At 41.1% G+C, this 54,441-nt stretch overlaps 1 protein-coding gene across 8 annotated transcripts; it reads right to left on the bottom strand.

Moving 5' to 3' along the window:
- Positions 1 to 3,258: 3,258 nt before the first annotated feature.
- Positions 3,259 to 48,798, bottom strand: SLC34A2 (solute carrier family 34 member 2). 8 transcript variants are annotated; one of them, XM_061584282.1, is made up of 15 exons: positions 48,738 to 48,798; positions 43,460 to 43,725; positions 40,449 to 40,583; positions 36,638 to 36,749; positions 36,375 to 36,509; positions 34,208 to 34,336; positions 32,427 to 32,570; positions 31,651 to 31,762; positions 21,778 to 21,973; positions 20,412 to 20,507; positions 17,384 to 17,504; positions 16,130 to 16,297; positions 14,942 to 15,058; positions 13,341 to 13,465; positions 3,259 to 9,999 (listed from the first exon to the last, which is right to left on the bottom strand). In XM_061584282.1, the coding sequence occupies exons 4-15, from the start codon at positions 36,744 to 36,746 to the stop codon at positions 9,424 to 9,426; spliced, it is 2,028 nt and encodes a 675-aa protein (XP_061440266.1). In that variant the 5' UTR covers positions 36,747 to 36,749; positions 40,449 to 40,583; positions 43,460 to 43,725; positions 48,738 to 48,798; the 3' UTR covers positions 3,259 to 9,423. The 8 variants fall into 8 exon arrangements, with proteins under 8 accessions (XP_061440266.1, XP_061440267.1, XP_061440265.1 ...); XM_061584283.1 differs by lacking the exon at positions 48,738 to 48,798 and adding an exon at positions 44,258 to 44,296; XM_061584281.1 differs by lacking the exon at positions 48,738 to 48,798 and adding an exon at positions 44,165 to 44,225.
- Positions 48,799 to 54,441: the final 5,643 nt, after the last annotated feature.

The raw sequence follows: 54,441 nt of genomic DNA, 5'->3' as shown, positions 1-54,441 counted from the left end.
GCGTCTTTTGGGGTTTCCAGCTTGCTGGATTCAATGCCTTCTTTCACGTATAGAGCGACTCTGCCACCAATACGTCCTTCCCTGTCCTTCCGATATAGTTTATATCCAGGGATAACCGTATCCCACTGGTTTTCTCCATTCCACCAGGTCTCCGTTATGCTCACTATATCAATGCTCTCCTCTAAGACCAAGCACTCCAGTTCTCCCATCTTGGTTTGGAGGCTCCTAGCATTAGCGTACAGGCACTTGTAAGTAGTGTCTCTCTTCAAGTGTCTTTGGCACTTGTGGTTTGGCCTGTGGTAATTTTGCTCTTCTGAATTTATATCCTGTGCCCCTGCTCTCACAATGCCTACTTCTAGGCCTACCCCTTTTAAAATTTCATCATTTCTTTGGTTTTTATCCCAGGGGGGAGGTTTATTCCGAACCGGACCTTCCTCAGCTCCTGTCGGGTTTCCCCCCTCAGTCAGTTTAAAAGCTGCTCTGCTACCTTTTTAATGTTAACAGCACTTACCATATTTACACTATAAGCAGGAACGTCACACCAGCCTATTGCCAATGGGGAGCTATAGCTAAGATAGCAGATTGCTAAAGGCAGGGGTGAGGAAATCTTTTGGGCTAGTCAGCCAGATCTTTATCCCCCTCTCAACCCCTCTGGGACATCTCTGACAGGCGGATGGAACCACCCACCAGTCAGTCATCTGATGTTACCTGATGTCAGGGGAGACTAAGCAGGATTCAGCTCACCCATCAGCTGATGAGTCCTGCGTTTTGCTTGGTTTGGGTGCACAAGTAGGTTTTCCATGTGAGGGGGGAGTGCACACAGGGTTTGAAGTACATCCTTATAACATCCATCACTGGTCCGTAAACAATAAAAGGTATATACAGGTGTCCCACCCTGGTCTCTTTGAAGCTTAGGAACTTGAAGAATAACACTAGTAATTTACAATAGTTTGTGAGTGACCCACCAATAAGAATGGTAATCCACCAGTGATTCAACAAACCACCTTTTTTGGCTGCCTGCTTGAGACTGCAAAAACAGGGCCACAAATCACTTGGCAGGACATGAAAACAGGCTTGTGGATTGCAACTGCTGGGTGGCCAGTTATGTAGATCTTTACAAACAGGTCCGAAAATATGTTTACTGGAGCAAGTCTGGTAAGAACAGTTACATGAAGTGGGAACCAAGCTTTCCTGAATTGTTGCACAGAGATTATCAATGAATTTATTCAATAGGAGTTAACGACTTGAAAATTTGTTCCCCTCTTTTGGTATCTTCCCACTAATGTGAAAGGCAGAGATGGTGTAATTGCAGTTTAAATTGGGGCATTCAGAAGCAGAAGGTTAAGGGCAGGCAGTTGCTTGCTAGAAATTCACTGCAGGACTCATGGTTTTGGCTAAGGATGCTGGAGAATTCTGACAAAAATGGAAGCAAAAATTGCCAATGTTTGCTTATTCATCCCATGTTCAAAAAGGAAATTAATCCAGCCAATATGATCAGTATTTGCTACTGTTGTTGTTTTCAGTCTGCAGACAATATGTAGCCAGGCCTGGCACCAGCGGGTGGCCAGGTTGGGCACTGGCCAAGGGCCCAGGAGGTCACAGGGGGCCCTGACCACTAGCAGCGTTGGACCTGGTCACCTCTTCCGGCCATCCATCTTAGTTGCTGCTGTGGCCTGCCAGTGCTGCCTGGCACGACTCAAGCGAGTGAGTGACATAAGACAAAAGGGATGGGGACTTGCTCACTCATGCCAGAAGCAGCAGCAGCGGCAGCACCTCTTTCTTCTCCTGCAGGAGTTGCTGGTGGGTGAGGTGGGAAAGGATGGGTGAGAAGCAGGGAGGCTTTCGGGTGGATGTTTTTGAATATGTTTATTAAATTCTTTTCAGTGTATTAAATATCTTTAAAAACAATGGTTTCTTATTTCAGTGCATTTTTAAAAATTTAAATCTTTAACATAGCTGGTATGAGTACAGAATTCCATTTAGCTTAGTAAACCCATCTTCTACACTGGGGTGGGAAACTGGATCTGATGGGCAGGCCAGATACAGAAGTGGACAAGGCCACCCACATGTCAATGATCTGTTGTCTGCCCTTTACCATGAAGATGAAGGCATTTGGCTTTTAGTTGTTGTTACTTTTTCCAAATTGTATAGTATTGTCTTAAAATGTTATGATATTGTTGTCTTAAATGTTTGCAAATTGTATTGTTCTTTTCTTACTTGTATTTTGTATTTCTATGTATTCTTTGTGAGCCACCTTGGGGCCTTTTTAGCCAAAAGGTGACATAGAAATAAACCATAACGTAACACCTGAGGAGAAGTAAGCCGGAGTGGCTGGGGAGTGTGTGTGAGGGAAAGAACAGATGTTTGGAGTGTGAGGGTGTAAAGAGAAAGGGAGAGGTCATGGGGTAAGCAGAAAAATGAAGTGTATGGGTATGGGGGTGAGAAAGGGAAAAGAGGCACAAGATGAATGGGAAAAGAACTATGGTAGGGAAAGGGTTGCATAAAGTGTTAAGGCAGTGGTGGCTGCCACGAGGCAACACTTGGGTGCCCTGGGGACAAGGGGCCACTGTGCCCAACAGCCCTCAGAAACCTGAAGCCGGCCCTGTATGTAACTGATAATTTTTTCACCATTTGCATTGCATTGAAATGAACGGTGGAAAATAATGTAATGATAATGTAACTATTTACATGATTAATTATGTAATTAAATAAAATTCTGCCATAGTGGACTGAGAGACAAATAATGTTTTTGTCAGAAGCCAAACTGCTGTGGAAAAGAAACAGCACTGCATGCAACGAACACAGGTCAGAATGGAAATCTATGCTTTCTTATGTCCCTCGTTTGGGTGCCTGCTACAAGAGCCTAGCTAACTCCACTATGCTCTGTTTGCATATTTTAAAAGAAAATAGTGCTGCTTCTGGAGTAGGAAAGCAGGGAATACCTAACAGTAGAAAGAAAAAGTGCATGTACACATACTGTACCTATGCACAGATGTGAACCAAAGAGAATCAGTATGAGCCAATGCTTTTTATAAAAATGTAGTTAGTGTAAAAATGTAGATTGTGAAACTGTTTTAGAAGTCTTTAATTTTGCATTCACTTTTTTGCCCTTTTTAAAGTCAGATAAAGAACAAAATCAAGTTACAAAATCTTATCTTTTCCCACTGCTGGTCATACATAGTTTCCTTCTAATTTGTGAAGAAATCTGCTTACAAAAAAAATATTCACACAGAAAAAGCGAAGAGTGGGAAAAAGAGTTAAAATATTTTAATGCTTTACACATAGATTCAACTTGTAAAGATTTTAATATTGCTTTATCAGTAAATCTCATCAAAACTTAAAAACAACCCACACTTTGGGCCACATTCATACACATCATACACCAGAGTTTCTGACATTGTGGTTTACATAGCACATGAGCAGCATGATAGTGCACACTACCCAATCATTCATGTTTCATTCCTCCGCTGGCATGAGTGGGGAAACAAACCAGGAAGTTGCAATTAAGCTTGATTTCCTGTTTTAAATAGAATCAGGATTGTGTTTTGTTTCTCCCTAAGAAGCCAAGATTGCTAGCCAGTCTTAAACTTGGTTCATTGTTGGTTTACAGATCCTAATTTGTAAGGGAGCAGCAAATCCTGATCCTGGGTTGCGATGTAATGCAAAGCCAAGCTTAATGGCATATGGCTTTCTGCTTTGTTTCTCCCACTTCAGGAGGAGGAGGATGTCAGGAAGGGAATATCGGGCAGTGTGCACTAGCAACTGCTTCTGTACATTAAACCAGAAACCCTGGTTTATCATGGCATATGTATGTGACTGAAAATATACAGACACAAAAATACAATTTTAAAAGCTATCTTACAAAATATTCTTTCTTTAAACATTTCTAATGAACAGTGCAACATATTGGAATGTGCAATATAAAAACCATATCTCACAGGAAATTTCTTACATAACTTATGAAAAACAATTATAAATACAGTCAGTCTAAAAAGTTAAAAGAAAATATATAACAATTCAAAGTTTCCACAGAAGACTGTGAAGTGCATTTAGATTTCCACACAAAGTAGAGCAGGTGTGGCGAATCTTTGGCCCTCCAGATGGTGCTGAGCTATAGCTCCCATCATCCCTGGACAGGTTTGTTGTAGTTCAGCAGCATCTGGATGGCCAAAGGTCCCCACACCTGATGTAGAGACTACTTCACTCACACTGCAAGACAGGAATAGGTTTAATGTACACAGCACTCAAGAGGGAAGAAAATGGAAGATCTCCTGCGTGATCATGATCAGGGCCTCCTCAGCTCATGTTCTCCTCTAATGGGTGGATGATGGCAGTGTTGGGATGATGGGATGCGAAAGAGCGGATACGGACAGTGAATATAGCCATCCTTCCCAATTGTGTGAGGGGTAAATGGCTGAATAGGGCTAAAAATGCACCCTGATCTAGAGGAGTTAGTCTGAGCATCCACAGAGCTAAAATCTTTCCAGTCAGCTGTTTGGCAAGAAAGAGATTGGTTCAAACCTCCCTACTCTCCCTTTCCTGAACAGCTGGTCCACATAATTTTAACTTTTCAAATGGACTCCATGCGTACAGTCCCAGAAGGGGGCCATAAATGCAGGAACTATTTGCACACACAAGGCCCCAATCCAGCAGAGGACATACGTGTGGAAACCTACTTCACAAGCAGTGCCCTTTGCTGGACCAGGGTGATAGTCAGCACACACATATACAAAGGGCTTTCCTCTTATTCAATAAGAGGAATGAGCCACCTCTGTTCACAAATCAGTTCTAAATCAGGCCATGACTAGGGGCATATCCACATGGGAGCACAACTTCATGCTAAAGATGCTGTTTTTATCTCTGTTTTCTGTTTGCACTGTCCACAGTAAGGGCTCAATGCCAACTGCAAACACAGTGTTTTCTATTCACACTGGACAGGAAGGATCAATCACGCAGTTTCCTCAAGACCACACCCTCTAATTTAACATTTCCACTCCCTCTGTTACCTGGCAACAGAGCATGCTCAGTTTGTTCTACCAGTAAGTTTCATTTTAAAAACAAACAACCCAGAAGTGCAATTATTTGTATTTTCACTGGTACAATACAGTTGAAATACAAATCTTTATTTGAGTAGTGATATCCTTTTGTGCACAAGTTAGGGGGAAAGAAAAATAAGGCACTGTTTGCAGCAACATAAAAAATCCTTGCAGAACAGGAGAGAGCAGTGGTATTTTCTCTTTAGCCCACAGAAAATGAAATGAAAGAAGGGAGGAGGAGGCGTGGAGAGGGAAATGATTGACATGCCCACCTAAAAGCATCGGACCACAGCGTCTGCAAGCCCTAGAGAGACAGTAAATACTTTTTTCCTTTCCTTTTTGGATTATCAGAGGGTTGGGTTAGTATGGATTTACAGGGGGGGAACTGTGTGATAGCTTCTGTTTGCCAGTAACATCATGTGAACCATGAGAATTAAAAGGGGATATGAGTAGCATCAGACACGCACTAAATCACTATGTAGATGAACCCTTACTGTTCAGCCAAAATTGAATCTCATTGTGTAAATGTAAATTGTGTAATTCTTTTCAAAAATAGTAGAACCAAGTGGGAAAGCCTTTCCTGAACTGCATCACCTCAGAGTGTAGCTGGAGGATTGAATGTTTGTAAGGTCTCCCACACAGATCAATATATAAAACTAGTAGTTCAGGGGGAAACCTTTAGGGCCAAAATAGATGCAGGATCTGTTTGCTTAAACCTGGATCTATAGCAATCATGTAGATTTAGGAAGAAAAGAGAATGTACTGTTTAGGTGTACTGAAATCTCTCCACCCATATTTTTATTTTTCTGGCAGCCTCCCCCCATCCCCATGCTTTCCTCCCAAATGGGCTCTAATACAGGAAGTGGACCAAGTGGATGCAAAACTGATACCAGGGACATACCGTGTGAGGTATGCCACAGGTAACTCATTTGCATGCTCTTTTTGCTCCTAACATTGGACCCATCTAGCCCACTGTCTTTCATTGCAAAAGAACTGGGGTGCAACAGATCTGGATAGCAAACATTTATTTATTATTATTATTTATTAAATTTATATACCGCCCGACTAGCGATAGCTCTCTGGGCGGTGAACATAAACATGCTGCTATCACATCTAATTTGGCCCGTAAACTAGCTTTCTCTCTAGCATACAATGTTTCTATGTGCAGAGAGGTATTTTTTTCATAAGAAAGAATGTACAATCATCCACCCAACCTGAAATGTTCCAGTTCAGGAAAAGCGTTACCACTTTGTTCAGCTGATTGTACAAACTGCACTTATAAGTCCAACAAAATACACAAGAGTGAAATATACGGATCATGGCTCCCATTCAACTCTCAAATGAAGGAGCTCTGAGTTGGAACAATATAGTGCTCATAAAGAAAAATAAAACATTAGTAATACTCTTCTTTTGTAATCATAACTTTGCCCAGCTATCCCTGTTTTAAGATGGGACCCTTGCCCAGTTCTCTGTATCCTAACTTCAGAGCATCGGATGCTTTTCTAAAAAGTCAATACGGGGACAGAAAACATGAATTTCACAAGCTTTTATGGATATGTCCTATCCTCTAAAGGTGCATAAAGCTGAAGAGAAGGAGGTAGATAAGGTTAAAATAATGTAGTCTGATAACAGGCAGGTCCACAAAAGGGCATGATCCCAAGTTCAATCTGTGTGAAATCCAAAATTTCCCAAAACAAGTTGGCTCCAAACAGTGCATTCAGCATTGCTCCTTTAAGCCCTTAAGTCTCAAACCCCTGCTTCATGTGAGCATTCTGACCTGCAGCAGGCTGGCAAGGTTTAAGGTGCACCAACAAACAAATCTCCATCCTTCATCAAAACCAAAGCCATGCTCCCCCGCCAAATAATATTCTTATGTAGGTCGCTTTTCCAGTCTTCAGTAAGTAGCTCAAGCAGGAAGAAGTTCCTCCTTTTCCTACCACTCTACAAATCAGCAAACACAAATTCTGGGCGATGGGTTCTAGTTGAGGGACATGTCATGTTAAGGATGCCCAGAAAGTTTGGACTTTAAAGCCCAGTGTAGACAAGTCCTAAGTAAACCAGAAATGAGAGAGGCTACAAAAGTGTTTACCTGTTTTTCTGAGTTATTCCAAAGCAACAAAATTTCACTTAAAATAAATTTGTCAAGTTTCTATTTGACCAATATGTTAAATAAATTACTAGTAAAGGTTAAGCGTAAGGACATTTTTCACCCAAAAACAAGCAGTTCACAATATTACATAAAAAGGATATGGGTATGATGGGTCAAGTCCTACCAAATTCAGTGGGAGAGAAGCAAATGCTTCACAGTGCAATTCTACATTATGCCTATTTAGAATTAAGCACCACTGAGTTCAATGAGGCTTAGTTCCAGGTAAGTGTGTATCGGAATGCAGCCTAAAACTTCCATTGAAATCAGTGAGATTAAAAGTGCTTTGTGCCCTTTGTGTCCAGTGTAAACTGCTCTATAAAACCTTTTTTTGGTCATGTATAAAATGCATGAATGCTTTGGCTATATAAGTCACACAGTACTATCCAAACCCAAATATTAACGGAACTATAATACAGAGGCCCAGTTTCTTTCAGAATGACTGTGCAAGCAAAATTGCTAGTAAGGTTGTCAAAAGGTCTTCACACTGGACAAAACCTACAATTCCCTCTTTTTTCAAAAAAATAAAATGAACAATTAATACTGTTTTTCAGCTAAAATTTACTTAGGATTAAACTCCACTGAACATGCTGGGAGTTACTTCTGAGTAAACATGCACAGGATTGAGCTGCATGACTGATTTGTCCCTTTCATTGTAAAATTTAGTGAAGAAAAAAAGAGCACATGTATGATTTAGACAAATTTAAGCACTTTTAAATCTCACTTATTTCAGTGGCAGCTATTCAAGCATAAACAATGGGACTTAAAGGTGCTTAATTCTGGCTGGTCCTGACTTACCTGATTTTAAAATAATTATATAGAAACATGAGTTAGCAAGTCTGAGTAACTTTCTTTTGTACTGATATTTTTAAAACATGGAACATGATCCAGCCATAGCTGAACAAAATTCAAGTATTTCCCATGGGAAAAACAAAGGACAAGACGAGTCATTCACTTTGACTAGATCATGCAGTTATAAATGTTACATTTATACTGGTACATCCCCTGAGGTTAAAGCTTATACAATGCCAGACGTATAATAAAAATATGTATAATTTCCCAATCTGTCTTCATTGACAATTAACATTCCGATCATATTTTTTAACAGATAAGTATATGATGTGCTTAAGATACATCAATTGATGATTTGGTTTTCAATTTTGAGCTGATAATGCAACAATAAAGTTGTAACACTTTACTCCCTGCCCAAAAATAACTTCAAGGGTTTGGTTATTATAAGCTTCTTTCAAAAACCCTGTAGGAATGTATTAGATCAGTTTTGTAGGCAAGGTTATGATGAGTTATAAAAAAAGTATCACAACAAATGGTTTTAAATCCAACTCCTTTTTGACAGTTTAATCTTGCCAAGAGCAGAACCTTGAGCTTTAATGTGAATCTCCCCCCACTAAACTTTATTTGCTCTACTTTCTGAAAAGGTGATCCTACCTGAAGAAAGCCAGATCTGTAATAGTTAGGTCCTGCAATTATTCTCTCTTTCTAATCTTAGCCCTCAAGCAATTTAGGACCAGGAAAGACAAGTGCTCTACAAAGTTAATATTTGCATGATGTCTTCTAGCTAAAAGACATACATTACAAGAAGTACAATGCTAAAAAATATAAATCCCTTTCCCTGCCTATCCATTGTCTTTCAATATTATAAAAAAAATTTTTTGTTAACTTCTGATGTGTTACCCTTTTAGATTCTGGTACAATGCTATGTGTCTTAACTTTTGAAACAATCAGAATAGAGGTGCTACTATTTCAAAGTTCTTTTTACAACCCTATAGTAAATCCCTTCTATACAAATGTCGCCTTAAGTTCCTGGGTACCCGATTTTTGGGTCCACTGATGAAAAACTGAGTAGTACACGGATGGCCAACCACATGTGATAGACACAGTTCAGGTTTGTAGCAGTACTGGACAGGAGCAGAAAGGTCCATAGCCCTGGTTATGACACAAAGTCAGACCTTCACTCCAGCACTGTACTGCTGCCTGCTCCTTGGCTCAGCAAATTAGAGGCAAGATCACACACCACAAGGCATGTGCCGTTAATGTGCATCTAATAGTTTGGACTTGTCTTCTTGCCTCGTTGCCAAAATGGTTAGCCACCACCAGAAGTATGCACTCTTTTAGCTGGATGCAAGAAGTTGGCATACATTTTCCCCTCTGTTTCTTTCCTCTCCCCTTACATTTTGCCCTCAACTTTTTGTCCTCGAGACCTCAACTCCTGAAGCTCGTCTGCTACAAGGGTGTGGTAATCAAGTCTGCTTGCTTCATTTTAGTTGCCTGTTGTGCCTTTGAAATGTCATTTTCTTCATCAGCCAGCGAAACTGGGTTTTCGTGAACTTCCAAAGCTTTTGCTGGCTTCACTTTTGCCATTTGTTCAACTCCCTGGCTTTTGCAACATTTGCAACAGAAGCAACAGTATTTTCCGCAGGCAAAGGTTAACGATGTTATAGCAGCATCCCAGGGCTGCAAGGAGTGCATCCACCTAGGAAGGAAGTCCCAGTTTCTCAGCTTCTGAGGCAGCCAGTGTGGCCGCTTTTTTTGAAGAATGTTGATGATGACCACAGCAATCAAGGCAGCTATGATGGGAACGGCAATGCCTACGAGGTACTGCCAGCCGGCTACTGACAGGCCAAAAACAGCCAAAGGTATCAGCAGGAAGCAGAGGAGAAGGTAAAAAATGGCAAACCATCTATACTTGGCTGTAATGTTCCCCAAAATCTTGGCCAAGCGGATTGGGACGCGCGTGAACGGGATTGGGTACCACAGGAGAATCCCAGAAATATTAAAAAAGAAGTGGCACAGAGCAATCTGAAAGCAGATACAATCAAGCAAAAAGAGATCAAATCAGAAGAATGTTAAAATCATGTGTGGTTTGTGTACAAGCACCTGTAATTTTAAAGTTTGCTAATGCCTTTTGTTTGTCCTTCCTTCATTGGACCCATCCTAATATTCCACCTCGAAAATACAGATAGCACATAAATCTCTGGCAAACTCTTCTCTTCATTTGAGTAGGAAGAAATAAGAGCTGAGCTGAACACATATTTGGTTCAGTTCATTTATTTGTTTAAAAGCAGAAGTCATAACAAAACATATACCAAATGCATAAAAGCTCATTAGATCACATGGAATGTCATTACAAACTGAACAAACAGATTCAGGGTAGATACAAATAAATGACTTTTTAGTTTGAAAAACTTTTAAAAATTGATTTATTAATTATAGTAAGGGCAAAACTAGGCATGACATGGGAGATCAAAGAACAGAATCTAAAAGCTGTCAGGCATTTGGAGTTGGATTGGTACCAGGAGGGTGAGGTGAGGGAATTTAACCCTTCAATCAATTTTCCTGATTGAAGACCTCCAGAGGCTGTTATTTATCTCATGAGCAAAACATACATGCAGCCTTATAGGATCTTCCACATCAAATCTATTTTGGCCCCAATAAACTCTTTTTAAAAAAATAACTTGGTTTGAAATGAAATTGCATTTAAAAAACAAGCCAACATATTAAAGCCTGCATTCATAACTTTGTAAAACTGAATCATGGTCATCTGTCATACAGATTGAGTTCTGGCGTTTTTTCTATGTAAAACAGAACAATGGGATAAAGTATCCAACTCTTGAGGTTAGGCTTAGCACAATGTTCACACAACATTGAACCATACTTTTCATGAATGAACCTTGAGCTTACATAATCCCCAGCCTTCATCTATTACACACTCTGATTTCACTTACATACTTCCTGTTAAGCACAAGCCATAGTTTGTCCTTCAAAGCAGAACTAGGAACCACATTCAAACCATGGGTTCCAATTCTGGTTTGGACAGCAAACACAAAGCTTAGTTTGCCATTTCAGAAAGCAAAGTGAATCAGAATGTGCAAGGAAAAGAAGGAAAGGGAAACTTGAAACATGTAAAGCCGAGGCTCGCATATCAATGCCAAATCATCACAGGCTCCAAGAATTCAGAAGATGAATATCATTAGGATAATTCAAAGCCCATATGTATGATCTTCTATTCCTGTTTTATGTCCTCCAATGACCTGAGCTCTGCAGTGTGTTCAAATAGTATGGACATTTATTTTCTCTGTAACTCAGAAACACTATTAACTCAGAAAAATATTTTCCAACAGGAAAACAGCTAGGAGGGAAAATAGTAAACAGCCCCACCCCTTTTAGCATTTGTCTGCTGAAACTTCCAGCCTTAGAGGCTTAAACTACACACAGCCCGAAAATATACACACAGCCACACATAACATGTCACTTAAGAACATACGAAGAGCCTGGTGGATCAGGACAATGGCCCATCTAGTCCTCGCAGTATTCTCATGGTGGCCAGCTAAATGGCTGAAGCCCACATGCAGGACGTGAGTACAATAGCACTCTTCCCTTCTGCAGTTTCCAACAACTGGTATTCAGAAGCATACTGCCTCTGACTATGGAGGCTATCATTGCTTGTAGCCATTGATAGCCTTATCTTCCATGACTTTGTCTAAACGTCTTTTAAAGCCATCCAAGTTGGTGTCCATCACTGCCTCTTGTGGAAGCAAATTCCAGAGTTTAACTATGCACTGTGTCTGTCCTGAATCTTCCAACATTCAGTTTCACTGGATGCCCATGATTTTATGCATTCCTGAGTAGTTAGGGATGAAAATATTTTTCAATGTCAGTTCTCCCAGTTTCGCATTTTTCCAGTCCTAAATTCAGTTCTCCACATTTCTGCAGCAATTTGCAGATTTTTTTTAAAAAAAATCCTCATGAAAATTCTCCAGCAAGTGTCTTTCTCCAACACAGTTTTGCTGGTAATTCTGACTAATGTTCACATTTTTGCAAGCCATTTCTCATTATATGATGCATTTGTGCATGTTGTTTTCACTCATATATTCATTTATATGCACACTTTCCCCTGATATATGCATTTTTGTAAACATTGGTTGGCGAACTGTATTGCAAAATTTGAATAAGTGTGAATTTTGAAGGATGGCCGCGTTTTGATTCTCATATTGTTTCAGAATGTGTGAATTCGGTAGATTCAGCTTGAAATATGAACTGAATTGAAATTCTCCCCCATCCCGAAGGGAAGTTGGCTGCCTATTACCTACTGGGCCAAGTTCAAGGTTTTGGGTTTGGTGTGCAAAGCCCTATACAGCTTGGGACCAGGATATCTTAAATACAGTCTTAACCCAGTCAATCACTGCACTCCACAGGTGAAGGCCTTATCAGGAAGTCTGTTCCGCACAACATAGAAAGCGGAGCTTTAGTGTAGTGGCACCTACCCTTTGGAATTCCCTCCCCTTAAATCTGTTATTTTTTCAGCACCTACTGAAGACCTTCCTCTTTCAACAAGCCTTTTAAGTAGAGACCTTATCCCTGTATGCATCTGTGCTGGAATTGCTTTTTAAGATGTTTTTAAAGCTTTTTTTAAAAGGATGTTTTAAAAGATGTTTTAATATGTTTGTAAAGATGTTTTGTTTTAATATATTTTAAAGTCTGTTTTTAAGATGTTTTAGAGTGTTTTGTTTCTTGCTTTGGCTCCTTCTAGGAAGAAGGGTGGGATATAATAATAATAATAATAAAGTTGCTCCATCCCCTTTATAATTTTGGTTGCCCTTTTCTGTACCTTTTCCAACTCTACAGTATCCTTTTTGAGGTGAGGCAACCAGAACTGTACACAGTGTTCTAAATGTGGTCGCATTGTAGATTTGTATAAACGCATTATGATATAAGCATTTTTATTTTCAGTTCTGTTTCTAATGATCCCTAGCATGAACTCTGCCTTTTTCACAGCTGCTTCCCATTGGGTTGACATCTTCATCATGCTATCCACTAGGACCCCAAAGTCTCATTCCAGGTCAATCACCACAAGTTCAGACCCCCGTGAGCATATATATGAAATTAAGATTTTCTCCTAAGCATTTGTTTAGCATTTTAACAACTCTACTTGAGTCCCAGGAAAACAACTATATGTTTATTATTAAGTATGTGCTCAAAGGATTTCTCTGGATCAAACCCCAAAGTGCTAGCATTGCACTGACAATTCTCTATATAAAAGATAAAAATGTCCCGTCCTAACTCAGGCAAGTCATATTAAGTCCAAATTTTCTCATTTACTCTATGTCTGGAAATAATATAAAACAGGAATTAAAGCTAACCTGTAAGGAATGCTTTAGTTTACTTCCTGGACTGGCTAAAGCAGCAAGAATTGCTGTTGTGGTGGTACCAATGTTGGATCCCAGAGTTAGGGGATATGCCCGTTCAATGCTTATGACACCAATTCCTGGTTGGAAGGGGGAAAAAGCATGATTTTCATCAGAACTGATATGGCACTTTGAACACTCTAAAGTGTTTCACATTTACAGCATACATCACAACAGCCCTAAAACTATAAAGTTAAGAGATAGTAGTTTAGCTACCACTCACAGCTATATCACATCATATCTACACTGCAACAGAACATTTGTATTGTATCATTGTATATACAGTACAACCTGTAAACTCAATTCCTTGCAAACCCCAGCTTTGGAGGCATAGTGATGGACTCTAGTGACTCTAAAGCCAAAACTCAGAATGGATGGACAGCAAGGTAGACAGAACTCTACATTTTTGTTCTAGTCCATTACTAGGGCTCAAAGTGGATCTATCATTTTGATTTTGATTTTTTTTAAGAGATAAAATATGTTTATTTGTGGAGAAATGCTGTATATAAGTTTGCTTACATTTATGCTTAGAACAAAAATATGTTATGTGATCTCTGTGACTGTCATAAGACCTTGTGTTGTTTCATTGTTACAAGTCTGCTTAGCAGTGGTTGCTTGGTGACAGGTTCTGAGAGGAGAGAGATGGGATTACTTTTAATTTTATTAGCTGGAGACATTCATTCCGAATTGTCTGGGTGACAGCAGACTCTGATTGGCTGAAGGTTCCAGTCAGTTGGAAGTTAACTGCAGCTGGTGAGAATCATCAGTTACAAGAGTCGGTTGGGAGGAGTCAGAGTTGGGAATTGAGACAGGAAAGTGATTCTTGAGGGCAATTTGAGCAATAAGAGCAGAGAATAGCTGAAGGAAAAATGGAGATCTATAATGTAATACCCAGTGTGTTGTTAACAGTTCAGGATAAGGGAGATGGTGACTGACATGGTCTGAGAAGCTGTCCTGTGAAAAGTTCTTATCAGAGGAAGGAGACAAAAGTGGGTTTTATGATTGGCTAAACTGTCCAAGCAGCCAGGAGAACAATCAGAAGACCTTAGGGGTACAGAGGTATATTGTCTCCAGTAGCTGGACTGTATTGTGGGAGTATTTGGCTGCGGTGGAGGTTTAGGGAATTTGGCCTAAGATAAAAGCCACTTACAGGCTGGTGTCAGCAATCGTGTCTGTTGGAGCTTCAGAAACCGTCAGCAAGCATCTTTAAGGCTCCAATGAAGGTGTCAGCATTCCCTTATGTAAAGAGTATCCCTGTGATAAACCTACAATCTTAGTTTAAGGTTTAACAAATCTCTAGTGTTGGTGTCCATTTCACACCTACAGCCTACTGTACATGCTACTAGGAGGTTTTTAAAGTATTCTGGGTGAATTGGTGGCAAAGGAAAATTAAGGAGACCTATATTTACACAAAGTGAGGCTGAGGGATCCTGGGATCCCTGACATATAAAAACCTGGAATTATCCCATTTTCACTTACACCCAACAGTGGAAAGCTACACCAGTTCAACCCCCCTTAAAAAAAACTTACCTAAAATACTTCCATGAAACACTTACCCACAAGTGGAGTAATAGCAGATGTGAACACTGAACTGCTCTGAACGATGAAAGTCATGACAGCTCCCACCACCATAGCCAGGTATCCTGTCAGCCAGGAAAATGGAAATGGAAAATCTGGAAAACAGAAGCACAAGAGGCATTAGAGTATTCTTTTCTAAATCAGGTGTAGAACTAGTTTTGTAAGAGTGTTTTACGGTGAGCAGCAGCAAGCAATATATGTCTTCAATTTATGAAAGTCAAAAAATGAGCTAATGAGTTGCAGAAGTAGGTAGAGGGGCACTGGCATTTCTGTTTAACTAAACATCAAGGTGGCACGTTACTGAAGCTTGATTATTTTACTTGGATGCAAGCTCTGTTGAACTCACTGAAATTTACTTCTGAGTAAATGTGCATAGGATTATCCTGTAAATCTCATACATAAGATTGGGTTTTTACTCTGTGTTCCCCTGAGGCAATTGCTGTTTCACTTTCTCCAGAGTTCCCACTGTTCTTAATGGAACGGCTCCTATAATCTGGAGTTTCTCCATGCTTTTGATTTTCCTGCTTTCCAACTTTTGATGCTTTCTGAGGCTCCTCTGCTTATCTCTTCTACAGTCATCTCTTCTACAGCGTGCAATGATTCTTGCTCCAGTTGTGTGTTCATATAGTCTGTTGCTGCTGCTGCATCCTAGGATTTGTGGGGTGAGGTAGTGTATCTCACACTGGCATTAGAAGCCTAGCAGAGCAGCCCTAACCATGTCTGTGACTCAAGAGTCAGTAGTAAGTCCTATTGAATTCAGTGAAGCAAGCTTTAGATTGTTGCAATCTAGAGGACCATATCTGAACCATTCTAAAGCCAGGCAGGGGGACACATAAGAACAAAGAAGCAGATCTTTCTGAATCTAGCCCTTCTCAGATCATGTTGGGCTAAGTAGCGGCATTTTTGCCTAAATAGGATTTTTGCCTAAAACAATCCCCACAGACATTTGACAAAATGGACTTGCTGGGCCACTCATGAGCAAGGAACAAGAACTGGATGAAGACCATTCTGTCCGTCCCTAGATAAAAAGGTACAATCCACAGGATGTGTCTCGCATCAGCTTCCACTCATTCTATTATAGTATGAACTAGAAAGGTTATTGTACATTGTGCTTAATAGAGTAAATGTCCTATTTGTAATGCTATTAAAAAGAAAAAGATAGTTACCAGTGTTGAGTGTCTTCTTGATAACATTTGCTACTTGTCCTTGAAGTACTGAATTCAGTAACTTAACTATTAGTATCAAGCACATGCACAGAAAAAGTAGGGAAAGGGCAAGAAGGATGAGACCAATGGCAAGATCTGGGAGATTTGATCCTACAAAAATGTGTTGACCTATAGAAGGAGAAAAAATGATACAGAATTGTTAGTTCCATAAAAAAAGGAAAATAATGGTTAGCCCCCTTTGAGAGCTGTTTGAACAGAGTGTTTGTAGGACGGTTAACCTTACTTCCTTTCCCCACCAACTCCTTTTTGAATGTTAATCCCCCTACACACACACACCTCTAAGTGCCACCAAATAACTTTCTTCCATGGTGATGCTACATTTCCTTGGCATTTGAGCCGACAGATAAGATACAAAGTTTTGTGCTGTACTTGTGTGGTTCTAATGGTGTTTAATCTTTGATGTAAACTATTTTTAAAAAGTTTGGTTATTATGGAGTGGCACAGAAGTGCAAGCTATAAACAAACAAGCAAGCAAGCAAACAAACCTTTTAGATGATACTACCAGGAGCTTTTTGGCAGCACTTACATGGTGGGTGGTAATACTTGAACTTGCTCACAGTATTGCTGCACTCTGCCTGCTAACTTGATGTGCTGTGAAGTTCACTCTGACAAAACAGTGTGAAGTTAACTGTTTTTGACTGTCTTAAATCAAGGATAGGCATGATATCAGTCGCAGTTCACCAGTGCTCCACAACTAATTTTTGGTGAACTACTGCTACATCTTGTCCTGGTCCCCCACTGCTGGAAAATCCCTCAGTAAAGATAATGATCTCTTTCACACATAACAAGACACAAAATGTCCACCCCATTATTGTATACGCATGCCCCATATCTATAACAGGATGGCACCACTGCAGCATTTGAATTATATGCATAGAAAGAGGGCATTGCCATAGTGTTTGTATACTGCCATCTCATACTTTACAGAGTATGTGTGGAGGGTATCCGTAAGGGCAGAGATGGATTGTGTGGGCTCTAAAGTCTATTGATTTTAGCTAATTTATTTGGCTATAGGAAAGTCTGGACAAGGACAGAAGCACTTCTTTATTTCCTCATGGTTTTTTTTCATGATAGATAATCGTCTTGCTCTGAAACAGCTCTGTTTTATAAACTTCCAAAGAACAGAAAGTGGCAGGGCTCTGAAATTTGAAAAATCTCTATATTATAAAATGTGGAAAGTGGCATTTTCCTTACATTTTTTAATATTTTCTGTGGTGGATACATTTTTGATGGTCCAGGTCAAGTTTCCATCTGTCCAACAAAGGTCTGGTGATGTACAGTTTTCTGATGGTGGGATGGTGACATTCAGTGCAGTCTAGTCATCAACATATAAAACAGACCAATGAAATTAACACTATCAACTTATGATCTATTGAACCTCTCAAAAGCACTACAGCAAAGAATTCATCACAGTGGTGAAAATTATAAGACATCCAATAAATGAGTCATCTCTCAGCCTTCTTCCCCCACTCATCATAATTAAAAGTATGCTATTAATGAGGCTAATCGATCTTGCCAGGTTAATAATGTATATGTATAAGAGCAGGTCCGTAGTCTGGGGGGTACTCCTGGATCCATCTTTGTCGCTAGAGGCCCAGGTGACCTCCATGGCTAGGAGAGCCTTTTACTAGCTTCAGCTGATAAGACAGCTGCGGCTGTTTCTGGACCGGGATAGCCTGAGCACTGTTGTCCACACACTGGTAACCTCCAGGCTGGATTACTGTAATGCGCTCTATGTGGGGCTGCCCTTGAGGTTGGTCTGGAAGTTGCAGCTGGTGCAAAATGCAGTGGTGAGACTGCTCACTGGGGCAGGGTATTGCCAACATAAGAACATAAGAAGAGCCTGCTGGATCAGGTCAGTGGCCCATCTAGTCCAGCATCCTGTTCTCACAGTGGCCAACCAGGTGCCTGGGGGAAGCCCGCAAGCAGGACCCGAGTGCAAGAACACTCTCCCCTCCTGAGGCTTCCAGCAACTGGTTTTCAGAAGCATGCTGCCTCTGACTACGGTGGCAGAGCACAGCCATCACAGCTAGTAGCCATTGATAGCCCTGTCCTCCATGAATTTGTCTAATCTTTTAAAGCCATCCAAGCTGGTGGCCATAACTGCATCTTGTGGGAGCAAATTCCATAGTTTAACTATGCGCTGAGTAAAGAAGTACTTCCTTTTGTCTGTCCTGAATCTTCCAACATTCAGCTTCTTTGAATGTCCACGAGTTCTAGTATTATGAGAGAGGGAGAAGAACTTTTCTCTATCCACTTTCTCAATGCCATGCATAATTTTATACACTTCTATCATGTCTCCTCTGACCCGCCTTTTCTCTAAACTAAAAAGCCCCAAATGCTGCAACCTTTCCTTGTAAGGGAGTCGCTCCATCCCCTTGATCATTCTGGTTGCCCTCTTCTGAACCTTTTCTAACTCTATAATATCCTTTTTGAGATGAGGCGACCAGAACTGTACACAGTATTCCAAATGTGGCCGCACCATAGATTTATACAACGGCATTATGATATCGGCTGTTTTATTTTCAATACCTTTCCTAATTATCGCTAGCATGGAATTTGCCTTTTTCACAGCTGCCCCACACTGGGTCGACATTTTCATCGTGCTGTCCACTACAACCCCGAGGTCTCTCTCCTGGTCGGTCACCGCCAGTTCAGACCCCATGAGTGTATATGTGAAATTAAGATTTTTTGCTCCAATATGCATAATTTTACACTTGTTTATATTGAATTGCATTTGCCATTTTTCTGCCCATTCACTCAGTTTGGAGAGGTCTTTTTGGAGCTCTTCACAATCCCTTTTTGTTTTAACAACCCTGAACAATTTAGTGTCATCAGCAAACTTGGCCACTTCACTGCTCACTCCTAATTCTAGGTCATTAATGAACAAGTTGAAAAGTACAGGTCCCAATACCGATCGTTGAGGGACTCCACTTTCTACAGCCCTCCATTGGGAGAACTGTCCGTTTATTCCTACTCTCTGCTTTCTGCTTCTTATGTCACCCTGCTGCTGAAAGAATTGCACTGGCTGCCCATTTGCTACCGGGCCAAGTTCAAGGTTCTAGTTCTGGTGTACAAAGCCCTACACAGCTCGGGACCAGGATACCTGAAAGTCTGTCTTACTCCTTATATACCCAGTCGATCACTGCGCTCTGCAGGTGAGGACTTCCTGCAGATATCATCTTATCAGGAGCTTCGTTCTGCACAATATAGGAAACGGACCTTTAGTGTGGTGGCACCTACCCTGTGGAATTCCCTCCCCTTGAATATTAGGCAGGTGCCATCCCTGTTATCTTTTCGGCGCCTATTGAAGACTTTCCTCTTTCAACAAGCCTTTTAAGTTGAGACCTATCCCAGTGTGCGTCTGTGTTAGAATTGCTTTTAATATGTTTTCTTTAATAATATGTTTTTAACCCTTTTTTAAAAAAAGATGTTTTTCAAGCTTTTTAAAAATGTTTTTAGCGTTGTTTTGTTTTAATGTATTTTAAGGTCTTTTTATGATGTTTTAAAGTGCTTTTAGCGTTTCTGTTTCCCGCCCTGGGCTCCTGCTGGGAGGAAGGGCGGGATATCAAATAAAAAATAAAAAATAAATAATATGAAGTACTCTGAACACTCTAAAGTATTATATAAATCCTAAGGAGTATGATTATGCCAATCCAAACAATGAATCTTAATGGTAGGCCAGCATTTATGATTTTTTTCAGTCATAACAAACAAATATAAAGTGTTCCTTATTAATCAAATTTGAAGAAATTTATATTTTATCTATATAGATTTCAATAGTTTTAAAGCAGTGATAATATACTCCAATATAATATTTATAATCTTCAAAAGAAAATTAATAAAGCCAATTTTAGCATTTTTATGAGGCTGGATAAAGTATTCCCCTTCCTTTTTGGATATTCTAGTCGTATATAAACAAAATGATAATGATAATGCAATATCTTATCTACATTAATGGACTTCTTAACATAATACTTGAAATGAAATGGACTGCCTTTAAGTCAATTCCGACTTATGGCCACCCTATGAATAGGGTTTTCATGGTAAGCGGTATTCAGAGGCGGTTTACCATTGCCTTCCTCTGAGGCTGAGAGGCAGTGACTGGCCCAAGGTCACCCAGGGAGCTTCATGGCTATGTGGGGATTCGAACCCTGGTCTCCCAGATCATAGTCCAACACCTTAACCACTACACCACACTGGCTGTCAACATAATACTTACCAGTTCAGTTTTAGTTTTACACCAAATTTTCACTAGGCTTTCATTTTTTGCTGATTCATCGCCTGTAGCAATTGCATTTATCACCGATTTATCTAGCTGTTAAAGCAAACAGAAAATGTTTGATTTATTATACTATACAATAATATATAGATCGCAAGGTTCCATCTCTTTGTCACACTCTAGTATGAGTAATAGTCAGGTTCCAGAATGGAATGGACTCATTTCAAATTTAGTTGTGTAGAATAAAGTAAATCAGTGACCTGAAGACCAACAAGCCTGTTAGGAGTGTGTGTGTGGGGGGGAACAGTCCCAGTCTTGAAACTGGGATTACCAGGCAGAGATAAAATTTTGTTGCTCACCCTTACTATGTACCCAAATACACCCCTTTACTGCCATTCATTCCTATGGTAAAAAATAAGAGAAGCCACTGGTAGACCCACGTGATGCTGGGTGACCCAAATCCACTGAGAGGGATCCCACAAGGAGCACACTATGTCTCTGGCCCACATAGAATATGTTCTGTAGCACCCTAACATATGGGGCTTCTACCACTCTATTAATTAGGATTTCCCCCCCTGTAACAACAGCAGAAAATACATCTACCACAACAGATGAGTGGCAGCTTGGAATAATTATTTGGATGTTTGGGATTAAAAACAACTGGCTCAATACTGAAGCAGCATTCCTTTCCTCATAGGACTGGATCTCTATACCCATGACAGTCTTCAGAGGAGGGTGATAAAGATGGTTAGGAGTCTAGAACACAAATCCTATGAGGAAAGCTTGAAAAGACAGAGTATGTTTAGCCTGGAAAAGAGAAGACTAAGGGGGGGACATGATAGCACTCTTTGAACTCAGAAAGGCTGAGGGCTGTCTCCTGCTACAGAAAGCAAAATGAAATCTAGTGGGCTTACGTTACATGCAGGTAGATGGACCCCTCCTTTGCTGAAAGTCTTCAAGCAGAGTCTGACCAGTCATCTGCTTGGGATGCTCTAGCACTGGATTGTCTGCACTTTGCAGGGCTTGGACTAAATGGCCTACAGGATCCTCTCCAACGCTATGATGCTAATCATTTTTACCTGCCATGCTGTGAAGATTTCATGTCTCAGATTGTTTACATTTTGTTCTCCTGCTGAATCTGTTTCTCATACACACACACACACACACACACACATTTGAGTCTAATCAAACGTCTATCGCCATTAGAAAAGGCAAACTGTTGCACATTCTCAGTAGCATGTTTCTCAAAAACAAGATTCCAACAGATGTTAATAACATCTACTCAGAGTCTTTTCCACTGAAAGAACTAGGGTCAAGTCATATCTGATGCTTTGGCAAATATTAACAAACCGAGGAAAGGGCCTACCTGGATTATAAGTTTTGTAAAAGGATCAGTGATGACTTTCAGTAGTTCAGGGGCATTTTCCCCACTTTCAAGCTGAAATGAATCCATAATAACATTGGTAAGGTGATACAGATAGCCCGTGACAACTTCAATAGGCAACAACACGAATACTGAAAGCCAATTAAAGAAATCGTGGACTGTAGCTCCAGCAAAGGCCCTACAGAAAAAACAAGATAAAAAAATGGAAACAAAATGGTAAATTCACATAATCAAAGACAGCAAAGGTAAATTAAAAATGGCTTAATTGCTTAAAGAGAGCAGAGCTTGCAAAAGTTACTTTTTAAAACTACAACTCCCATCAGCCCCAGCCAGCATGGCCACCGGATTGGGCTGATGGGAGTTGTAGTTCAAAAAAGTAACTTTTCCAAGCTCTGAAAGAGCCAGTGTGGTGTAGTGGTTAAGGTGTTGGACTACGACCTGGGAGACCAGGGTTCGAATCCCCACACAGCCATGAAGCTCACTGGGTGACCTTGGGCCAGTCACTGCCTCTCAGCCTCAGAGGAAGGCAATGGTAAACCCCCTCTGAATACCGCTTACCATGAAAACCCTATTCATAGGGTGGCCATAGGTCAGAATCAATTGAAGGCAGTCCATTTCCATTTTTAATTGCTTAAAGGATCAACAAAACCATGTGATATTATTTTCAAGGTGATTTATCAAACATAGCAAAGTAGCTTATATTAATTAAATGTTAATCACATTAAAAAACATTATGCAGCTTAGTCAGGGATATAGGAAATGGAACACTGATGCAAACGTTCTCTTTTCTAAAGGTTGCTTGATGACAAGCACCTAAGCTCAAAAAAGTCAGCACTTTGTATTTATTGAAATAATTTAAATATACATAATTTGAGTTGTTTTGATCCCCATTTCCTTTTTTTTTTTTGTCTCTATAGGAAAAGATCAACTGGTTATATTTTCCAATAAGTAACTTGTGTACAAAACTGTTGTATTATAAACAAAAACCAGTCAGGTCCAGTGGGTAGATTGTGAGGACTCCTAATCAACCACCAATTGATAATATAGTCAGCAGGCAAGTTAGTAGTTCTGAGCTTCATCAATAAAAGATGAATGACCAATCTTACAAAGTTGTTTTATGACAAGGACTGTAAAGAAGTTTACTATACAAAGTTATGGTAGTTATTAACAAATTAGGGTAATTTATTTATAATGAATCTCCTGGACCCAGGACACAATACTTGGAGCACTCTAACCCAAAAAAGTCAGGACTCTTATTTGTTGAAATAAGTTTGATACCCATTTTCTCAACTTTTTCTTTTGCCTTTGTTGGGGGGAAAAAAGCTAGTTACAATTTCCAGCAAGTAACTTGCGTATAATACAGATGAATTATAGATACAGGTCAGTCCAGTTCAGTGGGTAGACTGATTCCTAATCAGGCAACAACTGATAATATAATCAGGCAAGTTAGTATAAACAATAAATGTTACTGGGTTGAGGAGATTTATTTATATGTCAGTCTCACAGACCCAGGAAGACACAATATAGCACAAGCAGCACTGATGTGAAGATCATGAAAGGAGCATTTGCTCCTGTACACAAGATGTAATGGTCACAACTGACCTAGAAACAGAGCTTGGAAAAGTTACTTTTTTGAACTACAACTCCCATCAGCCCCAGCCAGCATGGCCACTAGATTGGGCTGATGGGAGTTGTAGTTCAAAAAAGTAACTTTTCCAAGCTCTGCCTAGAAACAATGCAAGTCAACAGAATTCATACATCTGAATAAGACCACAGGACAGCTTCACATTTACACACTTTCTCCCCAAGGTTGCTGTACTAAACAGCACTATGTTCAGGTCAGATATACCTCATACAATAAGGGTGATTTCATTAGTCATGTTAGTGGATTTCAGAAATGACCAATATTATAATATGTTTGAAGGATTTAAGACAGAGGTTGCCTTTTGGGGCTGGTGGGGACATTTTGGAATTCAGAGTAAGTGCCATGGGCTCCAGTCAGAAAATGTCTGTGGACAAAATGGAATAGAAAAAAAGGACCACAAAATGGGGGGAGCACAAGGCACCTCCACCAGCTACTATCATGGTCATTCACAGAGAAAAGCTGCTTACACCTCTCTCTGTCCAGAATGGAAGGTAGGGTGGGTGTCCAATCATGGCATCCAATGTGGGCATGTTTAAGGGGCTGTGTTCAATGTAGGAGAGACCAAGCTAGTGTAAACAGGAATTGAGCAGGAGGATAAAACAGTATTTCGTGCATTGTGGAATTGATAGGGATATTGTATTACACCCTTTCACTGGTGTCATACAACATACTTGTGGGTATACTGGCACTCATGGGTGCCATGTTGGCTGCCCTCAATTTAAGACAACAACTTTTAGTCTTTTCAAAAGTCTTCTCACAATGGTACATGGCTAAAGGACAAAGGTGACAAAGATAACTGAAAAACGAAGTACATTGATGGCCATGCCAAATCAATATTTAGGACCACTAAGCCAAACGTTGTTCCAGATGCAACAGGAAAAGCTACAGTTGTTTGCTATATCATTTCCCAGTAATTCGTGTATCTGTATGAGGGAACTGGACTTTGCTGTCCTTGTTTGGCTGATGTCAGGCCCAGGATGTGACTCAGGAACCAGACCAACGGCTGTAGTTAATTCGTGTTTTATTAGGGTAATGTCCAAACAAAGACTGCGTTTTCTCATGAAGCAATACAGGGATACAGGTCCTGCGGCATTGGGAGAAAGTTGACAGAGCAAGGGACTTCTTCCCGCCTGTTCTTTAAGAAGGGGCCAAACGGGCGCGCAATCTTTCGCTCCTCCTTAACTGCCCCTCAGGTACTGCCTGCCTTCCCCCCCTTCTCTCCTGTCTTTTCAGCTGTCTGTGTGTGCGCGGTGAGGGGGGAAGCATCACCCCCTCCTCTTCTGAAGTTTCCGATTCCAGGATGGGGGATAGGGGAGGGGCTGATGGTAAACTGCCTCCCCGCTTTTCGGCTGTGAGCAGCCCTCCCTCTTTCCCCTCTTGCTCTGAGCCTGAAAGAGGGGGAGGCGTGAGAATGTCCAGGGAGGGCTGAGGCTCCCCGTTGCTAAGCGACCTTATCACTGGCAGTTCCTCTGTTTCGTCTTCGCTCCAAAGGGGGGAAGTTCCTCCCCCTTCCCTCTGCCACCCATCCGAATACTCTTCTCCCAACTCTCCGGGATCCAGCTCCCCGGGATTGGGACCCCAGCTCTGCCTTCCGACACCATCCCCCCTCCCAGGCTGTGCCCCCCTCCCCTTGTCTGGCTTGGGACGGTGGGGAAAACGTTGATGGAAAAGTTTTACCAATTCTGGAGCATGCACATCAGCTGCATCTTCCCATGATCTGTCAGCCACCCCATAGCCTTTCCAGTGAATCAAGTACTGCAGCTTGTGGCGTCTGATCCTGGAATCTAAGATCTCCTCAACTTCAAACTCAAGCTGCTCATTTACCAGGAGTGGAGCTCCGGGAGGTTCCTCTGGCCGTAACTCACTGGGAGGGGCGGCTTTCGTTAAGAGGGATCGATGGAACACAGGATGTATTTTAAACGTGTCAGGCAGCTTCAGTCGGTACGCCACGGGATTGATTTGAGTTTCTATTTCGAAAGGACCCACCCTCTTGTCTTGTAATTTTCTACATTTGCCCGGCATCTGGAGGAAGCGGGTGGACAGCCATACCTGGTCTCCCGGTTGAAGGGGGGGGGCCCTCCTTCCTGTGCAGGTCAGCAACTCGCTTGTACTCCGTTTTGGCTTCGTTTAACTGCTGTTTCAGTGTCTGTTGCGCCACTTGCAATTCCTTAAGGAAGTTCTCAGCTGCCGGTACCAGCATTCCTTCTGAGCTGCTTGGAAAGACTTTAGGATGGAATCCATAATTAGCGAAGAACGGGGTTTGTTGAGTGCTGGAGTGCAGAGAATTGTTGTAGGCGAACTCTGCAAAATGCAAATATGATACCCAGTCAGTCTGTTGATAGGACACATAACTTCGTAAATATCTTTCCAAAACGGCATTCAAGCGTTCCGTCTGCCCATCTGTCTGGGGGTGATGGGCGGAGAAGAGTTTTAATTCCGTCTGCAACTGTTTCCACATTGCTCTCCAAAATTTGGCTGTGAACTGAGTTCCTCGGTCTGAGACTACGCTGTTTGGCAATCCATGCAGCCGGTAGACTTCTTTTATGAATAACTTGGCCGTTTCTTTAGCCTCTAAGGCCCCTGCACAAGGAAGAAAGTGTGCCATTTTGGTAAGTAGATCCACCACTACTAAGATGGCTGTCATTCCTTGGGACTTGGGTAGATCAGTTATAAAATCCATGGAGAGGTCCTTCCAGGGTTCGTGTGGGACAGGCAATGGTTGTAACAGTCCTGCTGGTGTCCCTGTTTGTGTTTTTGTCCGCAGACAGACAGAGCAGGACTTTACATAACTCTCAATATCCCGACGCATTTTAGGCCACCAGAAGTCCTTGGCCACGTTCTGAATGGTCTTGTAAATCCCAAAGTGTCCCGCTGTGATGGAATCATGACACTGGCGTAGGATTCTGAGCCTTAATTCCCCTTCTGGCACATATCTGGCGGTTTTGAACCATAACAGTCCATTTCTCCAGTGAAAGGTTACTTCTGAGTCTTGACCTTGTCCCGTCTCCTGCTGATATTTTAGCATGTCTGCATCTTCTTGTTGTGCCTTTTTGAGTTCCTCTTCCCATGAAGGCTGGCATACTCCCAACGTTAATTTCTCTGGCGGGATTACGTACTGAGGCTGGTCCTCGGATTCACTTTCTTTGTATTGTGGCTGTCTGGATAAGGCATCCACTCTCTGGTTTTTGGCTTGGGCATGGTAAGTAATCTGGAAGTTAAACCTAGTGAAGAACTGGGACCATCTTATCTGTCTCTGGTTCAGCTTTCTGGCTGTTTGGAGGCTTTCAAGATTCTTGTGGTCGGAGCGCACTTCAATTCAATGAGAGGCCCCCTCTAGGTATTGTCTCCAGTTTTCAAAAGAGTCCTTGATGGCCAGCAGCTCCTTCTCCCAAACTGTGTAGTTCTTCTCTGCAGGCTTTAACTTCCGAGAGAAGTACGCACAGGGGTGCAGCTCCTTCCCTTCTTGGTCTAATTGTAGCAGGACCCCCCCGATGGCAAAATCTGAAGCATCTGCTTCCACTACGAAAGGGCGGTTCGGATCAGCAAAGCGCAGAATGGGCTCAGTAGCAAACCTTCTCTTCAGCTCCTCAAAGGCCTCGGTGGCGTTCTCTGTCCATTGAAACTTCTTCTTCCCCCTTAAACAGTCAGTCAGAGGAGCTGTTAATTTGGAAAACCCTGGAATGAACTTTCTGTAATAATTGGCAAACCCCAAAAACCGTTGTACATCCTTTTTGGTGACAGGTTGGCCCCAGTCCAATATGCAGCTTACTTTCCCTGGGTCCATCTCCACGCCTTCCGCTGAGATTCGATATCCAAGGAAGTCTAGAGACTTGAGGTCAAATCCACATTTCTCTAATTTAGCATACAGGTGATTTTCTCTCAGTCTCTTCAACACCGTCTTCACATGCTGGTCGTGGTCTTCCTGGTTCTTTGAGAACACCAGGATATCATCTAAGTAACAGATTACATACGTGTCCAACAAGTCTCTAAATACGTCGTTCATGAATTTTTGAAAAATTCCTGAACTTCCACAAAGCCCAAACGGCATGACCAGGTATTCATACTGTCCGTAAGCGGTCAAGAATCCTGTTTTCCATTCATCTCCCTCCTTCATTCTGATCAGATTGTACTCTCCTCTCAAATCCAACTTCGTGAAGATTTTTGCAGAGCGCAGTCGGTCCAGCAACTCTGAGATCAGGGGCAGCGGGTAGCTGTTGGGGATGGTGATCTGGTTCAATGCGCGATAGTCGTTACAGGGTCTGAGTTCCCCCCTCTTCTTTTTCACAAACAATAGTGGCGCTCCAGCAGGGGATTGTGAGGGGCGTATGAATCCTCGCATCAGGTTTTTATCCAGGAATTCCTTCAGGGCCTCCCTCTCATTCTCTGTGAGAGAGTAGATTCTCCCTGATGGGATGCTGGCTCCTGGCACTAGGTCAATCGCACAGTCGTAAGGGCGGTGGGGGGGTAAAGTCTCTGCCTCTTTTTCATCAAACACATCTTTGAATTCTTCATACTTTGGCGGCAGGGTCACTTGCTCGATCTCTTGCACTGCCCCCGCTAAGGTGTTCTTGATTCCTTCAGGTTGACAGTTCTCCTGGCAATACTGTGAGGTGAACCACACCACCGCCTCCTTCCAACTTATTTTGGGTTCATGCTCTGCTAGCCAGGGCATTCCCAGAATCACCTCAAAGTTCGAGAGATCTGACACGTATAGCGAAATGAACTCTTCGTGCCCAGGGATTTGAAGTTTCACTTCCTCCATGGCTTGTGTCACCCCTCCTGACTTCAGGGGTCTCCCATCGATAGTCTCCACAGCTAGGGGAGCGTCCAGTTTCCACCGGGAAATTCCATGACGCTTGACTAACTTTGCATCAGTAAAATTTGTGGAGGCTCCACTGTCAATTAAGGCAGTGGAATTAAACACCACTCCTCTGGAAGTTGTAATCCGAATAGGCAAGACCAACACCCCCTTTGAGGGAGGTTGGATCATTGGGGGGCCTTTATACAACGCTGCCCCCAGTCCACCGGCCTGCACGTGGACTGGGTGTTCTAGTTTCCCGACGGCTCGGCTTTCCCCCCTTTCAGTCCACAGTCTCTGGCCACATGGCCCGGCTTTGAACAATAAAAGCATAAACGTTCCCGGCGTCGTCTTTCCTTTTCTTCTTCCGACAGTCTTGGCCTAGCCCCTCCCTGTCCCTCAGTTGCATTACCTGCCATCCCTGTAGTGGGAAGGGTCTTGTTGCGGGATGCCGAGGCTGAGTATCTCGGGACCTCCTGCTTCCTTTCCAGGCGCCTTCCTTCCATCCGGTGATCTATCTGTAGGCATAGCCGGATGAGCCCTGGTAGGTCAGCGGTGGGGGAGGTCCTGGCCAACTCATCCAGGATTTCAGCATTTAATCCACTCCGGTACATAAACATCAGGGCGGCGTCATTGTAACCAGTTTCCTGGGACAGAATTTTAAAAGCGTTAGTGTATTCGGAAACAGTCCCTTTAGCTTGCTTCAGAGCGTCTAGTTGCCGTGCTACTGTTTCAGCCCTTTGCGGGTCTTGAAACATCTCGGTCATCTCCTGTATAAATCCTCTGTACCTTCCTAAGACAGTATCCTTTCTCACGAGATACGGAGTCACCCATTTTGCAGCTTCTCCCTCCAGGAGGCTAATCACGAAAGCTACTTTAGCCCCATCGTCTGGAAATTCGGTGTGCCTGACATCCAGATATAACTCACATTGAGCCACGAAGGTTGCCAACTGATCACTTTGTCCCGCGTATTTTGGGGGCAATCCAATGGGAACCTTTACTACGGCAGCTGGAGGGGCTGTTCGCATCTGGTCTATCGTGGCCTTCAAGGTTTGATTATCCGTCTTCAGCGCCTTGACTGCTGCTAGCAGGGCTTGAACATCCGTCTGCAAATCAGCTACCTTAGTCCTCAAGAGTTCCACTTCTTCCGTCTCAGAAGTGGGGTTCGTCCCCCCCACTGCTCCCTTTGACATCTTGTCCCAGTCAAGTGAAGAGAGCGTTGAGGGTGATTTAGGTGGCTCTGTCAAGCTGTCAGGCCCAGGATGTGACTCAGGAACCAGAGCAACGGCTGTAGTTAATTCGTGTTTTATTAGGGTAATGTCCAAACAAAGACTGCGTTTTCTCATGAAGCAATACAGGGATACAGGTCCTGCGGCATTGGGAGAAAGTTGACAGAGCAAGGGACTTCTTCCCGCCTGTTCTTTAAGAAGGGGCCAAACGGGCGCGCAATCTTTCGCTCCTCCTTAACTGCCCCTCAGGTACTGCCCACCTTCCCCCCCTTCTCTCCTGTCTTTTCAGCTGTCTGCGTGTGCGCGGTGAGTGGGGAAGCATCACCCCCTCCTCTCCTGAAGTTTCCGATTCCAGGATGGGGGATAGGGGAGGGGCTGATGGTAAACTGCCTCCCCGCTTTTCGGCTGTGAGCAGCCCTCCCTCTTTCCCCTCTTGCTCTGAGCCTGAAAGAGGGGGAGGCGTGAGAATGTCCAGGGAGGGCTCAGGCTCCCCGTTGCTAAGCGACCTTATCACTGGCAGTTCCTCTGTTTCGTCTTCGCTCCAAAGGGGGGAAGTTCCTCCCCCTTCCCTCTGCCATCCATCCGAATACTCTTCTCCCAACTCTCCGGGATTCAGCTCCCCGGTATTGGGACCCCAGCTCTGCCTTCCGACAGCTGATCACGTGAGCACAACTATAAAGGCAGTGTGACCATAATTGCGTATGTGTGGAAAGTCACATCTCAGTCTGGACCATTCATGACTTCCCATGACCTTTGATTGACAAGGACAGTCTTTATCAAGGAATAGCCATTCTGGAGTTTTTTAGATCAAGGGGATCTCAGGTGGTAATTCGGAGGTTTGCTGAGCCTGGAAGGAAGGCTTCAAGGAACAAAGGGCAACTTGTGTACAAAGAATCTTACTGAGACCCTGGTGAGTTTAGGGACTATTTATACTAGGAGGGCAAGTGAATTGCATGTAACCAATTTTAATTTGTTGTTGCTCTAAAGCTGAATATACTATTTTCCTGTAATTTTTCTGTATTGCATATCTTTCCCTCAAGTCTTACATTTTTCTTTCTGTTTTAGTAAACTCTTTCTTTGTTTTAACACTCTCATGAGGTCTCTCCTTATTTTCACCACCCACACCTAAAACCACAATACTGCCACCACTCCTTTCTCCCAGCCTAATGGTAGGGCCGGCCCTGAACGAAAAAGAACCAAGCTTCCCTGAACAACAACTTCCCTGCTGCTACCAATCTGTTGTAGAGGCATTTGGAGTGTGTTTTATGGGGTCACTCATTGTTCACACAAGGTTGTAGTGAGGACTTAAAAAGCCCAGCTGGTGAACTGGGATCAAGAACACACTGGCACAATTCATGCAGCCATTAACACTCACAGAACCTTGGAGATACATAAGATACATTGTTGGAAAGCCACTACCTTAGGATACCAGGGGTCTTAAAGGCTCATTCTCTCCCATGGGCAGTGTGTTGTGTATGGTCATATCCTAGGGTCTCATGAGGAGGGAAGAGGGCCACTCCTGCTTGCCCTGCATAGGAAGCCTTCCTTCAAGATCTCAGTTTAAGCTCAAGTGACATGGGCCATGACTTCCATATACAGCTCCCATATCCAAGGTCATTGTTGGCCATGCTTGCTGGGGCTGATGAGAGTTGTAGTTCAGCAACATCTGATTCCCCACACCTGATCTACACATCCTGTGCTGGGAAGGGAGTCTCCAAGAAGCTTCAGAGACACCCTAGGAAGTTTTTCTATTATTTTTATTATTATTGCCTTCAAGTTGATCCCTACTTAAAAACCCTATTCAAAGGGTAGCCTAAGTCAGGATCGACTTGAAGGCAGTAAAAAAAAATAACGCTGATTAATAAGGGGCAGCCTTTTAATCAAATAACCCCCTTATTTGGTGACAGCAAGCTCTTAAAATGAAGAGAGGGAGCAAGGGAGGGACACTCTCTTGTGGCCAGATTTCCCTTCCCCAGGCAGCCTGGGGCCTAGGGTGGCTGGGTGCCACTGTCACAATCCACAAAATAGATAAGTATTATGAGAGATAACATTGGAGGATGACTGATAAATGAGCCAAACGTCATGGCTTAAGAGTATCTAGAACACAAAGGGGCACCAATGATGCAAATACGTCTGTTTATATAATATTCTCATATAACACTGCAAGATAAAAGCACTAGTACCTTCTAAATTGGTTCCTGTCTCCAGCCTGCATGAGCGCCACAATGGTGTTTGTGACAGAAGTACCAATATTTGCTCCCATTATAATTGGAATCCCGTGCCGAACACTCAATACTGCAAAAGATTGGAAGGAATAGAAGATGAAAAATGGAAAGAATGGGCAGTGTCGGCATTTACAGTACACTGAACCAAAGTAGGGTCCCCCTACGTGCTTACAACACAAAAGTAACTTAAGGAACAGAAAGCCTAACAAGTTCGCTTGACACAAACCAGTAAGGAGAAAGAAGCAACCAGGAAAGTAGGATAAATGGAAAGGAGATCATGGTGGGATTTGCTTCTGAGTAAACATTTGCCTGAACTATTTCAATATAGTTTCCAAAAGGTTACTGACCAGGCCTTATATTTTAGACTTTTTCCCTTTCACTTTTTGTGCTGTGCGAGTGCAGAATGACCTTGGCTGTTACCACAACATTGCTCCTAGGAGTCCATTCTCACTTAGGGTTGCAAAGGCCAGCCCTTGAGAAGTCTCATGTAACTTAAAGAGTTGCACAGAAGGACAACATTCCATCAAGTGTGCCTTTTCCTACCTCTGCAGCACTGCAATGGGGAGGGGCACACCAGACAGAATGCCCATTCCTATTGCCAATATTATGTGCCCATCCTATTTCTTACATAGTACAAAGGTGCAAAGATGTCTTTCCAGTATGCCCAAATTTATGTGTATGCCACTTTCAGGATGACTTGTACAAATCTATAATCCCTTGTACTGTTAACTCACATGAAGAGGACACCATGCTGACTATGATAGATGAAGAAGTGCTAGAGCTCTGCACCATTACTGTCACCAGAACGCCAATCACTAAGCCTGCAAGAGGATTTGATAATACGGAACCTTCTTTGAAAATGTCCCCTGCTGCTTTACCTATGAAAAGAGAGATTGCTTCTATTAATAACATTATTTGTACAGTCAATAATGTCAACTCCCACCATTCTGTCATGCTTTAGGGTGAAGAGGAAGCAGCCAGGATGTAGCTATACATATTGTGGCAGGATTGATTCTTGAATCACCAAGGGCAGAGAACACTTTAATCTCTAATTAATTGAGTTACAAAAACACACACCCTTACTTCCTCCTATAAAAAAAAGTTTGGTTGCCATTTATTCTTATGGAGAACAGTAAAGAACTGCTTGCTGTTGGGCACAACCCTGAAGTGAAGGCAAAGCTTGCCCACTACCCCAGTACTGAGTGGTCCAGCTATCACAGACAGGGACACAGTGGTAGGTATTCTTCTTCTTTCCCCTGCTCAAGGCAGCTCCAGGGTTGTGGGGAAAGTGGAATGAACATGGTGGCCTTTTTCTTGATGGCTGGAATGGATGTACACATTAGGGATAAAAAGATTTGTCAGTTTCATTTCTCTCAGTTTCTCATTCTCCCGGTCTTAAATTCAGTTCTCCACATTTCTGCAGCAATTTGCAACTTTTTTTTAAAAAAAAATGCTCACGAAAATTCTCCAGCATTTTAGTGTGAATTTGTCCTAATAGATACATTTTTGTAGGCAGTTTTGACTCATGTACACGTTTTTGCAAGCCATTTCTCATCATATAATGTATTTTTGCATGTTATTTTGACTCATATATTCATTTCTACACATACTTTCCCCTAATACATGCATTTTTGTAAGCATTGTTTAGTTGGCAAACTGCATTGCAAAATTCAAACAAGTGCGAATTTTGAAGAATGGATGTGTTTTGGTTCTCATATTGTTTCAGAAAGTGCAATATATATATATATATATATATATATATATATATATATATATATATATATATATATATATATATATTGTATTTTATGTATTTTAATTGTATTTTATGTATTTTAATGTTTTTGTGATTTTCTTGTTTACCATTTTATTATGTACATGTTTGATTTTATTTTTGTAAGCTGCTCTGAGTGCCCTATTACAGGGTAGAAGGGCGGGATAGAAATATTTTAAATAAATGAATAAGTTTGTTAGATTCAGCTTGAAATGCGAACTTAATCAAAATTCTCGCCCATCGCTAATACACATACACTATATATATATATATATACACATATCTACCGTCTTCCCTGCCTACTTTGTGAATCTGTGAAGTGGCCTTTTCCTCACAAATCTCATGCTACCTAATACATTTTTTAAATGTCTACGGTTCCAGAGGACAGTCTGTGTTTGTTACAAAAGACTAACACGACTGGGAATTTATCCCAATGAAGGTGTGTTTATCATCTGAGATTAATAGCTGAAGCAAAAGAGAACATCAGCAATAAATTGTTACTGGTTGCTAATCTCAAATGTCAATGCCACCTTGGAATGCCAGAAATAAAAGACACATTTGAAACAAAAGACACCTTTGCAAATAAAGGGACATCAACATTCATTTACTGAGACTTCCTTTGCATATTTTCTGTTTGAAGTGGATTCTTCTTGAGGTATGATGCTTATTAACTGAACAAGAACCTTTTGACAAGAGACTTCCACATTACCTAAGAGTGATACTTTGAAAGTCTTTTCCTACCTCCTACTAACTGGAAGGCTGAGCTGAGCACATCCAAAGAGCAGACAAAAAAGTAGAGCAATCCAAGCAAGATAATAAACTTTCCTATGCCTGTTAGCACACGGACTATTTTGCCTTTCTGATCCAGTTCTGCAAAACACAAAGCAAGTTTTCATATATAAAACAGCAAAGAATCTAAAACTTGATTTTCAATAGTGGGTCAGTTTTCAGCAAATCCATGGAGTCAAGGCTGATGCTGTGAGTTCTGTGGATGATAAACCAGAAGGAATGTTCTCATTATTAAAATTTAACTATAGCTAAAAGATTATGATTTTTTTTTTAATTACCATTTCTCACCCTATTTAATGCAGGGTGGTTAACAGAAATGCAAAATAGTTAATGGTATTTTATTTTTTATCCTCAAATCTCATACTCTTATTAGGAAGATAGCATTATTTTTAAAGAAAACAAAGAGGGAAAAATTCATTTATAACAAAATTTCCATGCTGTTAAGAAGTAATTGTTAATAATTTTTCTCGTTAATGCTCTTACCAACAGAGAAATAATTCAGCAGAACTGAGCTGCTTAAATTGTCTCATCTGTTCAGCTGACATGATTTAAATGGTTATGTGGGATAACTGGTTAAACTAAAAGGTTGCTTCGAACAAGTCCTTCCAGCCAAGGCTGTACCTTTGAATCACTTCACACTTTTTGTGACAGCCTGAGTACATGAATGTTCCATTAGTATTTGTTGCAGTAAACACAAAGCAGCAGTGGGCAATCTTTATGGCAAGTCTGTCACATGTCTGGATAAGCTCTGAAACTCTCCATGCCTTGGAGTAGTTTCCCTCTAGTCTACTAAGCCAGAAGCAGACAACAGCATAGCACTAAAGAGGCAGGCATCAGGAGCCCTCCTTCTGCACAAAACTCCTAATGACTCTGTTCTACCTGTGATACATTTGGCCCAGTTTGGTCACCAGTTACATAGTTTGAATGGGAGATGCATGTCTCCAAACACGTAATTGATATGGATCAGTGAGCTGTGGCCAATAGTGACTCCATGGATCATATCCATGAGCATTTAGGAGATGTATGTCTCCCTTTCAAATTTTATGTAGTACTGTGGCGAACATCACTGTCCCCAACTCCTGGATAAAGTGCAAAGCAGCTTATTATTCTGTGCTTTCATTGGTGGTGTGGCAGGCGGAGAAGGAAGGAGCTTTCCTCACTTATACAAAAGAAGTCCACAACCCTAACATTCCATTTGCCACTGCATAAGTAGCCCCCATGAGGCTATTCCTACCTCATGTCCATGCAAGAAGAGAATCCCCTTGCATTGTGTTCTAAAGGTCCCTTGAAGATAAAACAGACCTTTGGCCCAGAAAATGGTCTGAAGACACAAGCCACTGTTCTACTGTGAAAGTGAAGGTTTTCTGAGCCTGTAAGGTACCTGAATGCCTGGAAAACCCAAAGCTTGGAAAAGTTACTTTTTTGAACTACAACTCCCATCAGCCCAATCCAGTGGCCATGCTGGTTGAGGCTTATGGGAGTTGTAGTTCAAAAAAGTAACTTTTCCAAGCTCTGGAAACCATATGAAAGCCACTCAGTCTGAGCTCTTTGGAGAACACCAAGGCATTACATGTGGCCATTAGGTAATAACAATAGTGATAAATTTAAAGGTTCATCTACTTTTGAGGAGGATAACATGCACATGTGAAAGTTCTAGAAGCTGCTTAGCAACATTTGAATACTCTTCAGCGGTATGTAAATGGAAAAGAATGCTGAAATTTTAGAGAACACCCCTGCTTCCTAACATGAGAAACACACATTTTGTACTTTTAAATTGTGTTTTTATATTGTATATGCTTATGTATTTTTAATGTTGTTTTTGTTCTTGTGAACTGCCCAGAGAGCTTCGGCTATGGGGCGGTCTATAAGTTTAATGAAATAAATTAATGAAATAAATTCAATGGGAGACCATTCAATAGCATTTACACTGATGTGTCATTTTCCATACATTGGCAGTTGTCCACTCTTAAAACCAAAGTTACTAAAACAGAGAGCACAGAATTGTGATATTAAAGATTCAGAACAAAATGTTAAAACAACTTCCAACCTTTCTCTAGAAAGTTAACACCAAGAAGCTCAAACCAAAGATGTGAAAGTATAAATAACAATAGGTTCTTACCTGACCATTTTACTCCAGTGCTCTGGAGCTCTGGCAAACTCCATGGGTCAGCTTCTTCCTCTGGTTCTGTTGCTAACGCAATGGTAGAATATGCAGGCAAAAGTTCCAGCTGATTTCCTAAGGAAGCTGCTTCTTCTGAAAGAACAAGCAAGTCAATATAATTGCTTACTATCTGCCCTCAAGTACAAAACTTGCAAGGTTCTAAAAAGATTTTTATATAGGATACAGAATATAAGAGAAGGGATCATAATTATTTTTTGTACCGTTTGGATTTTTCACCTCTTTCTCAGACATGACCTGATTTTCTTTGGAGCAAGTCTCTTCAATACGTTTACTGGTGTCTGTGTCTTCTACTTCAGGCCTTGGAGCCATCTCCTTCAAGAGAAGATGCATCAATGAAAGGTCAACACCAAAGCATTTCCATGCACTGTAGCAAATAGGTTAATTATATAATATTGGGGGAATCAACACTTTTCTTTATGGATCAATGCAGTCTCTATAAGAAACTGCACAAGTAAGTTATTAGTAAAATACCATGCTGTCATCAGAAGCATCTTTCCCATTCCCTTTATTTTAACTAATGTAGCTAGGAACACATGCTACATTATGAATGATGTCTGGCTTTGATAAATACCTGAATGAACCAACATAGCTACTGTTTTTCAATCTAGCAAATACTCAATTGTGGATGAATAATTTGCCCTCACTTTCATCTTTTTCATCCTTTATTACTTCTGAAGCAAAATTCACAAGAGTTGTAACATTGTAAATGTCACCAAAATGTGGATAGCTTTAGGCATAAATCCTATGCATCCTTACTGGAAGAAAGTTCTCCTGAACACAGTGAATTTTATGCTGTTAATATGCATTCATTTATTTAATCTTTGGTAGAAAACGACAGCTCTTTTAATGTTTTACTTTTTATTTTAAATAAATATGCAACAGTAATGAAAAGAAGAGCAATAAATAAAAAATGTACCTGTTGGCAAAATATATGACAAGCATGTGTACCAGTTACTTCATTGAATCATAAACAGAAATTTCATGTTTCCAGCAGTGGGTTTGTGTTTTCTTGCACCTTACTGCACTAGTATATGATAAAAATCTCCGTCTTTCAACAAAGTAATCATAAGATCGCCTTCCATCTCTAACTCTAATCATATTGGTCAATTTAACTATGCACACTATATCCCACACTCTAGTTAACCAATCATCCAGAGTCAGTACTTTTTCCCAGTTATAACAGATAATTATTCGACATGCTGTCAATAAGTATTAGATCATTTCTCTCTCATCTGCTGGCACCAAATCTTTAATACAATCAAATTGAAAATGACAGATCTAATAGCTTTTTAAACTTTTCCTTGGTTCTTAATTATTCCACTGAATTCCTGGAATGATTCTAGCACATTATATGAATATTAAAGTGTTGTTGGGACTACAGATTCTCCTCATTGGCTCACGTAAGAGACCTGGCTTTTTGGCTCCTCCTGTCCTTGACATTTTTCCATTCCAGCTGGTCGTTATAAGAACCCTGTAACTAAGAAATAGTGCCTGAGTTTGTTTTTTCTCCCTCCCTCCCAATCACTTCTCCTTTTGTGTTATAATCCTAAAGATACTAATTTGGAGAGGTACAAAGACCTCTTCTTCAGTGTAGGGTCTGTCCAAACAACAGTCTACATGTACTAGAACCACATCAATTCCCTATCTGTCTACACTGCTGGTCACAGTGAGCAGAAACCAATACAAGCCAGCTAGTCAACATGGTAGTAATAGTGTAATTATGGAATGAAAAGTGTACATATATTTTTGAGGTACCCAGTTCATTAGCTAGTGTCCCCTTCACTTAGCACACAGATACCAAACTGAGACTTCAGAAAACTGCTACATTAGGCTTTATAAGTATAGCCAGAAGTTTATTCTTAGTTGTGCTTTTGTGTCTTTGCACGCTATGGATCCTACAAATGGAACCAGTTGTATCCTTGTGCTTTCCTTGATCCTAATCACATTTTACCACCATCACTTTTTTCTGGGGTCATGCAACTATTATGCTAAATACAGGACAAATTATGGAAAGATCTTCCTGACGCGGTGCACCTGGTGCCCACACTGTTATCTTTTCGGCGCCAGGTCAAGACTTTCCTCTTCTCCCAGACATTTTAGCATGTGTTTGAAATTGTTTGAAATTGTGTTTAAAATATGTGTTTTTAAATTTGTATATTTGTTTTTAATGTTTTTAGTTATTGTAAACCGCCCAGAGAGCTTCAGCTATGGGGCGGTATATAAATACAATAAATAAATAAATAAATAGTCTCATTTGGGTGCTATGCTAAATTATAGTTTCGCTTTACAAGGGTGGTCTGAATGAGCTTCAGGAATACACACATATCTCTTCTCCTCTGGTATGTCTACAAGGAGGAGATTGGAAGCATATGTTTCCATTTTTAACTAACTGTAGTTAAATATTAGACAGGTGCCATCTCTGTTCTCTTTGTGAAGCCTACCTCAACAAGCCTTTTAAGAAGCAAAATTTCTAGATATTCTAAATGACTATGCCCTAGACCAGTTGGTCATGGAACCGACCAGAGGGACGGCAACCCTGGACTTAATCCTCAGTGGGGACCGGGACCTGGTGCGAGATGTAAGTGTTGTTGAACCGATTGGGAGCAGTGACCATAGTGCTATTAAATTAAACATACATGTAAATGGCCAATTGCCAAGAAAATCCAACACGGTCACATTTGACTTCAAAAGAGGAAACTTCACAAAAATGAGAGGATTGGTAAAAAGAAAGCTGAAAAACAAAGTCCAGAGGGTCACATCACTCAAAAATGCTTGGAAGTTGTTTAAAAACACTATATTAGAGGCTCAACTGGAATGCATACCGCAGATCAGAAAAGGTACCGCCAGGGCCAAGAAGATGCCAGCAAGGTTAATGAGCAAAGTCAAGGAAGCTCTTAGAGGCAAAAAGTCTTCCTTCAGAAAATGGAAGTCTTGTCCGAATGAAGAAAATAAAAAAGAACACAAACTCTGGCAAAAGAAATGCAAGAAGACAATAAGGGATGCTAAAAAAGAATTTGAGGATCACATTGCTAAGAACATAAAAACCAACAACAAAAAATTCTATAAATACATTCAAAGCAGGAGCCATCTAGGGAGGTGATTGGACCCTTGGATGATAAGGGAGTCAAAGGTGTACTAAAGAACGATAAGGAGATTGCAGAGAAGCTAAATGAATTCTTTGCATCTGTCTTCACAGTGGAAGATATAGGGCAGATCCCTGAACCTGAACTAACATTTGCAGGAAGGGATTCTGAGGAACTGAGACAAATAGTGGTAACGAGAGAGGAAGTTCTAGGCTTAATGGACAATATAAAAACTGACAAATCACCAGGTCCGGATGGCATCCACCCGAGAGTTCTCAAAGAACTCAAATGTGAAATTGCTGATCTACTAACTAAAATATGTAACTTTTCCCTTGGGTCCTCCTCCATGCCTGAGGACTGGAAAGTGGCAAATGTAATGCCAATCTTCAAAAAGGGATCCAAGGGGGATCCTGGAAATTACAGGCCAGTTAGCTTAACTTCTGTCTCTGGAAAACTGGTAGAAAGTATTATTAAAGCTAGATTAACTAAGTACACAGAAGAACAAGCCTTGCTGAAGCAGAGCCATTACCTTTTGTACAGTTTTGGGCTTGGGAGCATGGCTATAGAAACTTATGATGGTTTTGAAAAAAAGTAATTGATTCTCCATACATTTATTTGAATTCCCACCCAGAAATACGAAAAGAGGGAGGGGGTCTGGCTATGGCTTTGACCTGAGCTCTTTCATTTTTTTATCTTATTTTCATTTTCTTCCCATCTAATGCTGAGCCTGCAACTATGCAACATCCTTTGCACATCCTCCTTCAGCCACCTTGTTCCTCGTTTTTCATGGAAACATACTCAGCTTATGTATAACAATGATTACTTATTGAGTTAGTGTTATGCATATTAAAGTCCTTACGCTTCTAGGAGAAGAATGAAGTTGGTGCCAAAACTCATTACTGTTGACTTCAATGGGCCTTAAACGTACCTGAGAGGACCATGCCCAAGCTGAATGCCTTTAAAAGCTCTAAGATGACTTATTGGCTCAGTGACAGTGCCGGGGTTCTTGAGTTAGTTTTCTCAAGGTTTTTATTCTTCCATAAGAGAGGTGGTTTATACTCTGCTGGGTATAACACAAAGAGATATAAGCCACTGACTTGTGTGTGACTACAAAGCATTGTTTGTAGCTTGCCATCCATGACAGCCCAATGAAAGAACAAGTTGTACTTGCAGTGAATACAGTAAAGAAACCTGATTTAGAAAACTTAAAATTACAGGGAATGGACAAAGTAAAGTTCAAGTGAAACCCTGAGATTTCTGTGGAAAGGCAATGCCCAACCTTTGAAATATAACTACTTATTAACTCAGCAAGTAGTTAGACTTTCATAAGTTCACATTCTCTTCAAATATTCAAGGAGACTAAACAGTAGAGGACAAGAAACCTTTTCTGTTTGGCTGTCAGCATCCTGTGGTGTGACCTTTTAATATATGCTAACTTTCCATGGTCAAGACTGAGAAAACAGAAAGGTTGGACATTTTATATGTGTACTCCCTTCAAACCAATTATCTACCTTTATACAAACAAAGGCCTTGCACGTGATGAAAAAAGTTGATGTTTTAAGGAATATCCAGACTGGACTATTATTGTAATGTGTTCCACATGGGGCTGTGTTTGAAAAGCAACTAATTGTTCCAAAATGCCATTGCCCGATTGTTTTCTGGAGTTGGCCACATGGTGTATATTGACATCCATTGGTTACCTATTCCTTTCTGGATTCAAGCAAACTTAGACATGTCTCTGTTCCAAGGAGATTCCAGAACAGGTAGTCATTGTGGCTGTTGTCATCTGCTGTTAGACTGGTTTCTCAAGCAATATTTAAATTGTTGTTATTGTTTCTACAATTTAAAAATGATATTCTATGGTAAATATTCACCATGTGGATACTTGTGAAAACACTCAGATGCAGAATTCTATTTGCACCTCCATTTTTTATTACTCATATCAATTATCCTGCCTTAGTAGTTTCCTTCAAGGAATTCAGGAAGGAGTACATGGGGTTTTCCCATTTTAACTCACAACAATCCAGTGAGCAAGCTTCGTGGCATTTTAACATATAATTCTCCTCAGAAAAAGTCCAACACTCTATCCACTATACCATACTGCCTCATTAGAATTTGTGGCTATGAGACAGCTCCTCAAAGTGCCTCTGGCATACAGGAATGATTTTCCCATTAGGAATAGCTATGAGAATTAGTGACATCCAGCAGTGAACTCATCCTATTTGGGTTCATTGCATGGGGTTGGACAATTACTGTGTTTCCACCACAGCTCCTCATCTATAAAATGGGAACAATAGTAATTCGGAGGATTAACAATTTATTCTCCCCGCCTTTCTTCCAAGGAGTTTATAATATCATATACTGTGCACCCCTCTGTCCCTTTAATCCTTACAACAACCTCGTGAAATAGGTTAAAACTGAGAAATAAGGACTGGGTCATAGCCATTTAGCAAATTTCATGACTGGACACAGATTTCAACTTGGGTCTCCATAATCTAAAGACAACTTGCTATCTACTCCATCACAGTAGCTTAAAATAAAAACAGTACAGCTTGGCAAATAAAAAGCTTGTGTATGTACACACACACAGAGAGATTTAATATGAATGGCAATAAGACAATTCAAGCTCCTAAGATTCAGCAGACAAAAAATAAATCTGAATTAATGTTACTACGGATGACTTGGTGTTCCCAAATTCACATTTAAAAAACGTTGTGGAAGTCAGAATGTTTCAGCAAACAGCTCCCACATTAGGCAACTTTATGCCCGATGAGAATCTAGCTCAGCTATCTCAATTTTGTAATAACAGATTTTAAAAGCTGGATCTTTCAAAGTATTTTTCTTCATTATTTAGCAGGTGTCCACTGTCTTTTCCTACTGACTCAGCACTCCTAGTGATGTCACAGGTGCTAGAACACTCTGCATGATAGAAGTAATAATTAAGTTGGTGTTCATGCCAGTTTAAATTTGCTAGGACAAGTTTTTCTTGCTCCAGTTACATCCCTGGGATTCTGGGACTGATCAGCATTTAAATTTAGTCCTCTTAATGCAGGGGAGGAGAAGTACAATGCTCAAAAGTTAAACACTGCTCTTGAGGTGTCTGACAGCATCACTGAGGAAGATGTCTGTGAAGTTCAAAAGCCTACCTACTCTCACCAGCAGATAAAGATCCAGTTAAAAGTATCATGTTAGCTGCTTTCCTCTTTTATCCTTTGGGGCCATGAGAGCACTCTGAATAAAACATACAGTACATTCAAACCCAAGTAAAGAATCCCAAGGAAGAAAACATAACCACGTCAAGAAAGCATCCAGATCTAATAGAAAAAGCATTACACTGATCTCAATGGATGTCTGTCTAATGTTATATTACACTAACAGTGTTAGTGTAATGTAACCTCTTTATATCTCAGTACATCAAAGCAAATTAGTCTCAGAAAATGGATCCTTTACCAATACTCTGAAAATGCAATGAGAGGTATATTCTGTCTATAAGCTCTCATGTATATAAGGTCTTTAAAAAATAAAACCCACCTTAGGCAACACTTTCATTACTTTGCGTATGTTTGATCTTTAGAAATCAAACATTCTTAACACAGTTATTTATGAATGCAGCTGCCACTGTGGATTATGATATCCCAGTTTGTGAAAAAACTTCAAAATAGAATTCTATAATATTATTTTCAGGTTCCTTACATAAAATCCACAGACTGCAATATCAGATAGATAGTTAGTGGAGAATCTGGTAGGCAAACATCCATGAAAACATAAGAGTAATGGAAAGTTTGAGCTCAGATTTCCTTTCACTCACCTGCTCCTTCCTTCCCAGACAATGAAGGATTTGCAAAGGTATCTGTTGGAAGCTACAATATATAGAGAGAGCAGGTATTGGGCAAAGTCTGCTTTCATCATCAGAGGTTCACATTCCAGAGCACTGCCTACCTGCTGTAGTTTTTCAGGAAGAATGATCGGGGTTCTGGAGCAGCCAGATTGAAGGAGAAAACAATTCAACTTGTTCCACACTTTTAGCTTAGAAAGTACCCCATCAGTTATAAAGGAGAAACTTTAATAGTTCTGTGTCAAAGTTGTGAAGGTGGTTATATCCATCCTTCTAATTGCCAACCACTTTGTTATTCTTTTTCTTCTAAGATAAAGCTATCCTGACAGGTAAAAGTATTGTTTCTGGTTTAGTTTATTTCCTTGGTGATCTGTAAAAAAAAAAAAATTTAAAATTAAAGATCAGATTAAAAAACAAGCCAAATTGTCAAAACTTAAGAACCCCTTTTGAAACAAAATGATGCCATTGTCCTCCTGAGGTAGACAACTTCAGCATTCAATTCAGTTACTGCTAGTGCCCCAGTGCCTTTTTTAGAAAAGATTTTAAAAATTTATATGCACTCCTGGTAATAGTACCCTGGCAAAGCAAGAAATCAAATGACATCAAAGAATCACAAGCTAAGCAAGCAAATTAGAAAGGTCACAATGCCGATTCATATTTGAAAAAGAATTCGTCTCTCACAAGCATGTTATTTGTCAGGTACCGAAAAAATACATGAAGCTGCTCTACTTTATGGTTCTGAATTTCAATTAGTACATACACAGTCAGCCAGTTACAACTAAAATACAGCTATTTAGTAAAATTATTACATCAAAAACCATCTTCACTCAGATGCTTCCAGTCTGAATAAGCAAATACACTTCCCACCTTTACATCTATTAGCTTGCTGAGTTAGTACACACCTAGAGTAGGTAGAAACACAAGTCTCTTCCTTTGCATGCATCATAAACAGTTTTTTGCTCGTTACGCCTCAGTTAACCAATGAGTGTCAGGGATATCTGGATTAATGGTGTTAAATTTGCACAGTCAACAATGTCATTAACTATTTATTTAGATTATTCCCCACCCTAGCTTAAGGGTTCCAGGCAAATTATAATATACCTTTGCCTTATTTTATTTTCACAACAGCCTATAAGGCTGAGAGATGGTCATTTGGCCATCCCAATCACACAAGTGCAACTTTTAGCAGAATCTACTACAATTTATTTTTGCAAGTTAAACACATCCATACTTTTTCTGTGTGCAGGAACACACATAATATAGCCCTGAAAACAAAGGGTGGGACATCAGTATAGTTCCATGCTCCATGTATCATGTATGTGGACTGGATGTACTATATGGGGGAAAAAACTTACTTAGGGCTGGTTCATACTTGATGGTGATATCATCATACCACTAAGTGCGAAGTGTACAGGGCTGCCAGGCAGCACTCACGCAAAAGTGCCTTTTTTGCAAAATGGCATGTAAAAGTACCTACTGCACCGTTACTTAGTAATACTATAACCTTGAAAGGTCTATCATATTAACACCCCTGTTTTGTAGATGTGGGGAGGCAGAGGTGGAGAGACAGTGAGTTGCCTAAATGAATGAGCTGTTGGCTGAAAAAATATTTGAATCAGGGACTTCTTTGTTTGTACATTGTGTTCTTAGCCACTGGGCAATAACAGCTGGCAATGTTAAATAAACTGAATTGATAGTGTGGTAGTGAACAAACCATGTGCAACTGCCAAGGGCGTATTTTTTTTAATTTAATATTTATTCTCACAACCCTTCCAAATGTGGTAAACTTGGCCTATCATTATCATGCCCCCTTCTTCCCAAAGGAGCCCAGGGCACCATTTATGTCTGGTGGTTTTGCTTTATTTTGCACCCACTTTTAAAACTTGTTCACTGCTTTGGCCATCTGATGGGAAACCGCTTGTAAATTTCTAAAAAGAAAAGACCTGATAGCATGGACCCACAAAATAATTATTCAAATACCCTTTCCCACCAGCCCAAAAAGTAATTTTCAACCACAGGATTCAGTGTAGCAAAAAAAAGAAAAGGTCAGATCCTGTTGTCTAGTCAGGCAAAACAGTTTTGTGCAACCCAAAATACTTTCTGGATATTTTGGAAGGTTTGGAAGAATGAAAAGATTATTTATCCATTTTAGTAAATAAATTAATAGGAAGCTCAAAATTAAGTACAATTCACAAAATACCAGATGCCTACACACAGTGTAGGAAAATAGGACACCTGAACAGGCCAGATAGAGGTGCAGCCCTTTTATCAAAGCACCATAGGGGTAAAAAAAAGCTGCACCTTCCAAAACACTTGTTTCTGCATGGAAATTTTGGGCTTTACCACATTTGGTTGCCTTATCCAGTCCCCATTCCTTCATTTTCCCCACAGGACTAGGAGGCAGATATGACAGTATCAGTTGCTAAGGCAAGATGGATTTTATGCCAGGATTTCTGTCAGATGTGAAGAAGGGACAAGGTAAAAGACCAGGAAAGAGTTTAGGGGCAACAATTTATTCTGGGGCATGACCATGAAAAATAAGCTTTTCAGTTTGTCTTTTAAAGTTAAGATAACCTCCCTCAACGGTTTCTGATGTACAAAAGTTAAGCAATGCAGACATTGAATTCAATAGATTTCAAGCAGACAAAAAAAAAAGGTGTACAAAATATTTCCTCTGTTTGGGAAGCCAATCTCAAAACAATGTTGTATTAATCAATTGCCAAGTATGTGAAAATCTGGAGAAAAACTTTGTCATGGGTAGCAATTTTTTTTCAGCTTGGAGGGCCACATTTCCTTCTTGGCAACCTTCCGGGGCCACATGCCAGTGGTGTGTGGGGCCAGAGGCAAAAGTTGATGAAGCAATTAATATAAATTTTTCCTTTGTACAGTAGGATAGTTTCTACACACATCCAGGTAAGCAAACAGCATTATCAGAGACACATTCCAGCCAGGCAAAAGCACTCAAAGGCAGCATGAAACAGGGCTGGCAAGGGATGTGGCCTGGGAGGGTGTGTGGCTGGCGAGAGTCCCAAGGCCAGATATATATAAACATAATTGTAATTAACCATACAGAGGTTTTTATTTTATTAACAACACGTTTCAGTTTCCACCTTCATCAGCTGCTAACATACAAATGCTGTTACCAAGGTGGCAGTTATAGAGCTTTGAGGATGGAATGCTCAGAGGGGCTTCATTTGCAGAAGCTAAGTGATGCTGGTACTGTCCTCCAGGTTCAGGCCATGTGGTGCCAATGTTTCCAGAGAGTAAATCCAAAAATTCTCCCTTTTAGTCAGTGCTGCTGGATCTGCTGGCATCTCTATCGCTGTAATGGAAAAGTCCAACAGGCTGTGACCCTCAATGTTAAAATGCTTTGCAACTGGTTGCTCCACTTTTTTGGTCAAGATTGCCGACTTGTGGTTCCTGAAGCGCATGCGTAGGTCACTCGTGGTCTTTCCTACATATTGACATCCTGGTCTTTTGCACTCGATGATGTAAACTATATTGCAGGACCTGCAGGTGATGTTCTGTTTGATGTAATATGTCCTGCCTGTCCTAGTGCTTGTAAAAGTGGTTGTCTCCCTGAGGTACACACAGGTGATACAGCGTTTGGAGTGACAAGGATGAGACCCTGTGTTGAGAAAATATAACAGAACTAAAAAGTATAGCCATAGCAATGTACTAGGACTGAATGTAATGTACTAAGATAATAACAAGACAACTTGCTGTGAGTTCTAGTTTATCTTGTCTATGCAAATGTAACTGGCAAACAGCCACAAAGCGATGGCCTGTCTTGAAGTTTCATTTGCTTTGCTACAAACTGTTTGAGCTTTGTAATATTCATTATATAAGACAGGCCTGCATAGTAATATTCAGACAACTCACACTGATGCATGAGCATGGTGGGTGTCTCTATTCTATAGAATAAAACTTGGGTTAACCCTCGTCTGGCTAACGTCTCATTCTTGGTGGAGTATCAGCAAAAGCCTACCAGGGAAACGAACGGCATTTTTGCAACAAAACTGGCGAGCCAGCCAGGAGTCCCCTGCGTGACTCAGGAACCGGTGGCAAAGACGACGCTAGGGTGGAGGATGTCCCAAGTCCTGTTGTGACTCGCCACTCGAGTAAGGGTCTGTGCCTTCGATAGCCTGACTTCCAATGGGGCTCCTGTAAAATCGAGAGGAAGCAGCGAGGGTTCATTTGGGGACGGGACGCCGTCGGCTTGGGACCACCGCTAGAAGGGTAAGCGCACCCTCTTTTCCTTTACTGTACACTCATTTGGGAGTCCAGTCAGTGGGATTGGATTCATTTGCATCACGGGCTGATTGATGTAAGAGTAAAGGCACTGTGCATTGAGTGATTCATGGGGGCGGCTGGGTCTCATTTGGAGAAGGGAACAGATCCCTTGGCATGCATGCTTCAGAATTTTAAAATGTTCAAAAGAGATCATGGGGTAGAAAATGACCAAAGATAAGCTTATCACATTTTGTAACAGGGAATGGGTAAATATGTAACATCAGCTGGCCGGCTGGGAGTACTTGGGACCGGGAAGTAATTTCCGCTGTGCATCAGAAGGTGGTTCAAGACAGCCACTGAGATCAGTTCCCATACACTGATGCATGGCAGTACTGGGAAAATATAACCCCACCGTGGGTAAAGAAGTGTAAAAAGAAAAACTTGTAAAGCTATGATAGTGAAAAACTGAAAAGGGAAAGCGCCCTCCCGTCTTACCTGATTCAAGACCGCCCAAAGGCCAGTGGGGGTGTGGGGACCCTGGGAGAGATGAAGAAGCGGAAAATGCTGCATGGAGGGTGGATCCAGTTATAAACAAGGCTTTGGAAGGATGGGAAGATGTATATTCGCCACCCCCCATACCCGGTTAAAGATGAATAAAGGCTCCTTTGAATGCCCAAACGGACTGCCCCAAGGACACTTTCCCTTACGTGAGGCGGTTGGACCTCAAGGGGGCAGGATCTTTGTGTACATGCCTTTCACAACTTCTGATTTGTTAAATTGGAGAAACCAAGAGCAGAAAGCTAAACAAGGAGCGGTTTATTGGCAGCAGCCATTGCTAGCCGGCCGGGAGACCGGGTGGAACAGAGTATTAGCAAAAGCCAACCAGGGAAACAAATGGCATTTTTGCAACACCTGAATTAGTGATAGGTGGCTTAAGCACAGCTCTCACCAACAGTCTGCGCAAATTAAGAGGTTGGTGAAATGCTATAACAGGAGGCCTGCTGATGGCTCTAGTAAGATGTTCAGAGTTTGCCAGCAATGGGTAGCTCTCCCTGATTGCTCGGTGATAGTTAGGAGATTCTATATATACACATAGAATATCTAACAAACATAAAAAATAATTAAGGCTGCAATCCAATATACACTTACCTGGGAGTAAATCTCATTGAACCCAATGGAGCTTACTTGAGTAGACATGTACTGGATTGCACTGTAAATGATACAAGTTTACTAGTCTCAAAAAGCACATCTAAAGTACATTTAAAAGTACATCTAAAGAAACAATCTGATCATATATTCTACTACAGTAATCAACACATTTGAGAACCAGTGTGGTGTAGTGGTTAAGGTGTTGGACTACGACCTGGGAGACCAGGGTTCGAATCCCCACACAGCCATGAAGCTCACTGGGTGACTTTGGGCCAGTCACTGCCTCTCAGCCTCAGAGGAATGCAATGGTAAACCCCCCTCTGAATACTGCTTACCATGAATACCCTATTCATAGGGTGGCCATAAGTCGGAATTGACTTGAAGGCAGTTCACTTCCATTTCAATCAACACATTTATTCTGTTTCACTAAAAAGATATATTTTGTCCCTCTACATTTACTCCTCATCTTTTTAGCTCCATTAAAAAAAAAAAACCTATAGGATAATACAGGGGCAGAATGGCTATAATGTGTGATGCAGAATGGCTATAGTATGCGATCAATGCAGTTTGTAGCAGTGTACTGGAGAATGTTATTATAAACTATAAATCAAAGTCTATGTAGAACATTGGTGTGATATAGTTACCCCAGATAAAAGGTTTAAAATCTTTTACAAAAATTATGAAAGGATTTTAGACTTGATTTTGTAGACTAGACAAGAGATTATGACTATGACTAAAGTATGCTCTTACACTGATTCTTTTCAGTTGAACATTGCCTGGGACTCAGGAGCAGCCAGTCTTCCCCCCCTCAAGGGCCTGCGGCATGACTCAGCTCACGCGTGAGAAACACCATACCCTGGACTCACCATAGCAACCTGACCAAGCAAAGGGCAGCTGCGGTAGAACAAAAAATTACTCGTGGGCAGCACATGCGCCCGCCAAAGCTCTAAAAGAAAAAGCAAGGGAGTGACGTAGGCTTATGGGCTTTATGGGTGGAGACTGGCATCGCTCTAAAGCCCTGGTCATCTCTATGGTGAAAACCAGGGCTGGTTCTAAAGGGCGTCCAGGTGAGGTACTGGCCGAGGGCCCCTGGGACTACAGGGGACCCCTTCTGCAATCCGCAGCAGGATTGCTGCTGCGGATAGCAGGGCAGAATCTTCAGACCCACCTGCCATTTCCCCGCTTTACCTACCTTTCCCTCTGCTGTTTTTTGTGGCTGCGCACACCGCGCACACAGGTTTGCCATCAATCAAGATGGCGGCTAAGGTTTCCCTAAAGGGCTGAAGCCTCTGCCACCATCTTGGTTGATGGCAGCAATGTGCGCATGTAGCATGCGTGCGTGCCATCAACCAAGATGGTGGCAGAGGCTTCAGCCCCTTAGGGAAACCTCAGTCGCCATCTTGATTGATGGCAAACCTGCACGTACAGGTGCACTGCCAAAAAAACAGCACAGAGAAAGGTAAGTAGAGCGGGGGAATGGGGGGCGGCTTGGGATCTCCCTCCCTGCGATCCGCGGTACCAATTCTGCCGCGAATCACAGAAGGGGAGTGCTGGGGCCCGGGGCAAGCTGGTCCCCAAGGGCCCCGGCATGCCTGGAGCCAGTCCTGGTGAAAATTCTAAAAACTTTGCATTGGACGTCTGGGCAAAATGGGTAGAAAACTGCCTCCACGTTTTGCTTACTGTCTCTGGATCCACAAGGGCTAGAGACTAGCTTTTTTAAAAAAGTGAAAGCTGAGAATCCAGGCCACCTAGTGGTCTAAGCGGCCACCAGGTGGCATGGATAGACTCCGGATAAAACCTGGCTAACTGAGCAATATGGCAATCCTACTCCTAGTGGTCCCTATGCAGTCTTAGGCAGTTGGGTATGATACAACTATTTTGGTGGGTATTTGGAGGAGAGAACTGATTAGACAAATTGATTAGTTGCTACTGTTGTTGTTAGTAATTGCTATTTAGTTATTTGTTATGAGTAGTTCTATTGTTGTATTTTAAAGTATTCTTTTTATCTTGGATGGTATTCTTGCTAGGGACAAGAGAGCAGGCCTTATTGGTAGTGGCATCCAGGCTCCTATCTCTTGAGTTTCTGGAAAATGGCAGTGCCTTTCTTACCCTACTATGCCTTTAATCTGTTTTTATTCCACCTATTTTTATTTTAGCTGCCATGTCAATATATTTTTGAACTGACCCAGTTGTTTGGGGGGGGGGGTTACATTATTTTTATTCCGTTTTTATTTTGGAAGCTCTCCTGGGAAAGGAAGTGTAGAAATTTTCTAAAATGGAAAATAAAAAATCTGTAATTTTGTCTAGTTTGACTTTAAGAGTTGGAGACCCAGTGCCACATCGCCACCCAGGGAAAGAGAGCCTGCTACTGCTGCTGCTGTTGGATCACCACCTCCACCACCCTTCCCTGTGGGACTTCTGCCTGGCAGACGTGCATCTTGCAGGACCAGGCCCCAGGTACCCAGCCAGCTGTGACTGATTTCCACCACCTGTCCCTCTTTGGAGGGATACATAAGCCGGCTGGCTGAGGTGGCCTGGGAGAACCAGTGCCTGCAGGATTGTTTTTATCTTGTAAATGTATTGTTTTTATCTTGTACATCGCCCAGAGTGGCTGGACAACCAGCCAGATGGGTGACTAATAAATTTAATAAATAAATAAATAAATAAAGAGTTGGATGTAAGCATTTATACAAAAATTTTTTTTGCATATTCCCAAATGATAAAAAAAATCTGAAGAATGCCAAATAGGCAATTATGACAGTAGGAGCAACTGCCAGGTGATAACTAAGTGCCAAAGTTGCTGGAAAGATATTTTTCTATATATTACACGTTTTTAAAAAGTGAAGCTTCCAGCTAAGTTGAGATACATCTAAATATAAAAAAAATTAGGCAATGTTTAACAACCCATTAAATGTTTTATCTGTATGCACTGAAAGAAAGAACGGAAGTATTTTCTGATAATTCTGATAATTCTACAATTCTTATGATTAGGAAGACATGATTGCCAGAAAACATTATATCCTTGAAACCTGCTCACTCTAAAATTAAAGTGTGAAAGATCTGCTTGAGGTGAACAGACAGGACCTTGGCCCAGACTTTTATATGTACATAGATAAGTGACACCAGCCTGTAAGAAGCACAAAGTCCCTCTTTTTTTTGTATTTTCGATAAGGGAAATCTTAACTCAGTGTTTCTTTGAGAGGGCTACTTACTTTGAAGTAGTCTGTAACTTCATTCTGAAAGTTCTTGCGCTACAAAAAGATTGGCTGCTTAGATTATTTGTAAATCATGTACAGTGTGTAACATTTAAAAACTTTAAAAATCTGCATATTTAGTAAAGAAAAACAGGATGTGATTCCTGTGCCACTGGTAATTAAAAAAACAATCACAACCCAACACGATAGTTTGCAATTTTTATAACCTCAAGATATAAATAATATATTTTTCCTCACAATCTTTGAGGAGGGAAGAGGTGATAACAGTGGGGGAGAGATACTTAACGTTTTCCATCTATGTCATTTTTGTGATCTAAACTCCCACCCCAAAACTGCTGTTATTCCTATAAAGGTGAAATGCAGCAATTGACAGGTACCAGCATTTTTTTCCTTTGGTGCAGCTAACAGCAACTTGGAACATTTTAGATTGAACAAATGGGGCAGATGAAGGCTAGACACTCCCTCACCCAATGCTGCAACTCTGATGAATATCTGGCACCCCTTCACATGACTGCATGAGGTAATAATGGGGGGGATCCAACACAGATCTCTCACATCATATTTGCTTTAGCTGTTACACAAGATTCCCAGTGACTTCCCATCAAAGGAACTGGGTAGGTTCAAACATGTCTAGCTTCACCATGTGCAGCACCCTAGAAGCATAAACTTAAAACCAGTATGTAGGACAGGCTGGTGCAAGAAGTAACATATCTTTTCTGTGGTGTGCTGAACAAAGTCACAATCCCAGTCATCTTCACATCCTGAGTTACTGTTTAAGAACTTAAGAAAAGCCCTGCTGGAGCAGACCAAAGCTCCATCTAGTCCAGCATCTTGTTCTCACAGCGGCCAACCAGACACCTATGGGAAGTCCACAAGCAGGACATGAGTGTAGGGGTAGGTGAACATTTCAGTTTAGGGTTCTTGCAGTTTCTCATTTTTTCAATCTTAAGTTCGGTCCTCCACATTTCCACATTTTTTTAAAATCAGCATTTTAGTGTGATTTTCTCCTATTACACACAAGTTGGGGGAACGTTACATGGAACTCTGTGTAATGGTAAAATGTCCACCCAATGCCAATGGATTAAAAATCCAGATTTGATTGTTTTAAATCAATAGGGAATTCCCCTGGTTACCTGCATTGAGTTTAAATCTGGTTTGCGGTGGTTACTAAATTGCTATAAAGCACTGCAATAAATTCTTGTGAACTACCACATTTTAAAAGCTATTTTTAAATACTGGAGTACATTATTTTTAACAACTCAACCACCTGCTCAAAAGTGAGTCTCAGGGTTTATTTATGTACATAGTTATGCACATACACGTCCTGATTTGGTCAGAATATATCACTGTCTAACCAGGAGCAGAATGCTACATCAGTTAAAGCTGTGTTCTGCTTTAGAGTAACAATTATTTGCTGGTATAATAAATTATAAATAATATTGCACAGTACATAATGTGTGATAAGTGTTTCAATAATACAAGATAAATTCTAGTACTGGAGTTATTATTATTACTATTCATTGCAACTTCTGGTCCAGAAAATGTTTCCACTTGGGCAACAAAAATTTAATCACTAACTTCCATTGAAATTGATTTTTTTTAACCTCAAGCCAACATGTGTGACTGTGATTATAAATCTGTAATTATATATCTTTTTCTGCTGATACGTAAAATAAAGGCCTATATAATATGGAAAATGGTTAGTTTCTTATTACCAATAAACTTGATGGAAAAATATAAAGAGGTGGGGTTGAACTGTCCTTGATCCTGAAACTTTGATACAATGATGTTGCTGCTTATAAGTACTCTGAATGTGACATGGATTTTTTTAAAAATGTAAACATTTATTGGACTTGTTATCAGGTTTTTCCTCTATTACAGTCTTCCAGATTATCCATGTATAATATGCATATTTGCATTATATTGCTTCATTGCATGTCTCTTTAACCTGTGAGATTTGCTTTGTTTCATACTTTTAATGTAGGTATCTTGATATTAACTGAAATGACTATGTGCAGCCTATCCAAAATTACTTAGAAAAATTCCCACCAGGCCAATAGGACTTACTCCCAGGTAAATGTGCAGAGAACTGCAATCTCACAGTGCAATCCTAAACTAGTCAACTTAGAAGTATACCAGCCCCACTGAGGTCAATAAGAATTAGGGCATAATCCGACTCACCTTTTTGCCGGGCTGGGGTGAGTTGGATGCTGTGGAGTACTGGCTGCAGTGGGAAGCTCCCGTCTGTGCTAGCCCTCCACTGTGGCAGAGATGGGGCTCTGCCAGGGATGGCCAACCCAGTAGACGGACAGCTGGCAGAAGCTGATGGAAGCCCCCAAAATGTGGCATTGTAGAGGTGTGTGTGGGAGGAGCCATGGAGGGAGAATTACATGAGATCCTCCTCACATCCAGACCCCTCCCCCGAGTCCCAATCCCCTGCAAACTCCTTTGGCCAAAAGAACAGCGCAGTAGGGATGGGTAAGAATTTC

This window comes from Rhineura floridana, chromosome 9, assembly GCF_030035675.1.
Source record: "Rhineura floridana isolate rRhiFlo1 chromosome 9, rRhiFlo1.hap2, whole genome shotgun sequence".
NCBI classification, from domain to species: domain Eukaryota; kingdom Metazoa; phylum Chordata; class Lepidosauria; order Squamata; family Rhineuridae; genus Rhineura; species Rhineura floridana.
This window is presented reverse-complemented; position numbering and strand designations above follow the sequence as displayed.

Coding starts and splice junctions, on each gene's coding strand:
- SLC34A2 (XM_061584282.1), bottom strand. CDS start 36,746: ATGGCTCCAAGGCCTGAAGTAGAAGACACAGACACCAGTAAACGTATT. Junction 32,571..34,207: donor AGCCTTCCAGTTAGTAGGAG/GTAGGAAAAGAC, acceptor CTCTTTTCATAG/GTAAAGCAGCAGGGGACATT. Junction 21,974..31,650: donor GACAGGAACCAATTTAGAAG/GTACTAGTGCTT, acceptor TTTTTTCTGTAG/GGCCTTTGCTGGAGCTACAG.